Here is a 72089-nt window from a genome sequence, read left to right as displayed (position 1 = left end):
ACCCTTTTCAAATCATGTAAGCCAAACTGGAGGAAACAAATGGTACAGATACCAATCTCTGAGCCCCTAGTGGAACCTTCCTTCCCATCACTAATTCTCATCCCGCACTCCCACTCCATTGCCTCAGATTTCAACATGTCTATGATTCCCCCACCTCACAAAAATTTCCTGCTCATTCATTTTTCAACCTTTTTTAATCTGTCAAGCACAGACAATGAAGAAAATGGACACAAAGATGGGCAAAAATCAGCTTATTAACAACTAATTATGTATTAACATTATGTTAACATATTTAACAAAGAACAAATAGAGGGCTCTATTCTAGGACACATAAAGGGGGACTTAATCCTAGTCAGGGGTTCCAGGGAACACTTCCTGGGGAAATTATATTAAACTTGAAACCTGAAATACGGTCTCAGATCACCCCTCCAAAACTTTTTTTTGCCCCTTTCAGATTTATATTTAATAAATTTCTTATATTTAAAATGGCTATGCATTAGAATAATAATTTAACTGAGAGACTTCAGCAACCACTAGATTTATAAAAGCAAAGATTCCATGATTATTTTTCAATATGTATGTGCATAGCATTTTATCTTACAAAAGTCCTACAAGTAAGTATCTGGATGTCCCTGATACAGTTTTATGTAGAAAAGGTAAGCTGTAAAGAAATGTATATGATCATTCCATTTTAAGGAAAATGAACAACTTAGCACAGGTGTTTTTGTTTTAGTAGGCTTTTTTTTTTTAACATAGAGAAATATGTGGAAGCGAACACAGGCTATCGACAGTTGTTTCCTAAGGGGAAGAAAGAATTAGAAAGAAACATAGGGGAAAGATTATAGAATAACTAAGTATGTAATGGTTTGATGTTAAGTAAATATTCAAAGGTACATATCCCAGCTATGCTATTTCTGCAAATATGTAAAAATTGATGATTGTAGAAATTTTCGTCCTTACCAGATTGAAATACCATGGATAAATGATAGCATTGATTATTTGCGGGACATGATTATAACAATTTGTATCATCGGTATCTGTTTTCTTTTCTTTTCTTTTTTTTTTTTTTTTGGTATCTGTTTTCATTTTAATATCGGGTGCAATTAAGCAATGTATACATTTTGTATACATTGTATATACATTTTGTATACATTGTATACATTTTTGTATACATTTCACAGAATTAAGAATAATCTCTGCTTCCCAGTTTCGAAGGCTCTCTGTCGTTCAGCCTCTTCCTCTCTTTTCAGTCAGTTTTCCTCTACTTCCCAGACATTCACCAAGTGCTTTTTATCAGTAACCTTCAGCTTTATGGCTTTTGTGATAGATTTCAGGGTGTGTAGGGTGGGGACAGCAGAGAGGAGAAGAAAGAAAATTTTATTGAATTCGCTCTGTGGCAGGCACTGTGCTAGTACTTTATTTTATAAATCCGTGTAGTCCTTATTGACATTGAAATGGAGGTATTGCTACCTTCTCTCTTTTACTAATAAGGAGCTGAGTTAAGTAACATCTGGAGTTCACAGCACCAAAGGGGTAGATCTTGAATTTTCACAAGACGGATTTATTATAAAACTCGTCCTTCAGCCTCTTCACCTTGCCCTCTGCCTACTGTCCATGCTCATCTCCCATAAGTCCCCAGTGCAGGCCTTACTCCCGGCTATTCCAGTCATGTTGAATGACTTGCATTTCTTAGGGAAGCCATTCTTTGCCCTCCCTCAATCTGCCTTTCCCAGCCTTCCCTTTCTTGTCCTCCTTCTCCTCCCACTTCTCTTTTTCACTCTCTCGCCCTCTTTTTTCTCTCTTTCTCTCACCTTTCTCTTTCTTTCTCCTCTCTCTCTCACTTTTTCTCTCTCCTTCTCTCTCTCTTTTTCTCTCTCTTTATCTCTCCCTCAGAAGGTATCACTCCTACTCCATGTGTCTATTAAGCAAACTATTCGCTCTCTAAGACTCAGCCCAGTTATCCTCCTTTGGCAAGCCATCTCTAAACACACTCAGGAGCGTCTTCTGGGCTCCCATTATCCATTATGTCTATTTTTATACCTCTACTGTGTCACTTATCTCTGCCATAAGTGTTGGATTATATTTAGCCACTCGCTAACTAATGCTGCTCCTTCCCCACCCTAACTGTGAGTCATCATTAGGCAGAAGCTATAATAAGTTCTTCTTTGTAATTTCAAAGGCTCATATAGGACCTGGAAGACATCAAAAACTTAATAAAGGCATGATAAATGATTGAATAAAGTCATTGTTCTCTGGAGTTCAGTACACAGATCCAAAGTCATTTGGGGGAGACAGGTGAGTGAGCAAGTTAGAATGAACATGAAAGTTTGCCCTCTGTTCTTAAAAGATAGCACAGTCTCTCAGATAAGTTAACTGTCTGAGGGAGGCTTTGCTTCAGAATAATTAGATAGAGAGTACAAAGTTTCAGAGAAATTATGTATACTTATATATACAAAGTTTTACATGGTGCCCCTGTAGAAACTGAACCCTAACTCAAAGGTTTCCAGCCATACCACAGATTTCCTTGTCCCTAGAATGGCACAGAATTTAGAATACTGGGTGTTTCAAACATGAGCTATGTAGAAAAACAACTGGTGATGACAAGAGACTCCTGAGTTCTCATGCCTATAAAGAAGGAAGACCCTCCCAAAAATTAGATTTACTTTCTTGCCAGCCAAGTGGATGAGCTACGAGATTGAATTTGATTTGAGTAAGTAATAGATACAAAAGAATATGATACTTCTTACTTTATTTAATTTTGTATAAGTTAGGATTACTAGTTTTCAAGCAACGCAAATTTCTACTCTGTAGCTTCAGAAATATCGATGGACATTTTTCACAGAAGGAACAAAGAGTAAAGGCTTTGGAACCAACAAGCACTAGCAAAGCTCTGAGGTTCTAGGGAGCAGAAGTCAAAGGCCCTTGTCAGAGTGCCATCTTGGAGCTGAATTTATTCAAATCATTTTCAGTCTTTTGTTACCCAACCTGACAGAGCATCTGATTGGTCCAGCATGATCCTGTATCCACAGACTGGCTAAGGGAGACTGAAATAATTTGAGGTACTTTCACACTAAGATTCCAATCAAATAAGGATAAACTTCCCCATAGAGATACTGGGGTAAGAAACCAGAAAATGAGGAAACAAACAAATAGATTTAGGGACAAGAAAAATAGCGTATCCACCACTGATTCATATTCTGACATGTCACTTTTTATAATGTAAGCTCCGTGGAGACAGGGACTTTTATTTATGTTCTTCCCTACTATATCCTCATAACTAGAACATTGCCTAGCGTATAGTAAGCATCCAATAAGGATTAGTTAACTTAATTTAATATCTTGTTAAATGAATTTAATGCTAATAAATTGCCTTTTGAATACACTAGCTAGATATCCAGTGGGTTCAAGAAGGAAAAGTACAGTCAGTACAATTTTGGAAAAGTGAAAGTTCAGGAAAAAATATCAAAGCCCGAGGCAGACTCCGAGGACCCTAAATGGACAGAGAACCATAAGAGGCTCCAAAGGCTTATTAATAAAGAGTGTAGCTTGTGTTGCAAGAAAGGCATGAGGAAGATGGGAAAGGAAAATAATGTGCATTGAATGTAATGTTCATTCTGACAGCTATTGTGCTAGGCACTTTTGCCCATGCTGTTTTATTAATATCATGCATCAAAACTTCAGGGAATGAATATGCAAAAAGCACTGACTGTCACAGAATGCAGGCTCCATTTACTTCATAATCATGTGTGTGGCTGGCCCTTGACCTTAGGTTTCCTCTACTGAGCACATATTTGATTTTCACAATGAGGCAATTGGCTCTGGTAAAGAGCAAAGGGTCAACATTGCTGGTTAGAAGAACAACAATCTTTTCAGTCCATTTCTGCCCCACGTTCAAGCACACACAGCAGGAAATAATGCCAAGCACCTTCTACATGCCTAGGTGAGCATTCACTCCTTAAAAGTGTATAGTTGCTATGTACAGCTTACCTTTTAGGAACTTCCTCTCCCCTGGTCACTAAACTGAATACAATACAGCTCACTCTGTCCCAAAATAAGTTGCTTGTTTGAAGTATGGAAAAAAGTGTTTCTAGATAGTTCCCTATACTGACAGTTAAACCTAGACCGGGTTTAAAGAACTTTATAATATTTAGTCCATACGTACATCCCCCCATGCTTTTATAGAAGCTGAGATAAGAAAAGAGAGTTGCCTGAAATCTCACAGCCAGTGTTAGGGAAAGACATTAACCTAGGCCGTCCGTTTTCTAATTCAGTTCTTTTCTTCCTTCACTAGAGTTCACTTAGGTGTTGGAATCTCATGGTAGCTTTAAGTTGTTTACAATAATAAATAGTGGATTAACCTCCCAATTGTGACTAAATAGTATTTTTTTCACTTTATTTAATTATTTACCTCTATCTTTTGGAAGATTTTTCTCAATCCAAATGATGTCCAATGCAACAGAGCACTTTTACCCTCTCATAAGAACCCCAGAGACCAAAATGATGGGTTATCATAAGCACTTTTAACTTTAGAATTTTATTTTTTTATCTGAGTTCTCACCAACATAGTGGTAGGCTCTAATTATCCACTATGGTTATGAGGTCCATGAATCCAAGAAGCAACATCAGCTGTCTACTGTGATCTGTGAAGTCTATAAGACCAAAAACAACTTCAACCATCCAGGTCAAGGAGACCTTTGATAGCTAATCCAATAGCGCCATCTGGTTGACAGAAGCAACAGCAAGCAAAAAAGAAAAAAGAAAAAATGGTAGCAATCCAGAATAAATTATTATGATTCCAGATATGAATCTCATTCACATTTTAGATTCAAAATCTATGGAATGGAAATATAATTCTTTTGGTCTCCTATCTTAATTGTCATATCAGTCAAGCTGCAAACAACGAAATCCACTTTGGCTAGTTCAAGTAGAAAGATGATCTCTTAAAATGATAACACCCTTAACTATACCAAAAAATGATCCATAAAATACAAAAATTTCAATTGAACTTTATCAAACTTTAAAAATTTGCACTTCAAAGACATTGTTAGGAAAGTGAAAAGATAAGACAGACTGGCAAATCATATTACTCACAGAGGGCTTTTATCCAGAATATATTACGAATTCTTACAAGTCACTAATAAGACAAAGAACCCAGTTTAAAAGGGACAACATATTTGTACAAATATTTCACCAAAGAAGATATATGAATGGCAGATGAGCACATGAAAATATGCTCAACCTCAGTAGCCACTAGGAAAATGCAAACTAAAACTACAGTGAGATAGTGCAAACTAAAACTACAGTGAGATACCATATCATGCCTTCTAGAAAAACTATAAATGAAAAGCTATAATAAAAAAAATAAGGCCAGGGATGGTTGGCTCTCTCCTATAACCCTAGCACTTTGGCAAGCCAAAGTGGGAAGATTGTTTGAGACCAAACATTCACGACCAGCTTGAACCAGAGTGACCTTGTCTCTACTAAAAAGAAAAAAAAAAAAAAAAACGAAAATTAGCCAAGTGTGGTAGCACTCGCCCATACAGTTGTACTCCCAGCTACCCAGGGGGCTGAGGAAGAATTCTTTGTGCTCAAGAGTTTGAGATTGCTATGAGCTATGATGATGCCACTGCACTTTAGCCTGGACAACAGTGTGAGACTGTCTCAAAAGAAAAAAAAAAAAAAAAAGAAACAACGAACAAAAGAAAGAAAGAAAGAAAATAAAAAGTAATAACAAGTGTTGCTGAGGTGCAGAGAAATTGGAAATTTCATGCCCTGCTTAGTGGAACTGTAAAATAGTACAGTTGCTTGAAATCAATTTGCCAGTTTCTTAAAAATGTAAACATAAATTTTCCAGACAATCCAACAATTCCATTTCTAGGTATATACTTAACAGAAATAAAACGAAACATATGTCTTTACAAACTGACATACATATTCATTAAAACATTATTCATAATAGGCAAAAGTGGAAAACATCCATGTTCACCAATTGTAAACAGATAAACAAAATGTGACTTATCTATACAAAGGGATACTAATCAGTCATAAAATGGAGCTAACAATTGATCAGCGCTACTGTGTGGATAGACCTCAAAAACCTCATCCTTACTAAAAAAAGTCAGATGCAAAAGACCATATATTGTTTGATTCCATTGAGATAAAATGTTCAGAAAAGGCAATTCTGGGAGGCAGAATGTAAATTAGCTGCTTTCTGGGATAAAGGTGGGAACAAATACTGATTACAAATAGGAGAGAGATATTTTTGGATTGATGGAAATGCTCTAAAACTGGGTAGCGGTAACAGTTTCAAAACTATCTCACTCCAGTGAGAATGGCCCACATCACAAAATCTCAAAACTGCAGATGCTGGCGTGGATGTGGAGAGAAGGGAACACTTTTACACTGCTGGTGGGACTGCAAACTAGTACAACCTTTCTGGAAGGAAGTATGGAGAAACCTCAAAGCACTCAACCTAGACCTCCCATTCGATCCTGCAATCCCATTACTGGGCATCTACCCAGAAGGAAAAAAATCCTTTTATCATAAGGACACTTGTACTAGACTGTTTATTGCAGCTCAATTTACCATTGCCAAAATGTGGAAACAGCCTAAATGCCCACCAACCCAGGAATGGATTAACAAGCTGTGGTATATGTATACCATGGAATACTATTCAGCCATTAAAAAAAATGGAGACTTTACATCCTTCGTATTAACCTGGATGGAAGTGGAAGACATTATTCTTAGTAAAGCATCACAAAAATGGAGAAGCATGAATCCTATGTACTCAATCTTGATATGAGGACAATTAATGACAATTAAGGTTATGGGGGGGGAAGCAGAAAGAGGGATGGCGGGAGGAGGGTGGGGCCTTAGTGTGTGTCACATTTTATGGGGGCAAGACATGATTGCAAGAGGGACTTTACCTAACAATTGCAATCAGTGTAACTGGCTTATTGTACCCTCAATGAATCCCCAACAATAAAAAAAAAAAAAAAAAAGAAAAAAAAAAACTATCTCACTCTCATTGTCTCGTGGAAATGGTTTCACAGATGTATATATATGAAAAAATGCATCAAATTAAAGACTTTATAAGTATACCTTATTGGATCAATTATATCTTAATAAAGCTGTGAAAAATATGTTTCTGATATATCAAATTTTGTAAATTTGCCCATAATCAATACCAAGACATATATCATTATTTACAAGAATAAATCAGAAGTTTGATTTTAAAATATAGAAGCAAACAAATGATGGCAATCTGTATTTCTCAGAACTATCTTAAAGGATATAACAATAACCACATGGGTGCATTTTCGGAAACATGACAAAGTCGAGGGCTGATGAGGAAACCACAGCTACCGAAGGCGACCTCTGAGTATTGCATGTTGATTGCTATGAGATAACACCTCTTTTCCATTAAGAACTTCTTCATAAATCATTGCCCTTCCATAAAGCCAAGCAATCCTGCAAACGTCACTGATGTCTCATACTGCACACTTTTGAACTGAAATCTCATTCAAGCTCCAGCGATTATTGGGCCCTGTGTCACATGTCTGTATCCAGCTACAGGCAAGGCTAGGAATTCAAGTTCAACATCTATGTAGGGCAAGAGATGCTCATAACGTGTAAGTATGGCCCACAGTAGTGGTAATACCTTGGACAAAATAGAATGAAGCCTCCAGAAGTGTAATTATAGTATTACATAGCAACTCTGATGAGGCAGAATTAATAATTTATGATGCAGAAAAGATGGGGTTGGAATAGACAGAGCATGAGAAGTATCTTGGCACAAGTTGATAAACACAGTTAATTTTCTATGAAAACTGATCATTTCCAAAGGTCATTTAGAAAATAATGGACAGCTACAAATAATAAAGGTTGTCCACTAAAATAATTATTCAAAATGAGACCCATCCCTAACTCCTAATATTTCCTTAATCATCACTTTCTAGGGAGGAAATTTTGTAGACTTTAATAATTCATTCTTTATATATAATACTTTACTTAATTTAAGGTTTATTATTGATGCTGGAGAGATGGATCGGACACTTTTACTTTCAGAATTGCATCAAAGGAATAAAAAATATATTAGGAATATCTTAGGTGCACATAGTCTTTATGTTTTTGAAGAATTTTTATAGAACTTATCTGTAATTTCAGAAAGTATGGTCATACCTTTGACAAAATCAGGCCTCCAGAAATTGAATTAAAGTATTAAAGAGCAAGTTGGATGGGGTGGAATTAATAATTCATGATGCAGAAAAGACGAGGTAGGAATATACAAAGCATGTTGATAAACACATTTGGCACATGTTGATAAACACATTTAATTTTCTACAAAAACTGATGAAGAAATTCAATCAAGAATATATTCTGATTTTGCAAGACCATTACAGGAGAAAAATCTTAACTGTGGTGGTTTGTCTCACATAAATAGAGAAGAAAGGAAACTAAAGATGTTTTTAAGATTTTAGTTTGGAATTAACACAAATTAAAAAAAGACACAATAGGAGCAAAATTGGAGAGGAAGTTAAATAGCAGAATTTAGCAAATTTAGATTTGAAGGGCCTGTTGGCCACCCATGCGGAAAGGGTCGGCATGAGAAATTCTAATTTGGAATTTAGGAATCATGGAATCATTAGTTTCAGCTTTCAAACTTTACCACGTTTTGATCTTTTAATAATGAGAATTAAATTCAGAAAAAAAAAATAGCTGACGTTTCAACAAGGTAGAAATGCATCTCTCTCTCAGATCTGCGTAGTCCTGAAGTTGGGCTGATAAATGGCTCCACAGAACCAGAGACTCAGCTCCTTTCCTCAAGTGGCTTCCTTTCCAAACATTGATTGTCTCATGGTCCAAAAAGGCTGCTGGAGCCTCAGCCATCATACCCATATTTCAATCAACGGGAAAAGAGAAAGAAGAAAAAAAGATCATGCCTCTCTAATTAGAGATACTTCCTAGAAGTTGCACATCATTTTCATTTTTATCCTATTGGCCAGAATTTAGTCAATGGCTCCATGTATCTATAAGAATGGTTGGGAAATATAGTATTTATTTGTATTTTCACCTAGCTAAAAGTCATGGCCTCTTGCACTAAGGAAAAGAACGAGAATAGATATTGAGTAATAAATAGTATTTACCATAAAGACCCAGAGCAAAGTGCTCTATCAATACTATCTTTCCCACCAAAGAAAGTTGTAATAGCAGCAGCATCATAGGGATCAATGTGCATCTAGTCTAATTTATAAAACAAGATCCCTTACAAGCTTTTATATCTTAACAATTATTAGTCAGAAATTTCTTAGAGCACACAACAGACCACAACATATCAAAGTGTCAGGGCATCATGAGTACATAGGACCACAGCAATGACACTTAAACTATCATAGCACAGCCTTCAGAAGTCTACAGGTGCTAACCACATTTAATAGGGGCAAATGAATAAATTACAGACACATGGATAGCATTTATAATGTCCTGGATCTAAACTGCAATCATGATATCCTGTGATAAGAGGTGGCTCACGATTATAAAAAATTCAAAACTCTAATTTTGGATGACCATTTGGTTGATCAGCTTAACATGCAGCATAGCTAGATGAATTTCAACAACAACAAAAAATTATTTAAGATATCCTTCTAACTAAAAGCTTTATGCTGTTATATATCACATATTTCTTTAAAAATTCGAAAGCCACATGTTCCTATTGGTCTGATACAAAAAATAAAATAAAATAGAGAAAATTGGTAGAAACAGCAATGACAAAGGGCTGAGCTGTGTAAATGGAATAACAGCTATCATTTTTCTTTGCCATTACCTTGACCATAAAAGGTTCCTGTGGAAGCTCCTAATTTATGGTCCTTTCAGGCAGTCACCGCTGAACAAAGCCACATTGATTTCCCAGGATTCAAGGTGGGGCAGTTCAAGGCCACTAACAATTGCAATTCACACTTCTATTGGTTGATATCTGTGAATTGGATCTGACCCAGACCAAATTTATGAATGGGGCTGATCTTGGCCTACCTCTCTTATCACCAACAAATAGAAACTTTTATCTTACAGTAAGTCATGTACATGAGCGCACCCTGGACTTCTGACCCATACCTGTGGTAGCTCTCTGGTTTGGAGACCTTAAGACTCTCTTTGAAGATTATGCATCAATAAAGTGTATTAATCTTTGATACAGCCAAACCTTTAACTGCTGAGAACAATATTATTACAGCAAAAAGACTAACTTAAAGGAATTAGGCAGAAAAGTTTAGTGTCTTTGTTCCTGGATTTTCCTTAGGTTTGTGTTATTAAGTGGGATTAAAACTTTCTTTATGAAATATTTCTTCTTCCCAGAACATTATAGGACAAATATATAGAAAGATAAAGTAGGGACATAGAAAGAAGTGTGCCAATGGACATTTGCTAATCTATGCATAAAAATAAAGACTACAGACAGGAAAAGGACTTCAGGAAAAAAGAAAGCTGATATTTTAATAAATAAGTTATAAACAGGAAGAAATCCTTGAGATCAAAGAGATGGTACAGAAAGGAATTGGAAAAGTATTGGAGAAACAAAGAAAAATGAAAGTCTTAAATGTACAGCTGATTTCCTGTCATTTAAAAGCTTTCCGAAGGAGATGGCATAAGCTGAGTTTTGGAGGACAAGTAGGGGTTAGCAAAGGAAAGAACATATGTGAAGACAGAAGTAAGTGGCGTAGCAACCTGTCTGGGGAACTGCATGCAAAGTATGAGGTGGGGGTATGAAGTAGAAATCAGCCAGGGTCCAAATCAAGTGCTTCATGCAGTAAGGCAGAATTTACCTTGATCCTGAAAGCTCTTATGGAATTGTCAGAGGAGTTTAAGCAGAGCAATAACGTGATCAGATATGCATTTTGGAAAGAATCACCACCAAACCAAACAGAAGGACATAAAGAAATGTGGTCGGAGAGGAGGCAAAAAGACAATAATTAAGTGAAAAGTGACATGGGAAAGAGAGGAAAAGGCAATAGATACAAGAGGCGTTAGGAAATGAAAAATGTGGCCTTGTAAATTAGATGAGAGAGAAAGAGAGAGAGAGAGAAGGTAAGATGACACCATCCATGCTTCAAATTTGAGCATCTAAGTAGCTGGTTTCATAATTCTCTGATATATTGTCTCTAAGAAAATGAAGAGATGTAGGTAAAAGTTAAGCAAACTAAAAGTAAGTTTAGTTTTAATAAAGTTCGATGTGAGCTGCCTGTGAATGATCGGGAAATGTCAGGAGGCAAATAGCTGGTGAATCTGAAATTCAGTTTACTTTATTGTGCAACAACTCACACCAAATAAAAACTGGAGAAATTCTTTAACTAGAGGATTATATTGACGTAAATAAATTTGTTGGAAATTATTGAAACCACAATGTATAAGAAAAATGTATAAAGTATGACATATTATACTACTATATACTCCCAATTTTAAAAGATTTTGCTCAATTTTGAGTTTAGTCTATGCTCCTCTTTATGAAGGAGTTGATGTTGACCCTCAACCAGCGTGGATCTGGTAAAAGCTTGGCCAGTAGCCTTTCTGTGTTGTTCTAGGTACGTCCTATCATTGCCCTGGTCCCATGAGGTCTGACCACCAGTGTGGGGGTGTGAGCTTATCGCTAAGCCTGGAGCTTTGCTTATGGACATGTGAAAGGCTTTGAATCCTGAGTCCCCCTTCATCAGCTCCTGTGGATGTCTGCCCACTAATTCCACTGTCTTCAGCCCGAGCCTTCTGGCTCTTGGATTCTTCTATTGAAATTATTGTTCTTCTCAAGTGAGGGCCGTGTTCCTTTTCTCTCTTTAGTGGCTCCTCCTCATTACATGTCAACTGAAGGGATTTCAAAGCCCCAAGGATGCCTGAGTTTCTTCCTTCTAGATTCTGCATTTACAGTACTATTATATCCCCTGTTCATTCAAAGAACTGTTCTATCTCCTCCCTTCATGCTACATATGAACGTATTACACTAAGAACACAGTGCGGGATCCGAGAACCTGTGACCTTCTGGATCCCTGAGTATAGTCTTTTGACTGAATCCAAATTTTACAGAATAAATCCTTTTATCAAACAGGGTGCAACTGAGAAAGATGAAGATTTTCTTGCCTCCTTTAGTGCTTAAAAAAGGACAATCTTGAAATCAGAAGGTCACAGGCTCCCCACCCCTGCTGGATTGTTGACCTAAAGAAGTTAATGTCTGACCAGTGAGGAGAAGCCTGGATGTCATCTGCTTCATGGATACTGGTGCCATTCATATCCCCTTTCAGGGGATGGAAAGGAGAGTCAGCAAAAAACAGACAAGGATCATCCTCCCAATTGCTTGTTCCTAAATTTATTTAGGATTGTGCAGACACACTAAATGATGTCCATCACAATGGAGAAGGAAGTTTCCTTCCTCTTCACTGCATCACCAATAGAAAGTGAGTTTACCACAATGTACTTAAGGCCTCCAGAATGAGGAAGAACTGAGTTTGGAGCATCTGTCCAATCTTACATGGAAAGAAATACAACTATATTAGTAGGAAATACAGCCTTTCCAATCCACATCCAATAGACTATGCAACAGAAGAATCTATCTTTTCTCCATATGTGACTCTGATGTACAACCCTGTAGGATCTAGAGGTTGGGATAAGGTGTACTGTGTCGGATGATCTGGACTCAGAGTGTGACTCAGCCACCGGGCACCTGCACAACATTGAGCAATTTGCTTTTCCTCAGTTTCCTTGTCTCTCAAATGAGGATACTAATAGGATCCACTTCATGACATGTGGTGTGAGCTGATGTGCGGATTAAGTGGCATGACGTGTGTCAAAGTCTTAAAACAGCATGGGGCCCATAGGAAGCACTCAGTAAAGGTTAGTTAGTAATGTAAAAACAATACATTTTCTTGCATTTGGGGGGGTTATTTTGCATCGTTTGGGGGGGTTGTTTGGCTGGTTGTTTTGTTTTTTAATAAAGACTGGAAACGGATGTTGCCAGATGGAAACCACAGAAGAGTAAACAAGGCATCTTTACCGGTGGACACTCACCGTACCTTGTTCTCCTGTTCCAGGCAGTGACCCATCAGTACGTGTCACTCAGGGAAGAAGAAAGCACAGTGGTATGTCCTGGCACCAAGAGCACAGAATCTCTTTGAACGACAAGCAGCTGGGCTGGAACAAAGCCAGGGAAGGAATGCACTCTTTGGGGAAAAAAAAAAAAAAGCACAACACATCTTCCTATTTTGACAGCGCAAGGAAAAGAAGCAGCTTTACAGAATAAAGCCACAAGTGTGCTTTGAGTCCTTCCCATAAAAAGCAGCGAAGAAGCACACCCTATTATTGTGCAAAATCCCTACTTATCTGTACACGAAGAGCTTTGGCCTTCACCCGAATTGCGTTGTAAAGAGGAGAGGATTTTGACTGCTTTTTCCTGATAAGACATAAAATTCTTTCCTCCTACATTTGGCTGGTGCTGCCACAGCTGCTAAGAACAAACGTCACGTTGCCAGGGAAGTCTCGTGAATAAGATTTTCCCATTGTAACCCGAATACGTTCATCTTTCTAAGATTGTTGTGTCAGAATCAGTTTTGTATCCCTGAGATTTTTATCGACCACCAAGGTAGCAAAATAAAATTTAACCTACCATGAGTCATTATAACCAGATTATAACTGGTGTTAGAGGCAGAAAAGGGGAAAAAGAAAATAAAAGAGAGTGCACCGGCAAAGCATAAGAGGGAGAAAGACCCAGAGAAGAGGGAGGAAGAAGCACCTGCTGGAAATAATTAGAAAAATGTCAGCTAATATTTATGCAGGGGTTCACTTTCTCCCTTCAGACAAGAGAACGTTTATCTAATGAGTCTCTATCAACTTGTCAAGCAAAACAGCTGCACCGTCTGAGGCTATAGCTCAGGCAGAGGAGCTAAAGTGTCATGTCCCCACGAAGCTGAGTGTCTCAAATATTTTGTGCAGAGAAAACAAAAATCCCAATTAACCAGAATTTTTTCCATCCCGAGAATTGCCTGCGCCATCTAGTGGCAGCATGTAATACAACCTCCAGGAGGTTATCAGCGGAACTGTCAGAACCTCTGACTTTTCCTGTAGAAGACAAATTATCCATCCAGGCACAGGAAGTCAGCGCTGGAGAGAACTTAACAAAGCCAGAGGTCTCTACTCTGCCCAAGACAAGCCCCTGAAGAGCTTTTAAGTTATAGGACAGTACCCGGGTCACCCGCCAAATAAAAACAATCTGAATTTCTTTAACTAGGGTTCAAGGAATTGAGATTTTTTTTTTAAAAGCACTTCGGGTCACTTAAAGTGCATCAAGCCTTGGAAAACACTGAGTAAATCCAACCCTTTCTGGTTTTAAAGTGTAGAAAGGAGGAATGACTTAGCCTTTGTGGTGTAGCTGCTGGAGGAGCAGAAATGGGAACCCAGGCCTGCACTTGAACTGTGAGGCCCTATTAGACCTAGGGAAGCAGCCTGCTCTTGTCATTTTTCTCCCCCCATCCTGAAACCACCTCAAAATTGTTCAAACTAAATAAACCCATGCAAGCCATATCCATTTGAAAGGGTGCTTTTTATAATTAAAAAAAAGTTTATCATAAAACAAAATTCCCAAGTTAAAAAGAATGTGTGTGTGTGTGTGTGTGTGTGTGTATATATATATATATATATATTTTTTTTTTTTTTTTTGTGACAGAGTCTGAAGCTGTCACTCTGAGAGGTAGAGTGCCATGGCATCACAGCTCACAGCAACCTCAATCTCCTGGGCTCAGGCGATTCTCTTGACCCAGCCTCCCAAGCAGCTGGGATCACAGGTGCCCACCACAATGCCTGGCTATTTGAGAATGCATATATTTTTAGCATTTTATTTTTTTTTGTTTGGGATTCATTGAGGATACATAGACTTAGGTTGCACTGATTGCATTTGTTAGGTAAAGTCCCTCTTGTAACTGTACCCTGCTGTCAAGAGATGTGCCATACACTGTGACCCCCCATCCACCTTCCTCCTCCCTTCTCCTTGCTCCCTCATTCCCCTACCCCACACCTTGTATTAGATCCTCTACTGCCTTCACATTAGAATAGAGTACATTATATTCTTGCTTCTCCATTCCTGTGATGCTTTACTAAGCGGAATGTGTTCCAACTCAATCCAGGTTAATACAAAAGATGCAAAGACTCCATCTTTTTAATGGGTGAATACTATTCCATGGTGTACATATACCACAGCTTGTTAATCCATTCCTGGGCTGGTGGGCATTTAGATTATTTCCACATTTTGGCAATTGTAAATTGTGCTGCAATAAACAGTCTAGTGCAGATGTTCTTATGGTAAAATGATTTTTTTTTCTTCTGGGTAGATGCCTAATTTGAATTCTTCGAGGATTCTCCGTATTTCCTTCCAAAAAGATTGTATTAGTTTGCAATCCAACCAACAGTATAAAAGGGTTCCCTTCTCTCCGCATCCACACCAGCATCTGCAGCTTTCAGACTTTGTGATGTGGGCCATTCTCACTGGGGTTAGGTAATATCTCAGGGCAGTTTTGATTTGCGTTTCTCTGGTGTTCAGGGACGATGAGCATTTTTTCAGATGTTTGAAGCATCACCCTTCCAGACTTCAGGCTATATTACCAGACCACAGTCATTTTTAGCATTTTTATTTTATTTTACATATCACATTAAACTTTTTTGCAGGCTCTCTGTACACAATTTTGCTGACTTTAGAAGGTGTAAAGATGAATTCTTCTTCATAACTTAACTTTTTACAAGATTTGAAAAGGCAGATATACAACAGTAATGTGCATTTCATTAAATTTTAAGTGAGTGAAAGCTAATGATGTAACATGAAATCCAAAAGAGTTAGTACATAAGAATACCTTCCTTAATTAAACCTCACACCAATTGCTGAGCTTGTTTTTATAGAACTAATGAAAACAGAACGATATGATCAGTTACAAGATTTCTATTCTCTATTTGATTTTAAAATGACCATGAGACTCAAATAAGAGTTTTCCTTGACAGAAAATACATATAATCAAAAAGTAACATATAGTAGAGGATAGGGATAAGTGCTATGAAGGAAACTAAAGCAGAGAAGAAAAATGAGAGCTTAAATATTAAACAGGACAAGAAGGTGAGGCACTGAGCCGGGCAGCTCTCTGAGGGGCACACATCTCAAGCAGACAGGACAGCGGGTAGCAAGGCCCTGAGGAGCAAATATGCCTGGCAGGTCTGAGGAGCATCAGGAAGCTCGCAAGTCAGGTGTTATTGACGCTGTGTCACTTCTCTGTTCAGAGTTCTTTTTTTTTTTTTTTCATTAAATCATAAACACATAGATCATGTATACATTAGTGCATTTAGGGGTACAATGTGCTGATTTCATATAGAATTAGGAACACTTACATCACACTGGTTAATATATACCTCATCTTGTTTATTTAATTATTGTGTTAAGACATTTATACTCTATACTAATCGATCCGACATGTACCCTTACATTATGCACCATCGGTGTGATCCAACCATTCGCCCTCCCTTGATCTGACCTCCCTCTCCTCTCCCAACCCCCCCCCTCCTCTCTCCTTCATCTTGGGCCATGGTTGTGATCTATTCTTCATATGAAAGTGAGTGATTGAAAATCTCTTCAGAGTTCTTTGATGGCTTCTTATCTCATTCTGAGAAAGAGCCCAACTCCTTGCAGTGGTTTATAGAGCCTTACATGATCTGGCCTCCATTAATTCATTGTCCTTCTCTCCTGAACAGCTGACATTCAGTTGTCATTGTTGTTTAGCAGGCCCAGGCTGGGTTTGAACCTCCTTGCTTCAGTGTATGTGGCTGGCACCCTAGCCACTGAACATGGGCCCAGAGAATTTTGGGGCAAAAGCTGCCCAGAGGGCTCAATTTGCCCAAGTTAATTCTTATGTGGGTTCTTATTTGTGGCCAGAAAAAGAGAAAGGTTTTATTCAAAGACATTCGAGTAGCAGAGGAAGGCAATTTTGGTAACAAGATGGTGCCTCCCCCTAGACCAGGAGTTCTTTTGAGGGATGGAGAGACAAAGGAAGAAGGACCTGTTCCTACTAAAGGCTACGAAAACAGACAGACACCATCAAATAGCGAAATGTGGAGTGGAAAGTTGGGCTTTTTCTTGTACAAATCACAGTGCTTGGGGGCAGATGCCATAGACACTTCTGGTGCATAGGAGGTGCACCTGCTGGGTGGAACACTTTGTTGAGGAAGTCTGCAAGACATAGCTCGAGCAAGTGTTGGTACAAAGGACAGGGCATTTTGGTAACAAATAGGTCTGAGTATTTGAGAAATAATAAGTGTTTGGAGTTTAACACCAATCTTTCTTTATTTTTCAGGAAGGAGGGGAAGGAGGGCAGAATACAGGGGAAATAAAGGAGAAAGGGAGGAAGGGAAGAAGACACTCTGGTACCCTGTCCCTTTGTACATGCACATGGTCTCACCCATTCTCACACACACAAACACATATATACACACGGTCACACATATTTCAAGCAGGTAGCAAATTCTGGGCTCAGTGACAAAGAAGAGAGATATGGCAAAGCAAGCATTGAAAGTTCACTGCTAAACACTTTAATTCATACATTTTGTTCCGAAAAATGTAAGTTTAATTTGAGAAAGAGAGATGAAAAAATGTTCTCTTGAACAGGATAAATATCCAAGACAGAAGAAAGGATAAGAGATTTTTCCTGGTTTAAATGAGATCCCACCCAACTGGAAAGACAGGCGGGAAGAAAGTGCAGTCTATATGTGGCTAGAGAGGCTGCGTCTCCTGCCACAAAGAGAGATGCTGGTGACAGAGGAGACAACACCCTGATTTTTAATTTCGATATTTTGCTTATTATAGATTTTTGCATCACTTTAGATTTTGATGATTCTATTTATGTGATTACTGAGTTTTGTAGCATCCCTAGGCTTAGTCCTAGTTCCTGGGCAGAGGCATATCACAGAAATACACCAGTGCTGTAAGTAAGCCAGACCAAGGGGCCCAAAGTTCCATAACAATGGGCTGAAGCAGCTGCAGTGGTAACCTCAGTGGACAGAGGACTTACAGAAGAGAGTTTCCTCTGTGCCTCGAAATTTTGTTCTATGTAAGAATTTTGAACCTTGAGGTTAACCAAATCATAAGAAAGAATGGGATTCATAGCAAAATTTAAGATTAGCCATAAAAAATTGAGTTCTGTTTCTTGCCTAGTTGAGTTTATGGACTGGTATTTCCAATAATTTCACCAATAATTTTCAACCCTCATTGCATGTTAGAATCACACAGAATGCTTTTTAATACATACCAAAGGTAGAACCCCACCCCAAGAAGTTCTAATATAATTAGTATGTTTTAAAAATCTGTCAGGTTATTCTAATGTGTAGCCTGAACTGAAAACTGTGGCCTTATACCATCACACACCAATGCTGCCTGCTGTCGTGTGCACTCCACCACGGTGGACTTACCCACTGCCTTCCCCATCTTCCCTTCTTATGTGGCTTCATAACAAGTCTCAGGCTGCAGTGCATACTGCAGTGAAGTATAAAGCAAAACAGAGCTCACTACAAAAGGTAGAGAGCTCAGGAACATAATTACAGTAACAAATTAAGAATCCCTTCACCTGAAATCTGCAGAGAGTCAGTTCTCTAAAAAATATGTTTGCATTTATGTGATCTTTTCTTCAAGACACTTAAGCCATTTTATAGTTAGAAAAGCTCAAAAACACAGAAAACGTGTCTTAGAATAAAATAGCACAAAACCTATCTTAGTTCTTTTTTTTTTTTTGTAGAGACAGAGTCTCACTTTACTGCCCTCGGTAGAGTGCCGTGGTGTCACTCGGCTCACAGCAACCTCCAACTCCTGGGCTTAGGTGATTCTCCTGCCTCAGCCTCCCGAGCAGCTGGGACTACAGGCGCCCGCCACAACACCCAGCTATTTTTTGGTTGCAGTTTGGCCGGGGCTGGGTTTGAACCCGCCACCCTCGGCATATGGGGCCGGCGCCCTACTCACGGAGCCACAGGCGCCGCCCCTTATCTTAGTTCTTATCAATGAAATTATTGTCTTCATTTAAACATTTTTTCTTTAGGTTTTCTAATGACTACATGATAACAGAAGACACGGAACCCCCTTTACCTCTTAAAACCTGGAAGTAAAGCGTACCATCTACCCTGTGTTATCATGCGGCTGGTTTATATTAGGTTGAACCCTGGTTTTTAAAGGTGCTTATAATCTAATAGACTATTGGTAGTTCAGCATTCGTTATCACGACACCATGACGGATGTCCCTGTGAACATTCGTTATCATGACACCATGATGGAAATAGCCTGTGAACCAACTTACAACTTCAGACACCTTTATTAACCCATCTATTCACTCATATGAATGAAATCATTCCTCTCCAAACTACAAATGACTATCACCTCAAATGACAGCGCTGTAAATGAGCTGTTAAGCTTCAAAGAGTATTTACTTGTTACTGCCAGAAAAAGTTGAACCAAGAGCAAACTAAAAAAGGACTACTTGTCCTATTTGCCAAATAATACCTATACCTGACCTATGTGTATATGTAGGCAAGATGAACAGTCCATCAGAAGGTGAGTGAAAGGTGTGAGCAACAGCCAAAGATCCCCAAAATCCATCCCTGGCACTGTAATCCTTTGATTAAATAGTCCCATCTTTCTGTAGAATATGTGCAAATATAAATGAATACTTAAAATATCCATGTGAAAAGCTAAAACAGTGTCACTAATAATTACATCTAATTGAATTGTTCCTATCCTCAGAACACCTGACTTGGAGGAAAATTATGCAGAAAGAATAGTGAGTGAGACAGAAAACAAAACTTTATTCCATTTTATAATTTGATTTCAGACACACTCAGGCTGCGTTCTTACCACAGTCTTCTCAATTATCCTTCAATGAACCCACCAGTTTCCCCCCATTTGGAAACCTATTTCCAACCCTATTTGAATCACATCTCAGTGAAACAAGGGAGGAAAGATGACTTGGAAACCCAACAGAGGGGGCATCCTTAATCTGGAACGCACAGAGAGGGCCCAGGGGGAGAATTCAAAAGATCTATAAACTTGATGAAAAGAAAAATTCCATCATTTACTTTCACTAACGTCTAACTGAAATTTAATTTTTTATTCAAATATAAAGTGAGGTACCAAACCACAGTATTAGCAGTACCCATGAATTTGTCATAGATAGAATTTATAGATATTTTTATCTCTCATTGCTCTGTTGCAAGTATCTTAAAAACTATACATCCTTATTTTGAATTTATGAGTATATGTGCTAGGCCAGCCACTAGATTCTGTTATATAATATGCAAATAAGAAATATACATATTACTATAGCCAATATTTAAAATTATGGTTATAAGTGTATTTCAATGTAGTGTGTTTTTTCTGAATCCTTTGAATTTTATATTATGCCCTTAAAAATATTATTGTGAGAAGGACTGATAGGTTTTTCTAGACTGCCAAAGCAGTCATGATGCAAAAAAGGTTTAAGAACCTTTGCAGTAGAAAAACTTATCTTTTTATTCTAGTTATTAATAATCAGATTTTTATTTTCTTTTAGTATATATCCCAAGTATGTAATCTTTCTCATTGAACTTGAAGATCCTAAAATTTATATCAAAAAGTTAGGTAAAAAACAAATTATTCTTTACTAAATTCTGCACTATCAGTAGCCCTCCGGGGCTTCAGGGTGAGGTAAAGAAGGCAGATATCCTCTACGCTCTATTCCAAATAATGCACTGAAAGTTATTTTCTGCAGATGATCAAACTTCAGTAATATGAAATACTTACACTTGCATTTCCTAAAAAAGAAATTATCCAGTACCCATTTGTGATAGCTCGTCTATTTCTGACGTCTGTAGTGACTTGCTAGAGGACTATTGCAATTAACTCAACCTTTTGGAACTTCTACTCTCTATATAAAAAGCATAAAGTCATGGGTCATTAAACTATATAACTGTCTAAAGGTTCTCCAGCCATCAAATGCTGCTATTTCTTATAAGTTATTTTGAGATTTCCAAGTGATGAATGTTATATAATCATAAAATAGCATTGCACAGAAGAAGAGTTCTGGAAAGATAGTGAAGCCTAATTCTTATCTATTGGTATGCTGGGTGGGCCTTAACCTTAATTTGTAGCATTCAATTTTGTCAGCTTCTGCCCTGACACCAAGTTCTGGGTATCCATCAATCCACATACAATAGTGCTGCCCTCCCACAAGGTTTATTGCTATCATTCTCAAATTTCCACCGAGGTCCTTGCTAAGTTAAGAGGCAAGAACCAAGAAAGTGGAATGCTGCAACTCTTCCTTGGGTTAATAGAGTTGAAGGAAGCTTGTTTCTCCAGCTGGCATAGGACCTTCTCCCCCAACCCAGCAGAAGACTCATCTTAGGGGATGGCATCTGCGACTCGCCAGTGCTTTCAGATCCTCTAGAGGTGAGCATATTTCTCTTGCATATTTTATGGAGGAAGAAGTAGAAATTTGTGTCTTAATGATGGAGGTGAGATAGTAACTTCCCATTGTCACAGGACGTTGAGAACACCAGGGAGAACAAAGCAATCCCATAGATAGCAAATGAGGGCTCTCACAACCAACACAATTCAAATCATTCCTGCAGGAACTCAACACAAGCAGTAATTACATCATCCAAAGAAACAAAACAAAAACAAAACACTCTCTTATAGCCAATTAAACTCAATCAAGTCAATTATTCAAACAATTCTTGCCAATACACAATTCAAACCTTCACTTCAAAAGAACTTGTTTACAAACCTACTAATAGCCTCCAGAGATTAGCGCTCTGGAAGCATTATAAAGTGTCTTGATCTGGCTCATCATAGCACTCAAGAGGATTTTCTTGCTTTGCTCCAGAGCATTCTGTGTCTCATGAAAAAGGGATCTAGGAACCACAGATATTTAAGGGATTTCTCTGAAACAGGAGACTTCCTTCTGAGGCAGAAACAGAATTAGACTTCTAACCTAGAACTCTATGGACAATATTCTTACATACAAAAATATAAACTGAGCTTTTCAAGAACTACATTAACACAACAATTTTATTATGTACATGTGACTTCGGGACCCAAATTTTAGATACAAAGCTGATGGTATAGATATTGAACAATTCCCACTTTGGATTTTCCAAAGAATCCAGCTCTTGTTAAGTATAGCCATGGCTCACCAATGAATGAAAAGAGGTACTTTTCTACTCCCACTAGGGATAATCCTTGTTACCATTAACTACTAAACCAATGACCGCCTTTCACCATCTCCCCACTACCTTCTACAAGTATTCTGGAATCTTCACTTTACAGATGCAAAGCACTTAACTCCACAACCAGAAGAGGAACTCAAGTTGCAGTAGGTAAAGTTTCAATTTTACAACGAAATGCTAGTGTAAAATCACTTGGGATATAATTATGGATTTATTTATTAAGGTCATATGCAAGTATTAGATACAAAAAAATTATTTCATGCCACCATTGCTAAGATTGATCTATTAAAGTCACATAAACCTACATAGAGAAGCCTACTGTGTCTGTAGAGGAGAGGAAAGAAAGGATTACCCACAATAATACTACACTAGAGATCATTTGTAGGTCAGAAGTAGGTCTATAGGCAGACATATATCTCCATAATTTTCCAGATTATTACTAATAGCAGTAAGACTCTGGCCTACAAGTTTTCCTAATTGGTGTCCCTGAGCCGTCACAGAGAATGCTAATAGTTGAACCACTCTCCAACGGAAGCAAAGCTATATGTAAAGTGAAATATATTTTTTCTTCTTTCGCATTCCTTCCTGTCTTCCCTCCTGCCTGCCCGCCTTCCTCCTTGCTGTCTTTCTTTTGTTCTTAGTGTGAGAGAAAGCATGTATGACTGACATCCTGCCACAGGTTGGTGGCTTTGTCTCCCCATTTTATGATGTTAGGCTTAAACTAAATGTTTCTGTCATCGACTGGTCCTTAACTAGCATTTATTTACTTGCTCCTATGACCTCCAACTGGGAAATATCAGAGTACCAGCATGTATATTTGCCAGAGAATAAAAGTTTTCCCTTCTACTGACTCATAAAACTGGAGTGGCTCCATTTCTGGGTAGCTCCACTGGTGCAAAATCAATATCCAAGGAGAAAGTATTCCTGAAATTGCCGGGAAGGGAACCAACACACATCCACCTATATTGCACCCAACAGGAGATTTGCTTCATGCTCTGAAACAGAGCCAGACATTCAAAGCAGAGTAAGCAGCAGTGAATACCTCACCCCACCAGTCAAACTATCCCAAGGTACGAAGATTATCAGTCAGGAAACAGAAGAGGGGATCTCTTCCCCTTTAAATTCAGGAATATATATTCTTTGGTACTAAAGGGTAAATCAAATTCAAGATTTCCTTTTTGCTGGGAGCAGTGGCTGGTGCCTATAATCCTAGCACTCTAGGAGACTGAGGTGGGTGGATCCTTTGAGCTCAGGGGTTCAAGACCAGCCTGAGCAAAGCCAAACCTTGTCTCTACTAAAACTAGAAAAACTAGCCAAGGGTGGTGGTGGGCACCTGAGGTGGGTACCCGTAATCTCAGCTACTCAGGAGACTATGGCAAGAGTATCATTTGAGCACAAGAGTTTGAGGTACCAGCTATGATGACATCACAGCACTCTAGCCTGGCAACAGAGTGAGACGCTGTCTCAAAAAAGAGGCACTGACCTAAGCCTTAAAGATAAGCTTTCCCATCATCTATAAATTGGCAATGTAGGCGGGCCAAACAGCTTTCAAATGTTGAAATAAGTAATTATCTTGTTAATCTCTCCAATGAACAAATGTCAATAATTCTTAATAATCTATTGCAGCTCTAATTTCTAAGGTTTGTATAAAAGCAAGGAATAGAAGAATAGCAATGAAAAGTCTGAATCTGCAGCCCACTAGGACTTTTTTAGATATGCTAAAAAAAAACTCAATAAACCTACTTAGAAATTATTTAACCTTTTTTCTTGTAGAGTATAAAAAAATTAAACTTTTTAGCATTTTTCTAGCTATAAAATTCAATTATAAATCAAAAAGTAGAAGGGATGAGGCTGTGGCAAAGAAGAAATAGGCACAATTGTAAACGTAAGTTTTTAACCCACAATGCCCAAAGAAAAACATTACCAAGAGAGATCTTTCGGTTATTGTCCAAAAGATGGGTGGAATTTGTACAGTCACTGATAAAACCATTGGTTTATTTCTGCTCACAAGGCACCCTTAATCTGGGAAGGGAATGGTACCTATATACACAAAACAATCACTATCACAGCAGGTGCAGCAAAAGTAGATAGAGGGAACAGGGAACAGGCCGCATGTTAATAAGGAGACGGTTGAAAAACCACAGACTGTCAAGCTCTGGAAAAGAAATGTGGTCATGATCAAATTCAGCCTACAGTCAGAGGTAGACTTTTACAGTGTGGGTCTGAATGATAATCATGGGCCCAGACATATGTCTTCCTTCTTCACTTTTCAAACAGAAGCCCTGCCTTTGGAGATGTTGTAGTAATACTGGGCATTGACAACTCACTCCCCTCCCCGCTAAACCAGAGAAGGTGTTCCATCCTCCAGCACAAAAGGGGAATTCATACCCATAATCTATGAAAAAGCATGATTCAGTTCCAATTTTTCTTTGCTTTTTCTTTTTTCTCTTTAACCTTGGAGAATGGCCAGTTTCGGCAGCTAACAAAGAATAATGTGAACAAACCAAAGAAAAAGGTTGTAGAGTGAGTTAGATATTTAATAAAGAAAGGAAAAGGCCATTTCAATGCAGATTCAATTAGTTTGAAAACCAAAAGTTCCCCACAGGTCCCTGCACAGACCTGTGAGTTGTACTGAGTGAGGTTCAGATGCCCCCTCTCTTTTTTTTAAAGAACTAGGACACATCCCCATGGTCCATGACATAGGGAAGAAAACTGATTTAGTGGCCTAATTCCATTCTCAGAATTTGAAACTCTAGTATTGCATTGGTGCCTTCTGGGCATTTTCCTGACATTTCACTGATGCTAAACTGTTCTCCATTTGGCTTTTTACAAATTGGTACGTACGGCTGGGAGCATGAGTAAAGGTAAATTTACTATTCAAATGCTTCAGTGAGAAAAGCCAAACTGTGGGGAAAAGAATTCTAAAGAAGAGAAATCAGTTTTAGCTTAAAAAAAAAAAAGGCATCCCAGTATACTAAATAACTCCTAAAATAATCTTAAACATAAAGACATCAAGTTATTAAAATCATACCAACATCGAAGGGAGGAATATTTGAATAATTTCCATCAAGGTGTTCACTCCTTGCAAACACAATTGAGGTGTTTCCCCTTTACATAAAGTGTTTTGCAAATGCAGGTTCACACAAGCCTGTTGTCTGCTCCAGCCCATGAGATAGACGCCTAAGTTACATCCGGTATTAAATTATGGAGCTGCTGCAAAATTCAGATGACTCAGATTGAATCTGTGATGTATGTGGGTCCATCTATCGATCTGTCCTAGCTAGATTTAAGACAACAGAGAGCAATTCCTCCTACTGCATATCCAAATGGCTGAGGGCCAGAGAGAGGAGTCACAGCAGTACAGCCAGGAAGAGACGGTGGGGGTGGGGAACGATGGCTAGAGTCCAGAGACAGGAAAACAGTGGCTTCCAGCTCATCATTTCCTCCTTGGTCTCAGGTCACTCACATGGCTCATTTTCAAGACCAAAATCACCAGAATGAAACTTCTCAAACATTGGTGTACTGTGGGTTCATTAGCCGTATGGTTTCCAAACATTTCATTGATGTTTCAAGCTGTCTGCACTCCATTGGTTCCACGATGGAACTCATATTCGAAAATAACATGGATTTTTGACTTATCCACGGTTTCACAAAAATTGCTATAAACTTTTTTTGAAAGATAATCACAAGGCAAAATTGGAATTTGAAAGGATGAGAATGTACCTTCACACTAAACAAACAAGGAATGTCAAGGTAAATGTCAGAGACATCAACTTTCAAACTCGGCACTTAAGGAAATCAGACTTTTCATATTTAACATTTGTGCAGGCAAATGTAAAAAAGGTTTGTCTGTCACCATATACGTGTTAATCAGTTTACTTGAATATTGAGAGAGGGAAATACAGAGTTGGAGCACAGAGAATAAATTCGAAATTTATAATGGAGGGTAGGAGTGGTGAGAGGGTCTGCATAGCCAAGGCAGCAGAAGAGCCTTGGGGTGGGGAGGAAACGACGGCTGGAGAGGCCTGGCTGGAGGACAGTCAGGCATATCGGCTCTCAGGTCAGAAGGTCTGGGGTCATCACTCACTTGCCGGTGACATTGGAAAGGTGACTTAACTATGTGAGTCTTGGTTTTCTCACTTGGAAAGTGGGACAATAGTCCACGGTAATGCCACTCATGAGACTACTCATGAAAGGAAATAGATCAAGTAAAATGTCTGGCACCCAGTGAAGAACAGTAGATGTGGTTATTAGGAAGGGCGGCGCCTGTGGCTCAGTCGGTAGGGCGCCGGCCCCATATGCCGAGGGTGGTGGGTTCAAACCCAGCCCCGGCCAAATTGCAACAACAACAAAAAAAAAAATAGCCGGGCGTTGTGGCGGGTGCCTGTAGTCCAGCTGCTCGGGAGGCTGAGGCAGGAGAATCACTTGAGCCCAGGAGTTGGGCTTGTCATTTTTGCGTTGCCACCAATAACACCAAGTGCTCTGGAAAGTGAATAAGTCTTTATACACCAACCGAAAGCAAACCTCCGCCTCCTCCCCGGCATGCTTCTTTATTAAAGAGTTTAGGCCTCAGGATGAAAATGCATAAAATGAGATTATTCTGCCTAAAGAGATCAAGTTAAAACTTTAAAATTTACAGAAGACTTGTCCTGAGTACTTGCTCTCCACCCTGCTCAAAACAAGTTTAAACTTCTTGTTGAAAAGAAAAAAAAACTAACACACACATGAAGATAAACTTCTGATTGAGCAATATTTAGGCTGTATCTAAGAAAGATCTTCTAGAAACACGAGATTATCAAAAACCCTAATTGATTATCAAAAGCAGTTAGGAATGCTCTTTCTCTGAGAGTATCTTGGTGAATAATCACCTATACGTTGGTTTAGCTTAGAGTGCACAGACTTTTTTTCCCAAACAGGAGTCTAGGAAATACTTTAGTGACTATCAAATGTAAATTGATAAGCATGATAATTCATGGAATTTTAGCCCATTACCCTTATGGCAATTGTTTTTATATCCAAAATAGTCCCCTTACCCCTAGCTGTACTCTGCAAGAGAATCATATTAACAATCAACCTAGTCTGCAAGACTGTGCTCTGTGAGAGATTCTTATGAAAAAAATTTAAATGTAGATTCAATCTAAACCTCCTGTATTGGAATCATTGACAGTGAAGTCTGAGAATCTATACCTTGAGCAAGATCCTCAGGTGACATGAGGTATGAGAATTACTGCTCTAGAACTTGCAGTTACACAGGGAAAAAGATTTATTTGTATGACTCTTTGAACTCCAAGTCTTGTCTTTTAGGGGACAGGAAATTAAGTGTGAGTATTTCATCCTCTCTTTCTCATCCAGTTCCAAAATAGCCCTAGAATTAGGTTTGGAGGCTTCCCAGGTGTCACGATGATAGCAAAGGAGCCAGCTCCCCTCTGTAGCCACAGTCCTGGTATTACCACAGCCTCTGGGTGACTAATAGCGTGGTCAGTTCACAATGATCCCCTGTGGCGGTAGCAGGAGGAGCCAGCTGGATTCTTGATGAGTTCTTCAAGGTCTGTAATTCCACTACTCAGTTCATGTTGCTCTAAAGCAGCAGCTTCTCCCACCTCTTAACATAAACTATGATCTTCTCTATACATTTGAACTCTTGTATCTTAAAGGCAAATAAAAAGGAAAGCGAACTACAAATAACGTGGCTACCACACAAGTGGGTAAATTTTAAAAGTTTCTTTTTAAATGTGATTGAAAAGTACCTGCCACGAGGCAATTCCAAACCTTAAAAGAAGAATGATATGGGCCGGAGAATCTCTCTGTTAGCTACTCCGGCCAGCAAGGGAGAAGGACCGCTGAATATGACAACAGAACGCCTCAAACTGGGACAGTGCGGGCGGGGCTTTGGTAATCCATCATGAGGTCCACGGGTAAATTGTGTGTGCCTGGGTGGGGAAGCAAGGGATTAATCCACCTGATTGACTGTTCATTGTTCTGAGAAGGCCCCTCCAGTAAGGGAAACTCAGCATCTCTCCCACCACTGTGCACTTCTAGCACAGAGAGAAGAGGGGACTTGCATGTTTTTAACAGTATACATTCGTTTTTCCAATATTAAAGAAGGAAGCTTCTTTTTCTTTTGGCTTGTAAAGACATGCACTAACGCCGTTGGTCAGATCCCATCACAAGCGTTAGGTGTAGAAAGGAACAAAACAGTTTAAATGTTTGTACATCTTTTACCAACTTTCTGTACTCACAATCTTTTTTAATCTCCCCAGGAAACCCCAGCACATCTGCTTTCATATAGTAGCGGCTCTCACCCAGCAGGTACGTTTCGAGAAAGGAATCTGTCAGCACACTAGTAACAGTCCTGACAAGGCAGGGAAGAAATGTTGCCAGGGCCAGAGGAAATACTGTCTCCAGAAAATTTAAAGTGTACCGTGGGGTGCCTAGTGCACATCCGTTTATGTTCTTGTTTCCTCCACTGGCAATTGCTCCTGTCAATCCATAAGTTCTGTTCTGTGAACAAAACAGAAAGCTGCTCCAGTAGTACACAGTCCCAGCTGGACGCTAAACCAACTGCATGGCCATATTAAACTCAAACTTAGATATCCCTGCTTTATACTTCTTTGAACTGAAAAGAAAATAGGCTACTCTTCAAAAGAAGATGGAGATGTGATACAAAGGAGGAAAGTGACAAAGTAAAAGACATTTGCCTGAGACGTGTGCGTGTGTGTGTGTGTGTGTGTGTGTGTGTGTGTGTGTAGGTAGGTAGGTAGAATTTTCTGTAAAACAAATATGGTGTCTCATGACCTATCTTTTACCATAGGTCAATGACCCAGCTGCTAACAAAGTTCAAGGGAACATGATGGAGGAAATAGAGAAAGCCCGGATGCTAGAAGGCCAGAGGCAATGGGAATACCACAGAAACTCAAGCATGTTGCCCCTTTGCTGACAGACATGTAGTATCAGTGACTAGCACTTCCTCATGCACTAAAGGTTACTAACTGCCCACTAGAGTCAATCCTCCCCAGGACACACAGCTGCTCAGCAGAGAACTTCTTTTCAGGACCTCCCAGGCAGCTAGAGGTGGCCATGGCACTAAATTCTCACCAGTGGAACAATGAGGATAGTGAGGAATTCCACTTCCTTGTCTGTGCTTGACCTCACAAGCTGGATAAAGACACTCCTATAACCAGTCTGGACTTTATTGGGGGAATAACTCACTGAGGAGGGAAGGACAAACAGATGGAAAGAATCTGTGATCCAGTCACATGAAGCAACTCTGTTCTGAACGAAGAAAAATACATTTCTATTTATTTTAGCAATTATATCTGAGGGCCTCTTTGTAACTGTAACTTAGTTTCCACCCTAATACATGTTATAAAAATATGAAATTAAGGTCTTAGAATGCAACTGATGAGCCCACAGATGATATTGCTTTATTTTTTAAATAGAAACCTTCCCAAGTTTCTGGAATGTTCTGTTTTAAAGGCAATAATTTAATGACTGTTTCTTGAAAATTCACACAAGATGGCTTTAAAAATTAAGAGAAGAAACATCATAATTAAAATATATTTCTCAATCTAAACTTATCAAAAGTAGAATGGTTCATGAAAAATTTTAACAGTCAAAACTGTGTTAACCACAAACGTGTTCAACCACCGTAACCACAGGCAAAAGCATGGGTACTATTATCGGCTAAACTGTTGCCGCCAAAATTCAGCATGTGGCTACATTTGTAGATGAGTCTTTTAAGGAGATAACCAAGGTTAAATGAGGTATTAGGGTGGGCTCTAGTCCCATATGATAGTTTCCTTATAAGAAGAGGAAATTAGGACACAGACAGACAGAACACCATGTGAATTCAGATGGTCACCTGCAAGTCAAAGAGAGGAGGCTCCAGAAGAAATCAATTCTGCCAACATCTTGATCTCAGACTTCTATCCTTCAGAACAGTGAGAAAATCAATTTCTGTTGTTTAAAGTTCCAGGCTACAGCATTTTGTTATGGCAGCCCTGGTAGAGTACTGAAAGTCATTAATGTCAAGCATTTTTTTCTTAAGTCACACCCAAGGAAGAATTCTCTGGGTTGGTTCTCTGACAGGAAGGAAGGAAGGAAGGAAGGAGGGTTGGTTGACATAATGCTAAGCAATTCAATTTTGGGGGTATTTACAACTAACAGAGAGAACTTGTTCCTTCTTTGACTATATTTGAATTTTAAATAACAATTCTACCCCAAATAAATCTGAATCCATGCCTTATACTATATTTAAAAGCGAACACCAGAAAAATTAAAGACTTAAATGTAAAAGTTCAAAAGCTACAAATAAAATGTAGAAACTTATCTTTGCAGCCTGTGAGTAGATAAAGACATTTTGACATTTTGATTCCTCAAATGAATTCCTCAAATTCCTCTTCCCATTATGATTCCTCAAAGCATAACGTCAAAATTAAATAGGTTTAATTTTATCAAAATGCAGAATTGTGGTTCAATGAAGGGTACCTTAAGAAAAGTTAAAGAGAAAATATCTGCAATATCCAAAACCAAAGGATATTATATCTATAGAATACCACCCCCCAAAAAGAAACAAACTGACTCTGGGTGAGTCACTGAATGAGTGGTGGGTGAATGTGAAGGCCAGGACATCACTATATACTACTAGATGTTACAAACACTATACACTTAGACTACATTGAGTTTATCAGAAAAAAACTTTCTTTCTTCAATGGTAAACTAACCTTAACTTAAAAAAAAAATTTAATAAACCTTTTTATAAACTAAAATATGAACCCACACGTTAACCTAGGCCTACACAGAGTCAAAATGATTAATATCACTGTCTTCCACCTCAACACCTTGTCCCACTGGCAGGTCTTGAGAGGCAATAACACACAGGGAGCTATCATCTCCTATAACTACAAAGCCTTATCTGGAACTCCTCCTGAAGGACTTGCCTGAGGCTGTCTCTTAACGGTTAATCTTTCTTTCAGTAATTAAGAGTACACTTTAAAATTATGATAAAAAGTAGAGTAAATACATAAACTAGTAACACAGTAGTTTCTTAACATTATCCAGTATTATGTACTATACATAATTGTATGTGCAATACTTTTATAAGACTGGCAGTGTGGGCTTGTAAACACCACAAACACCAGTGTAATTTATTGTGTTACAATGTTATGACAGCTACAACATCACTAGGCAATAGGAATTTTTCAGTTTCATTATAATCTTATGGGACCACTGTCATATATTCCGTTTGTGGTTGATTGAAATGTTATATGGCACAAAACTGTATCTAAAATAACAAACCACATAGAATAAAACAGATATAAAATCTGTAAAACACAGATTTCTGAGTATCTATAGCATCATTCTCTTTATTAAAAATACCTACAATAAGTGAAACAAATTTTCTAAAGGAGATATATATGTGTGTATATGTAAATTATATATACTGTATATACAAATTAATCATGTGGTAGTTGCCTTCTGAAAGAGAGGAATGGTGGGAAATGGAAATTAAGGGAGGAAAATAGAATAGGATCTTGCATACAAAAACCGAGGAGTATTATTAGCTCAATTCTGCACCTGAGGTTCAAACATGCACACACTCCCCTAGTACTTCCTGAGTTTAACCTGTTACTCTAGCAAGCCACATCTGCAAGGGGGACGCTGGAGGAAACCATTTAATGTTCTTAAACTTGTCTGTTACACTATCTCTGTGGTTCACAAGCAGGGGCAGTTTTGCCTCACCTCCTCCTCCCAGGGCATATTGGGCAATTTTAGCAGCCCACTAAACAAACACTTTTTGATGGCCACCACTTGGGAAGTAGGAGTGCTGCTGTCATCTAGTGGGTTAGGGGCCCAGTAGGGCTACCAAATACATCATGGTCAACGAGACACTTCTTACAAAGAAAAGGCATCCTGTCCAAAATGTCAGTAGGGCTCAGGTTGAGAACCCCTATGCTATTTCATTACCTTATCCTTATAATGGGTACTTATTTTGGTCTTTGGAAGGCCACCCTTCAAGATGACCAAGCTGTTCTTTTCTTCCCTCCCCTCACTACTTTCTTCACTCTCCTCCCAATTCCTTTTCCAATCTTTTCTCAATTCTGCTCAAGCACAATCTATTCATATTAGATGTTATGTTATGATGCCTCACTCCCTCTATAAGTCATTAATTCACTTAAATAGCGCACTAATTTTAATTACTCATATCAAGACTATGAGTGAGATAAACTGATAGTAACCCTTTATTAATTAAAGAAAAAATTGATAAAATGCCTCTAACTTCTTTTCCTTTTCTCTCATATGAATTGCTCCTCCAAACATTCATTTTTAAAAATATGAGGGATATCCAATCTAAGATTCACTAAGGGCCTCTACTCAGTTTTCATGAATTTTGTAGGAAAAGAAAGGAGTAGTAAGTGTCTCAGGAAGACAACAGTTGAAAAAGAACAGCGGGTGAGGGTAGAGTTTGGGGTGGGGTGGCGGATGAGAAGTAGAGTTTGGAAGGTCAACCACAGAAAGACACACGTGGGCCAAGGGAGGATTGAGTAGGCTGGGGATTTCATTTCAGCTATTCATAGGAGGTATGGGACTAGAGTCCTTAATTAAAACAAGAAAGGAAGGAAAAGACTAGAGTCAGCTTAGCTTTTTAACTTAACTCTGAAACTCTGTAAGCCACAAAATGGGCCCAATGTGTACTAGGTGAGATTTAAGTTTAAACAAAAAGAAAATTTTTCATATAGTGGGGACTGTTAAACATTGAAATTCAGTGTTGTGGTTCTCCTGCTCAGTTGTTCTTCTTTTAAATGGCCTCAGTATCCAGTATTATAGTCAAATTTAGGCTAAGGAGCAGATTAAATTTCTTAAGAGCTGTGATTTGTGTTTTCCGATATTTTCAATTTCTATTTGACAGCTTGTCCCTTGGACACTCACATCGCCTCCCAAGTGCCTTTGAGTCTAAATTATCCCCCAAAGGCAGGTTAGTCCTCTCCACAATGTATCTTGGGTTTTTGATGTTGCTGCTGATGGTGATAGTGGTGATGCTTTTATTTCTTACGGTGTTTTGAGAAATGAAAGAAAACGTTTGTAAAGTCCCTGGACAGACATTATCTTCCCCAATTTTATTTAGCCTGGAAGATCAGTATGTTTATCTCTCAAAGAGGTCTTCTTTTTTCATCTCCAGGTGAAACAAAACAAAACAAAACCTTCTAATTCTCATGAATCTTGACTTGAATTTATTTTCTTTTAAAAAATAAAGAAGGGTAGGGAATATCGGGCATATGTACACGTTTTTCTAAGCGATATCCTCCCTTCTTCTACCTAGGAATTAAATTACCCGGTACTATCCTTCAGAAATCGCTCTCCTGTTTCTTTAACAAACTGCAAGCGAGAAAGGGGCGGGCCTTCAAGGCGGCGAAGGCTCTGATTGGTCCTTGTGACAGGAAGTAGGCGGTGAAAGTGTCGGTTCTGTTGTCCGTGGCTGCGGGGTGAGAGGCTAGGGCCGGGGAGGGCTTCAAAACGTAGGATCCTCCCTCACTTCAAATCGGGAGCGTGGGAACGGGGGTGGAAACGGGTCCGGTTCATCCCTGTGGGTCCGAGCTCTGGCATCCTTCACGCGGAGGTGCCGCGCCCTAGTGAGTGGGCCTCAGAGCGTCCGAGGTCTTCTCGGACTGCCAAGACCGCCCGAAGCCCCCGGAGCTGGAGGGAAGGGGCCGCTTGCGCGCTGGCCGCAGGCCTCACGGCTCAGCCGAGAGCCCTGTCTCAACCTAGGTCCTCTTTCTCCCCTGTTCTGCAGGCTCGCTTTCAGCAACATGGCTCAAAGGGCCTTCCCGAATCCTTACGCTGATTATAACAAATCCCTGGCCGAAGGCTACTTTGATGCTTCTGGGAGGGTGAGTTTGGGGGAAATTTGCCTGCATTCCTACCTCTCCCCACAGCAATTGGAAAGGAGCTCAGCTTTGCCTGAAAGAAAACGACGAGCATCCCCTTTTTAAGTTAAATGACTTAAGGAGAAATATATGAGATTTTTTAAGTAGGTAGAATACAGGTTAAAATATACAATTTGCGGTCTCGCGTAATGTTGAATATCAATGAAATATGGAGTCACTGCCACTGTAATAACTGAAGAAACAACCTCAATCATTGATGTAAATGACAAATATTGGCGGTTATGTAGCTTACCTTGTAATTTGCCAATTTTCAGTCTGGTGAGTTGAGAAATCCTAACCGTATACTCAAGTGTAATTTTATTCCTTTATGATTAAAACACAGGAATGGGCAGGATAATGAGAGTAAACTGTGGTTTGTGGTAAGGACATCTTTAAACTGATAGTGGTAGGAGAATTTGGAGACATAGGAGGCCTGAAGTTCTTTATTCATTGCCACTATTTACAGGTCATGCCCACAGTTTTAATTTACCAGTTGGGGGTGGGGCGGAAACGTAACTGGTTAGCATGTCACAAACCACTGTGCCAAAGAGAACCTAGATGTGAAATACCAGAGATCTGTGTTTTCTCATGACTGTTTTTAAGAGTTAGGTTGGACGAGTGCACACACTTTTTTTTTTGTATTTTACTAGTATATTTCTTTGAAACTTGTCATACAACAAGCCTTTCACATGTGATATAACAGCCTTACAGATTTTGTATCTGTCAGGTTAACTTTGAGTCTATTGAGTTTTTCCTTAAAACACGAACACTTGTAATTAAAGATGAGGTTGGGTCATTAATGCAGCTAGGAGGGAAGAAAGATGAAGAACTGGTGTAGGGTAGAAGGCTACCAAACTGTACATGGAGTTAAAATCAGTCTGATTATTTTAAGACTAATACTGAGCTGCCCAGGCAAAGCTGTTTATAATTATTTTGAGGTGAGATCAGATGGATTCCATCTGGTCGCTTGGTCCTGAGTTCTGCATTGCTTTGCAAATTTTTAAGCAGAAATATATGTCTTGTCTTGTTGGAAGAGGACATGCTGCTTCATGCTAACTTGGCAAAGAGAATACTTGAGAAGCCTTTAATAAAATGTCAGTCACTATTTAGGCTGTTTATAAATTAAATGCTTTTATAAATTTAACCCTTTATTTCAAGGGGAAAAAATTCATTAATTTAAACAATGGCCCCAAAATAATATTATTACCTAACATAGTTTTTAGACATTCTAGAAAGAAACTTGCATGCCAGTTGTTAAATTAATTTTGAACACAAAATATAAAACCCTGGAGATCTGTCCTCCTTAATTTGTTAACACAAAAATTTCAGTAAGGAACTGGTTTTCTGGCATCTATCAGAAAAAAAAGGGTGGAGGCTTTTAGAGACTTTTCAAATTACTGCTAGAGTTTGTATAATATAGTGGTCTACCACAAGCAATCAATATTCCCAGGCAGGTCACCTTTATTAAATGGACTATTTGCCAAATAGAAAGTAACTTCCCTTCCTGAGGCTGATGCATTCTCATTAATTCTTGGTCTCTTGAAGGCCAGGCAAGATGATAAATTATACATGATCTATGTACAGAGGATGACATATTCTCATGTAGCTGCACTCTTCCATCTAGTTGAGATTTATAGATCTTTTATATTAACATTGAAACATTTTATCTTACTAAATATATTTTCAAGTCTTGTTGAAATTTTAACCTCTTGGCAGAAATTAAGTAATGGGAATGTGTCTGTCAAACTGTGTGGTTTCTTCAGAGTGTGAAAAAAGGAAGGGATTGGCAAATGGTTGAGAGTGATTTGCCTTATCAATAATGTTCCTCAGAAGTGAATCTTAACGTATTTTTAAATTATTTATTAATTTTGGTGCTGCTGCCTTTTTCAGTGTTAAGGTGCCCATTTTTAGAAAGGAAATTCTGTTACTAACAGGTAGTAGATTTGTTTCTACAATCAGTACATGGTAAAATAAAATATACCCTTGTAATGTTTCTCCACGTTTGTTTAGAAATTTTATTGCTTTGTGAAACCTCAGTCTTGGAATCACAGTAAGTTCCTCAAATTATTGGGGTATACAACACTTGATGATTCCGTGTATACAGAACTTCAAAAATAATTTTCACTTGTTTTTAGGAAGAATAACATTATGATTGTTTGGGTCTCACAGTTTGTTCGGCCTCTGTGGGCCTTTATGTGGGTGTGATTCACCCCAGCATTCCTTAGTATACTTTCAACCAGTATCCAAATTCTTGTCATAGACCCTTGGGCTGCTAAAGAGTAGTAAAAATGTCAACAGTTACATGCCTGAATGAGAAGGACCTGTGACACATGGTTTCATTTAATCCTCAAACTATCTTTTGAAATTGGTGGGGCAGGTACTTCATGGAGGTAATTGAAGCATGTAGAAGTTACTAGTTGAGCAGTATTGCTCAGCTAGTAATGGATAAGGATATAGCCAGGCCCAGTCACTGAGAAATAATACATAATGAAGCCCCTACCTTTTGCAGGGCACTGGGCATGGGTTTGTAATGCTGTGTTTGACATTTCTTCCCACTCTCCTTGAGGCTCCGAACATACATGAATTTGTTGTGCTTTTCTTGTTCTAGTTGTTCAATTAAAAAAAAAATTGCCCATTTTTTTTAAGTAAGGGCAATTTGGATGTTTCTTTAAGAGATTAGCATTGCTACTACTTGAATACTAAAAAATCTAGTTGCTTGAAAGCAACAAACATCTTCTGATTCATGCTTAATCTAATAAAATAACTTTTTATTATTGTAATGAAGATTGGTTTAAATAATAGATGATCTCGGGTGGTACCTAGGGCTCAAGGAGTAGGGCTCCAGCCCCATAGACTGGAGGTGGTGGGTTCAAATCTGGCCCCGGCCAGAAACTGCAACAACAACAAAAATAGCAGGGCGTTGTGGTGGGCGCCTATAGTCCCAGCTACTTGGGAGGCTGAGGCAGGAGAATCGCATAAGCCCAAGGGGTTGAGGTTGCTGTGAGCTGTGATGCTACAGCACTCTACCCAGAGTGACAGCTTGAGACTGTCTCAAAAACAAATAATAATAATAATAGATGAGCTCTGTTATGTGGAAAATAACTGAGGCATTTTATCACTGGCAGTCTGTTTTAGTATTTAACTAAAAATGTTAGGTAAAACTTAAGCTACACAGTATTTCTTGCCTTTAGTAGAAAAATCTAGAAGCGTTTTTGTTAATACACTGTTGTTGTTGAAGAATAGATAATAAACTGTCTAGTTCTCCCAGGCAGAAAAATGTGGCCTAAGTGGAAATGAAACACCTTCCTATCTTTGGTAGCCTGTAGTCAAAGCAGTTGAGTAGCCTGTATTTTCTTTGATATTTTTTTCGTTAACATCTACAGCTAACTCCTGAGTTCTCACAACGCTTGACCAATAAGATTCATGAACTTCTTCAGCAAATGGAAAGAGGCCTAAAGTCAGCAGACCCTCGAGATGGCACTGTTTACACTGGCTGGGCAGGTATGAACAGCTGACTATGAGCTGGCATAAGTATCATAATTGAGGGCCAAAGCATTACTTTTCAAGAGCTGTCTGACTGAATGGTATGGTTCCTGCTTCTGTATATGAGCAATTGCTTCTGGAAGAATAGTGTGTTCTCAATCCTGCATGGTATCTTTCTGGATTTTTAATAGTGCCTTGAACTTAGGTCATGATAAGCATATTCATGTAATTCATGCTTGACATTTGGATGGCTGCCATACTTTGGGAGAAAAATTGACATAGTTAATTTTGAAGTGGAATTTCAGTGGGAAGAGTTGGGAAGAATTCTAAAATACAGTGCCTGAAACAGAGGGAAGGAGGATTTATTCTCAGGAAATAAATTATGTCCAGAAGCATCATTTTTTGAATAGTTACCCATAATATGGATCCATACAGGAACGAACGTATGCAGGGTAAAGTATTGGTTCTGTAAACTAATCTTTCCAGATGATAATTGCTGGTTGGTTTGCCTTCCCTGTAGTGCATTGATATCAAAAAGGTGAGAAAAAAATCAAAGGAGGAGAGTTGAAATGCAGTTTGTTTGCCAGATGTAGAGAAACAAAAGATCAGCTCATAATCCACTTGAAGAAAGCAGTCTCTACACTCAGTGTTTCCCATTTATTTTGAAGAATCATTGAAGAGGAACAAGTTTGCAGTTTAAGAAATTTGAAATTGATTTTAAGGCAGTGATGCTTGTCATAAAAAATCAGATTCTGGGACAGCACCTGTGGCTCAAAAGGAGTAGAGCGCCGGTCCCATATGCCAGAGGTGGCAGGTTCAAGCCTGGCCCCGGCCAAAAGCTGCAAAAAAAAAAATCAGATTTCTGAGCCAAAAAAAAGATACAGATTCTGATTCAGTAAGTTTTAAATAGAACCCAAGAATTTTGCATTTTACCAGCTATAGTGGTCCTCACACAGATGATGATCTATGGACTGCTGTTTGAAAGCTTCTTTCTGAGAGAAATTTACTGAAATTAATCTCTTAACAATTCTCTGTAATATAGGTTGAGTGTCCCAAATACAAAAATCTGAAATCCACAGTGTTTCAAAATCCCAAACTTTTTGACCACTGACATGACACTCAAAGGGAATATTCATTGGCATAGTTCAGGTTTTCAGATTTGGAATATTTAACGGGCAAATACCAGGCAAATATTCCAAAACTCCCCAACATGTGAAATCCAAAATATTTTTGACCTCAAGCATTTTCAAATAAGGGATACTCAACTTAAAATCAGTAGGATAGGGAAGGCAGATAAAATCAGTAAAATTATATTCTCAGGAATGTTTACAGTCAGTATTTTATGAAATAAGAAAAATACCTTAGATAAAGTCAGACCATCCCTTTTATAGTTCAGTTTTATGAGTTTTATGTATTTTAGAAGCTCATCACAGATAGTAAGATGCGAATAAAATAAAAGTATTCAATTTTAAGTAGAGAATTTTAACAGCTGTCATTTATTGAGTAGCTATTATGTTCTAGGTGTGGTGTAATTGGTAGATTACCTTCATTAGAGAACAATTCTAGTGTTTATTTTAAATTATCAGGATTTGAACAAAACAGGACAGGTACAATGCATGGTTTCCTTGAGCTTTCCTCTTTCACATTGCAATAATATCTAAGACTCAAACTTATAGATCTTTTCTTAATATATATATAGAGTCTCTACTGTTTTGTTATCAGAAATAAATTGCTGGTCTTAATTGCAGTACTTATTATAAGATACCTCACTTTAGGGGGGAAAATAGTGGTGATTGATTTTAAGTAAAATTAACCGTTTGAAAATGTTAGGAAAAGTTATTAGCCAGACCCTTCTATTGCTAGAGCTAGTTGAAAAAACAAAAATAATGCTTTCTTTGTAATGAGAAAAGAAATTTCACTCCAAAGTAAAATGCAAGTTTGTTTAAATTTTTTGGCTACGTAGGGTTTCCGGTATCATCTCCTTTGAAGGCCAATATCCTTCAACCTTTTATCCTTAAGTATCTATGCTACTCTTTGTTGGCTCCTGAAAGCAGCTTATATGGCAAGTTTCTGAGGCAAATTGGCATGCTAAGCAATTTAAGATCTCTTCGGTGGCTGGTTGTTTTATGACGTAGCATAAAACCTTCTAGATAAATTTGCTAATGGCTTTCAAGGCAAGATTCCTACTGTCTTCTAATCGAACACTGTTAAAAAGCCATTATTCTCACATAACATGGACTGTCCCCTCCCGTGTTTTGATAAGTAAAATGCCAGTGTTCAGGCAGTCTGGCTAACATAAAGCTCTAAGTTGAATAAGAAACTAAACATCATTTGACCACAGAAAATCTCCATGTTAAGACTGTATCTTCCTGTTACCTTATACCTTACCAACATAATTGCAATTTTATTACTGAAAAAAATGAATTTATAAAAAACACAATGAAAATATTTGGTGTTGTATATCAAAACAATATTTATATAATTATGTGTATGTTTCTTTGCGTGTGTTTCGTATTATCTTTCAAAAAGTGATACTTTTTAGGAAACAGACATTATATTTCTTTAACTTGTTCAGCCCCAAATTTGGGGCCATATTTTACAAATATTAACTTATTGTTTGTTCTTATTACTAATTTGTTAAAAATTACATTACTTTGGGAAACATCGATTCAAGGTAGAAATCTATAAAACTTACTTTCTTCAACATTGATATTTAATGAGTATTTGTTGTCAATGTACAATGAAAGCTTTTGCAAGTTACTCAATTATTTAGCATATAGTTTGTATGAGAAAACTGCATGATTATTATAATTAGTTAGAACTTTAAATTACTATCTTGTGTTAATTTTTTTAGTATTTAGTTTTTAAATTAATGTTTATTTACTTATTTTTTTGAGGCAGTGTATCACTGTGTCACCTAGGCTAGAATACAGTGCATCATAGCTCACAGCAGTCTCAAACTCCTGGGCTCAAGTGATCATCCTGCCTCAGCCTTCCTGATACCTGGGACTACGGTCTGGCTCTTGTTCAGGCTGGTTTTGAACGCCTGACCTCAAGCAATCCTCCCACTTTGGCCTTCCAAAGTTCTAAGATTATAGGCAGGAGTCATCACATCCAGCCTTATTGTGTTAAATTTTACTCTTAGTAGAAATCCAGTCTGATAGCTGATGGTGGTTCAGATAGGATTAGGATTTAGGACAGGATTACATTCACCTGCCTATACTCCCCCCAAAGAAAAGAAAATTATAGGGGTTAGCCGAGTGTTGTGTGGGTGCCTGTAGTCCCAGCTACTCAGGAGGCTGAGGCAAGAGAATCACCTAAGCCCAAGAGCTGGAGGTTGCTGTGACACCTCAGCACTCTACCAAGGGCAACAAAATGAGACTCTGTCTCTCTAAAAAAAAAAAAAAGAAAATTATAGGGGTTAGATGATACAGTGTATTTTTTCTCTCATGTACAGCAAAGCAAGAGGGAAGGGATCCAGAGCTAATATGGTAGCCCAGGATATCAGTAGGAACCCAGGCACCTTTCTGCTCTATCATTCTTCAGCCACTAGCTTTTACCTTGACAAAGAGGGCTGCTGAAGATGCAGTCATTACATCAGCTTTTGGGACTCCTGGAAAGAAGAAGGGGCAAAGAAGAATGCATTCCCTCCCTTTACGAAGACTTCTTAGAGTCCCACTTGGCATTTCAGTTCTGCTTATTTTGTGTTGGCTGTCATATAGTCACTCGTCTTAGCAAAAGAAAGATGGTAAATGTAGTCTGTTACCTGGAGTTCTGTTATTAAGAGAGTGAATTTGGGGATAAAACCTGGTAATCTCTGCCATAATGCCTATATAGCAAGAAAAATGATTCTCTTCTTTATTCCTGTGTTTTGTACAAGGCATTTGGACAGTGAGCCTTAATTATTCCATCTGCGAAAGGACCTATAACTTTGATCCACTTTTGAGGGGATTTTTGTAAATAAATTTACTAATGTCAATAAAATATTTTTAAATTTGCTAGCAATGTTTTTCCTGCTTTGTTTCAAGGGAGACTTATATGGATTTTGATTCAAAACATATTTTTTGCAAGTTTTTTCTTCATTTTAATAAGTAGTAATCTTTTCCTAAAGCCTACCATAGAAAGGAAATATTAGAGAAGTGCCAAATTATAAGTAATTTTTGTAGAGCTCCATGTTACTCAAGTCCAGAGGGACTGCAGGTGATTCTGGAATCCTGTGCAGCAGTGGTAGCCTGACTGAACAGTTCTCCGTCTCCCCTTTCTACTTTCTCTCGACTCTTGTTTACTGCTGTAGAATTATGAAGTCTTTAATGTGTACCACGTATCATTTCATACTAAAGCTTGTAGTATGTCTGTGTTTCTACTTCAGGACTCTAAAGAAAGCTTTCAAACTAGGCTGCCCAACCTTTTAATGTTTCATTCATGTTGTAGCTAGATTTGTCTCAGTTGATCTTGAAAATGAAATGTTTCCAGTGAAAAGATGACATGCCCATGTGTGTTTACTGTTGAATGTGTACAGTTGTCACTTGAACACGTGTGGGTTGGAAGCAAAGTCCATGTTAACTTTGATTCTCCAAAATCTCAACTCATCATAGCCTACTGTCGACTGGAAGCCTTACCAATAACATAAAGTTAATTAACACATATTTCATATGTTGTATGTATTATAGCCATATTGTTACCGTAACATAAGCTGGAGAAGAGAAAATGTTATTAAGAAAATCATAAGGAAAAGAAAATCTATTTTCTATTCATTAAATGGATGTGGATCATCATAAAGGTCTTCACCCGTGTCATCTTCACTCTGAGTAGGCTGAGGGGGAGGAGGAAGGGGTGGGCTTGGTGTTGCTGTCTCAGGAGTGATAGAGGATGTGAACGGGGAAGCAGGGGAGATAGGCACACTTGATGTAACTTTCGGATATGCATGATGTATCTGTAAATTTCTGTCTTTTTTACTTTTTGACTTCTCTAAAAATGTTTTAAACTTAACTACATGATAGTTTAAGTGCATCTTTACTACATCATAAAGTAAGTCAAAAGCAGTCTTAAACAGTCAGAGCCCTTTTGCCACATTGTCTAATGTCAGTTTGTTTCCTGGCCCTACTGGCACATCTTCCCCATGGTCTGGCACTGGTTGGGAAGCATTTATCTCTATCAAGGTGTCTTTTGTTAATTCCTCTGGTGTAGTGCCTATTAGCTCTCAAATTGCTCTGAGAAACTTATCTTGAAACCCTTCACATTCCCACATATCTACTGTCTATTTCTTGATTTCCTTGATTGTCATAAATCCGGTGAAATTACGCAACACGTGGACACATTTTTTTCCAGCAGGAATTTATTGTTTCAGCTTGATGGTTTTCATTGTAACAATGATGACATCTTCAATGGTGTAATTCTTCCAGACTGTAGGATGTTCTCACTTTCTGGGTTCTCTTCCCATAGCATTGACAATCCTTTTCCGTAGTTTTGTGAGCCTTAAAGGTCATTATGACTCCCTGATCAAGACGCTGGATTAGAGACATTATTTTGGAGGGCAAGTTGACCACTTAGATGCCTAAGGATTACCACCCAAGCCTATACCTTTACACCAGTGGGGTGTTATCGTGCAATTTTAAGCTGTATCCCTGACTTTTACCTTTTTTAAATGCACAGCAGAGAAGTAAAATGCCCAGATCTTAGGAAAGGGGGAAGAATTTTTAAAACCTTGCAGCTGTCTCATATTGTCACATGAGGCAGTTATTACCATAAATTCCTCTGGTCTCTTTCACTTAAACTTAGCCAAAAGGCTGAGGAGTGATAACCTCTGATCTCTCTTATGCTGATCCAGGAATGAGGTGTTGATTAATCAATTTTTCAGATAGTAGTTTAGAGTTAACGAGTTTCTGCTATACATTATATTAAAAAAAAACTCAATAATTTAATAATAAAATAGATTGAACAAATGTTGGTTCACAAGGAATGAGGAGGATCAGTACGCAGTTTCAGGATCATTTATTTGACTGTTGAAGGACAAGAGTAAAGATTAAAACACAATTCCTGTTAATAGAATGTTGCTATGATTACTATTTGAATGGCAAGAGTGAGGATGTGTGTGCATGTACACCAACAACTAATGTTAATTGCCAGGCACTCTTTTAAGTAGTTTGCCCTAATTCACTGACCTAAACCTCCAAACAACTCTTTGGCCTGGGTATTATTCGTATCCCCAGTTCAGAGATGAAAAACATGAAGTAAAACAAGGCTAAATACCTCTTTCCAGGTCACACAGCTAGTGAGTAACAAAATTAGGTTTCATTCCTACCAGGCCTGGCTCCTGCAACCTGCTCTTTACCTTATGAGAGAGAGAGGGAGGGAGAAAGAAAGAGAACTCTCAACCTCTACATTCCTACATTTGAGTTTATTCTATACATTTGGTAAGTGAAGAAGATTTGCAAATAAGCTATAAGATAGAGTAGTTTAAGCAATGAAAACATGATACTTATGCTGTACAAACTTTTTGGAAATGGCTAATGACTAATCAGGTTTAAGTGTTTTGTTTTTTAAAAATCAGAATAAGCCCTGATAAAGCCTGAAAGGAATTTGAAAAGGAAGAAGAAAATAAGAGTTATTAAAAAGGCATGAGTAATTACTATTTAAAAGTCTATGGGAAAAAGTTATTTAGGGTTGAAAGTAAAGTAAACCTGGGAAAGATTTATGGGCATTTGCAGCTAGAAAAACCAAATCTCTAGCTTTCTTCTACCTTCTAGAAGGTATTTTTCTCTTTCTAATCCTGTATTAATATATTCAGCATGGTTTCAGGATAGAAAATTAATTGGACCAAGGCAGAAGCTTTTCTTCAAAATTGCTTGTATTTGAAAAGGCTTGTTGAAGATCATCTCAAGTGAATTATCATACATAGTCTAAAATCAATTGGTAGTTCATGCAGCTATAAGTGGTATTTTGAATGAACAGTCTCAGTTCTTTTCACTAAAATCCTTCCTTATAAAATTTAGTGTGTTGAAGTGTAATACATCATGATATTGATGTATGATGTATGCCGGCAGTAAGCATTGAGTTGTTCATTTTTAGCCTTAATCCTTTCCCAGTAGCCTTGCAGGAATTCTTTACAGTATGTGCTCACAGCTTGGGGAGCAGGTGAAGCATTTTGGTTACCTATATACCCCATCAAGAGCTGTTACCTATGGTCGTATACACAGCCCAAACAGTGCAGAAAAATAGCAGATATGGAGGCCCCTTAAGATCACATCCAATGGTCAGCTCCCAAGTGGTTCTTGGTGGTGTCCAGAGATCTATGGGGACTCCACAGAAAACAATGCTACCTGCCATGGAGCTTGTCTGGGTTTTATTCCTGGTAAACTGTAGGCTTTATGGGAGAGAAAATGTTTCAAAGCTTTATAAAATGGAAAGCACAAAACTCTGGTAGAAATTGTTATTATAAAGGATTAAATGAGCAGATGAAGTGTTCTTGTGTTATAAATAAGCATTTAGTAAAAAAAAAAAAATTGCTTCCCAACAGATAACATAGTAGAAAAGTTAAGTAAACCCAAGGGATGGCTGATCTCTCTATTGTCCTAAAGAGAGAATGAAGGAAAGTGCTAGCTTCATTTAATTTCATTTTTTCCACTCTTAACTGTGATAATTCCTAGGGGAAATGATGATCAGCTCATGCTTTTAAAAAATGCACAGGACTCTAGGGGCTTTAGCTCTGAAAGGCATGACCTAATCTTCTATAACCAACTCACAAAGTTAATGAGGCTAAGATTGGCATATATTTCCTCTTTTCAAATATTAGATAACATTTTAAGTAAGAGGATATGCAGTGTAATCCCTAGAGTAATATTAACTTACGCTTTAAATGCAAGTCATTATAGTGTTTCAAGGTTCTGTTCCTCTGATCTACCAAATGTATAGCCTTTGAGCTACAGATTTAACATGTGGGTCTTAGTTACTGCTGACACTAGACTTATTTGAAAGGAATGGCTCTCAAAGGCTAGGTGTCTTCTACTTGCAATTTGATCTCGTAAGTGGCTCTTCATCAGAGCTGGCATTTCGATGTCTAATTTGAGCTCTGCCAAGTGTCCTTCACCTTAGTGAGATGCTCCCATCCTTCCTAGCCAGAGCTCTTAGGACAGATGGAAAGGAATAAGAGGGTGGATTTGCATCATGTTTACTAGAGCCTTTTACAGTGACCACTAGATAGGGTAGTGTGCCAAGAGTGTCACTTGCTTTCTTTCTGACTATATTTTTTTATAGTGCTAATGTCATTGTATTGTAGTTTATCTTAAACTGCAAAGACACAGGCTCGAAAACACTGTAGTGTCTAATGCCACCAGAGTGCTTGGGTGAAGCACAGAGTAGGATGAAAGTGTTTGTCATATAGATCAGAGGAATAGTAGGGGGGAAAGAAGGCATATCTGAGCAATTTGACTTTTACAGACAGAATGAGAAGGCTAGGGCTGTGTGTTCCATTTTCCAGTAACTTCAGCACTTAGCACAATGCCTAGTATGTAGTGGATGGAGTGCAGAGCACTAAGAGAAAAAGAAAAATATATTTCCTTGGTTTTTTTTAGAAAGTCTCTTTTCCTATTAAACAGTCAGCTCTGGAAAAAGGTAAAGGAGAAAAGAAGATCTATCTTCAGAGAGCTTGTTTTCTCTTTTTATTTTCTTTTCCACTTCTTTGTTTGGTGCAGTATTGTTAAATGAAAGGTACAGAATTGTGACTGGTTTCCTCCCCAGATTACATATATTAAAAGTGCTGGAGTATTTGGAAAGCCAGCAGCTTAGGATGCTCAGCTTTAAGATGGTAACCGAGCAGTTTCCTAGGCAGTGCAGAGTGTTTATATAAAGGCTTTGTGACTAGGAATGAGGAGCCTGCCCTAAAAATAATTGTAATTTGCTTGCAGAAACAGAAATGCACATGCTCAAACATTCACACACAAAATTGAGAAACAGTTACAAACAACATATTAGAAAGTGCCAACCTAATATAGAATAATAGGTGATCCTATATAGGGATTTAATCAGAGAATACTGTCGCTTCTAAAATAAGAATTTTTCCATGAATCTGGAAGGAAGGAAACATAATTGATGAGGTTTTATTATTTTTTTATATCAGCAGACATAGGGATACAAGTGTTTTTTGTTATATGGATGAGTTGTATAATACAGAAGTCATAGCTGTTCAGTGTCCCTATGACCAGAATAGTATGCATTGTACCCAGTAAGTAAATTTTGATCCCTCACCCCCACTCCCCTTTTCTTAGTTTTTGGGGGGTTTTGGGAGGTTTTGTTTTGTTGTTCTTTTGCATTTTTTTGGCCTGGGCTGGGTTTCAATCCTCCACCTCCGGCATATGGGGCCAGCGCCCTACTCCTTTGAGCCACAAGTGCCGCCCCCCCTTCCATTAGTTTTGAGTGTCCATTTTACTACCTTACAACATATATACCCATAGTTTAGCCCCCACTTATAAGTGAGAACATGCAGTGTTTGTTTTTCCACTCCTAAGATACTTCAATTCGGATAATGATCTCTAGTTCCAACGAAGTTGCTGCAAAAGACATTTCTTTTTTATGGCTGAGTAGTATTCCAGGGTATCAGTGTATACACACACACACACACCACATTTCCTTATCCACTCAGTAATTGATGGGCACTTTGGTTGATGCCATATCTTTGCAATTCTGAATCATGGTGCAATAAATATTTGTGTGAGGTGTCTTTTTGCTGTAGTGGTTTCTTTTCCTTTGGGGTAAATGTCCAGTAGTGGGATTGATGGATTGAATGAGAGAGCTACTTTTAGCTGTTTGGGAAATCTCCATACTGTTTTCCACAGAGGCTGTACTAATTTACATCTCTACCAACAGTGTATAAGTGTTTCCTTTCCACCATATCCATCCCAATATTTATTGTTTTTTGACTTTTTAATAATGGCCATTCTGGCATTATTGGTAAGGTGGTATCTGGTATACCATCTTCTGGCCATTCTGGTTAGGTGGTATCTCCTTGTGGTTTTAATTTGCATTTCCCTGGTGAGGTCTTAAAGTTTCAAATAGGGAACAATTTATTTGAACTTAGATTGGAATAGCCAACTGTCTCTCCTTTAGAAAGTACTTGTCTCCGTATCACTCTAATGGGTATTAGCTAAGCACCTCCAATGACCCTGGCAGTTCTAAAATCCGAGCATATTTTTTTCTAACAGAGAAGATGAATGGAGTCTTTAAAGACCCTTGACCTGCAGAGAAATAACTTGCCGAGTCGAAGTATCATGGCACAAAGGTTTCAAATGAAAAGTGTTGAGGAATAATCTCTAGAATCCAAAATTACAGAAAAGTGTTTTGAGAGGTTCATATATGTGTGAAGATTTTTATCATCTCTGTATACCTTTGAGACACAGCAAGGTCTTGACTGGTCAAGATGAATAGGACTGATGATCCCTCAGAAATTCAAAGGCTTGGTATTAATTACATCTCAACAGCTGGCTGTATTTATAGTACCACTGGGTATAAGTAGCTGAGTAAGGAAATTACAGATTTAGAAGTGTCCCTAAACAATTTACCCTCCCATCCCAGAATAGTATCTACAGAAAAAGACAAAATTGAAAAATCTAGTTCAGAGCTTCCACACCAAAACCAGGACCAATTCCTGTTCCAGCAGTTTTACTAGGTTCTCAAGTATACTTTTTTCTTTCAAGTAAAATTAGTTATCAGCATTTTAAGAGATGCCTAGGATGAAGTGTGAGACAGCACTAAACTTCCTGAACTTCTTATATGAAATGACATCTATTCCTAGTTTTCAGAGAAGTACTATCCTTAGAATGTTTTACAGTGATGGGAATGTTACTACTTTGTTATCCGTTGCTATCCGTTGCAGCAACCTCTACCCAAATGTGGCTACTGAGCCCTCAAAATGTGTCTAGTGTGAATAAGAAACTGAATTTTAGATTTCATTGACTGTCAGGTATCGCTGTGAGAGAGAGTTATGTGTTCTGGTCCTTTGCCCTTGCTTGGAAGAATCACAAGCCAGGCCAATGCAATGGAGTAAGCACAGACAAAGAAGTCCAGGTGAGCAGCCTCTATTGTAGAAAAGCGGAGGCTTGACAAAGCAAAAGTACGTTCCCAAGAGAAAGGAATGGTTCTCCATGAGTGGAGAAGACTCTGGTTTAGATAAGGGTTTGGTGTTTTATTCTTTCTAATGATACATTAAGCTGGGGGTGGAATATTCATGATTTTTCTGGGACAGGGATGAAGAGTCCTCAGAATTGGGGGTCCTTCTCTTTTTCTTTTTTTTTTTCTTTTTCTATTTTATATGGCAACTTCTGAGGATTGCTGTGGTGTTTTTAAACTACCATAGCATGGGTGGGTGTGAGTATTGCTGTGTTAAATCAGTAGTGGGCTCCCAGCTCTGGAGCGTGCTCCTGGTTGGGGAAAGTTCTGCTGTTATGGTTTTGACTCTAGTCCAGTTATTTTCAACTCAGTGTGCCGTTAGAGGATCCTAGGTGTGCCATGAAAATTTTTAAAGACCACGAATTAAATTATTTTTGAAAGACATTCAAAGCATAGTAAGTATATTCTTTTTTTACTCTTTTTTTGATCAACATAATTCAAGTGTATTACAGAAGTTTATAGATTCAAGTGTACCCTGAGATACAGATGGTTGACAAACACTATTCTAGATGTTTGCTGGGCTCCTCATACTTGTTACCAACCTGCACCTGTCCTTAACATGCTCTCCTGAGAGATAAGCAGGTCTGAATTCTTTCAGGAGAAAAGGTGCAAATGGTCTGTCTTGTAACTACTTCCTGCTGGAAAGGGGTGCTGTCCTTACCTGTGGGCCTCCTTGTTTCTCACCTCAACTATCCCTACAAGTTTTATTCCCAAAATTTGAAAGTGGAGGCATGGAGGCCCAAAGTATCCATAGGAAGAATCTCCGTATCCCCAGCAGACAAGGCTGGAACCTTCAGGCCATCATTAGCTTTAAATGTAATTGTTGTAACCTGGAAGAGATGTACTTGACCCAGAGGTTACAAAGACAGAGTGAAAACATGAGAAGAAGGATTATTGTAACTAAAGGTCCAAGAAAAGGAAGCAACTGTGAGTTGGAAGAAAGGTAGCCCTTCATCTGTCTGGTCACCAAAAGAATAAACAAACAAGGACCAAGTAAGAGAAGTAATGGGATTGGTCCCAGGAGTGGCAATAACCAGGTCATGATTGGTAATATAGAAGAGAAGAAGTTGTCAGGTTCTCAGTTTCTGCTAAATCTGGGGCTGAGGCTATAGCCACAGTTCCTTTCCCTGACTCCTTTCTCTTTCTTAGTGTCGCCCCCCTCGATATAGGACTTACAGTGTTGAGGGTGTTCTCTCAAGTACCTGCACATGAGGGACCTCTGACCATTTCTCTTGTTTTCTGTAAAAGAAGTCGAACTGCAGAATAGTTTTGTAGTTAAGACCTTGAAATACAGGCCAGGTTTCCTCACCTGGTGCTGATATTGAGGCCAGCTATATTACAAAAGAAAAGTAATTTAAGTTTTCAGAGGCTGTCAATCTGAAGGTCTTCCTTTTTCTTTAAATGTGGTATCTCGGGGACAATTTAGAGGGTGTCTAAGCTTCTTGCCCCATGGTATTCTTTGGTGAGAAAAAGGAAAAGGTGAATACTCCACATTTTAGGTGTCCCCAAGTACAGGGCATTTGATAGCAACTCCAGACAGGCATCCCTGCCCGGTCAGTGAGGAGTTTCCCACGGGTGATGTCACACCCAGCCCTGTGCTCTCCTCCAAGGCTATGCTCTGTGCTCTTGGAGATGTACCTTGGAATTATTTTTCCCAAGAGATATCACACTGGGCCCATCCCTCACAGTGGTTGGAAGAGTGGCACCTATGGTGCCATCTCCATGACCATAGTTTGTGTCAGGGATGTGCAATGCCCCAGAGACTGGCTGTTGAAGAACAGCCCCTGTGGTGCTGTCTCCAGAACCATTCTAATTCTGCTCCTTCCCTTCCTTGCTAATCAGCCTCAGGTATGTGGACAGACAGCCTTCCTTTTAGCCTCCCATAAGCCTCTTGCCCTAATTACCCAGTTAGCTTGGGCCTATATAGCTGTCCATAAAGAGAGTTCAGCCAATTGGCAAAAGGAGAGAGGTCGACATGGGTATATGAGCCATCCCTGAAGAGCAAAAATAAAATCCCTCAAAATGGCTCTTTGTTTCCGGTGGTATGGGACAAATAGAGCCATCCTCTAAAGTTGGTGTTGTTACAATTTAAAAGATGGTGAAAGGGGGCCCCTGAAGCCCAAAAAGTGGAGAGGCCTTTAGGGACAATAAATTGTTTGCAGCAGTCAGGAGGCACAAGAGGCATCTCCCCAGAGACACCACCAGAGGGAGACATAAGCTTGTCTTTCAAGATCCACAAGGTGAGAAGAGCAAAGCAGAAATGAAGAGTGAGCTAGGAAGCCACCATTCCTCAGTAATGAGTCCCACTGGCCCAGGACTCCCACAAGCCTGCCCTTACAGAGTACGTGACCTCTCCTTACCTTTAAATTATATTTTATAAAGCCCCTGTCTAATCCATATGCCCCCTATTCCAGGGTGAAGAGCTGATTGTCGGCAACTTCCAGTCCCCAAGCACGTCCCACCTCTTCTTCAACCTTTGACTGAACTATTTTCCACAGAGAACAAGTGGCCCATTCACCAATGGCAGGGGGGACCCGGGACACCCCACTCCTTCTGAGGGTCTCCAAATATTTCCTTAAGGCAGAGAGTTTCTTTTTTTAATCATAACCAATTTGATTACTTATAAAATTTATTTCTAAATTCCCTATTTTGACTCCACTTATAAATAACCTTTGAATTAAAAATATTCTTAGGTCTTTAAGTTGAATCTTAACAGGCTGAGCATTGGTAGCTCATCCTGGGACTTCCCCAGCCCATACCATAGGGCCTACTTGAAAAAACTAAGGACCTGGGTGGTGCCTGAGGCTCAAGGAGTAGGGAACCGCCCCATATACCAGAGGTGGTGGGTTCAAAACTGGCCCTGGCCAAAAACTGCAAAAAAAAAAAAAGAAAGAAAGAAAAAGAAAAAACTAAGGACTTAATTGATGTTGTAACATTCTTTCCCCAAGGACCAAAATAGAGAAAGAGGTTTGGTCACTTAGGCCTTTTCTCTTGTCTTACTAGTTATTCTGTACCCTGTTTTTCCTTTCTTCCTAAAAACATAAAGTTAGGACTTCGGGCCTAGGTAAAGGACAGAAGAAGGTTGTGTGTAGAGTCCCAGTTAAGTCTTTTTTTTTTTTTTAACGTATGCATATTTTATCAGGTTTCCATTTTTTGCCTTCACAAAATTAAAAAGGCTTAAAATTTAATAACAATGTTTAAGATAATGACTAGAAACAAAAACCTCCTAAAGAACAAACGAACATAAATACATTCAGAAAAGAAATCAGATGATTGCTGCATCGAAATATTAAGAATAATAATAATAATGCAAAGAAAGTAACATTCACATTGTCAAGTAAGAGTATGTCTGTTATAGAATGCTTTGACTCTGAGATTCAGTATGGAGTCATCAGTTAACTTCTTTTTCTTATTTTTATTTTAAGTCTCAAAAAATAAATAACTAATATTTATAAATAAAAGTAAAAGATAATTTCAAAAAACAGATCATGCCAAATCTTATGGACAGTAGAAAAAGAAGAAATGCTTCAAAATCATTCTACTTGATCTGGGTACACCTGATATTAAAATTAGAGAAAATATATTATTATAAAGGGGAAATTACAAACATATTTCACTTATAAATGAGGATGCAATATCCTAAACAACATATTAACAAGTTGAATTAAAAATTAGTGTTTTAAGTAATGCACTTTGGTCAAAATTAAATCCAGTTTATGTGAGAATTAGTCACTATTTTCTTTTCTTGTTTTTTACTTTTTTCTTCTTCCTTTCCTTTTCCTCACCCCCTCCCTCCTTCTCTATCTGGTCTCCCCTTCCCCCGTGCCCCACCGTGTCATTATTGTCATTAATTGTCCTCATATAAAAATTGAATACATAGGATTCATACTTCTCCATTCCTGTGATGCTTCACTAAGAATGTGTTCCACCTCCATCCAGCTTAGTACAAAAGCTGCAAAATCTCCATTTTTTATGGCTGAATAATATTCCATGGTATACATATACCACGGCTTACCAATCTATTCCTGGGTTGAAGGACATTTAGGTTGTTTCCACATTTTAGCGATTGTAAATTGGGCTATGATAAACAGCCTAGTTCAAGTGTCTTTATAATAAAAGGTTTTTTTTCCTTCTGGATAGATGCCCAGTAATGGGATTTCAGGATCAAATGGGAGGTCTAGCTTGAGTTCTTTGAGGTTTCTCCATACTTCCTTCCAAAAAGGTTGTACTAGTTTGCAGTCCCACCAGCAGTGTAAAATTGTTCCCTTCTCTCCACATCCGTGCCAGCATCTACAGTTTTGAGATTTTGTGAAATAGGCCATTCTCGCTGGGGTTAGGTAATATCTCAGGGTGGTTTTAATTTGCATTTCTCTAATAATTAGGGATGGTGAACATCTTTTTATATGGGTGCTAGCCATCCGTCTATTGTCTTTAGAGAAGATTCTATTCATCTCTCTTCCCCATTGATGTATGGGATTTTTGGTCTTTTTCTTGTGGATTAATTGAAGTTCTGTATAGATCCTAGTTACTAAGCTTTTGTCTGATTCAACATATGCAAATGGGTAGGGTGGTCTATTTACTTTGGTTATTGTCTCCTTGACTGTGTAGAAACTTTACAGTGTAATTAAATCCCATTTGTTTATTATTGCTGCTGTTGCTATTCCCATGGCAGCCTTCCTCATAATGTCTTTTCCCAAAACCGAGGTCTTCCAGTGTTTTTTCCATTCTTTCTTTGAGGATTTTTATTGTTTCATGCCTTAAATTTAAGTCCTTTATCCATCTTGAATCAATTTTTGTGCGTGGAGAAAGGTGCGGGTCCAGTTTCACTCGTTTACATGTGGATATCCAGTTCTCCCAGCACCATTTATTGAATAAGAAATCTTTCCCCCAGTGGATGCTCTTGTTCGGTTTATCAAAGATTAGGTGGCTGTAAGTTGTTGGTTTCATTTCCTAGTTTTCTATTCGATTCCAAGTGTCTATGTCTCTATTTTTGTGCCAGTACCATGCTCTCTTGACCACTATGGCTTTGTAGTACAGCCTATAATCTGGTATGGTGACACCCCCGGCTTTGTTTTTGTTACTAAGAACTCCCTTAATGGGGTTTTTTCTGGTTCCATACAAAATGCAAAATCATTTTTTCCAAGACTTGAAAGTAGGATGTTGGTATTTTAACAGGGATGTCATTGAATCGGTAAATTGCTCTGAGAAGTATAGACATTTTAACAATGTTGATTCTTCCCAGCCATGAGCACAGTATGTTCTTCCATTTGTTAATGTCCTCTGCTATTTCCTTTCTTAGGTCCCAGTTAAGTCGTCTTCCAGCAGTCTGAGAAGGAAGCCTGCAGTGTTAAAGGTGTATTAACTTAACCATTAAGTCTTTTCACAGCCTAAGGTAATTGGGAAACACATAAAGGAATCAGCAAAGACCTGATCTCCTAGCAAGCAGAGAAATGGTAAAATACACAAGGGAGTTCTATTTTACCTTCCTCTCTGCGGTGGGGATAGGAGACAGAAACAGATTGTATTTGTTCCCATTTTTTTTTTTTACTTCAAAATAAGGTATGTGCAGTATGCATAGGAATTTGTTCATAGTTTTTTTTTTGTTTTTTTTGTTTTTTTAACTATAGTCTGGCTGAACTGGCCCCCTGTTTAAAAAGTTTGAAGACCCCTGCAGAAGACCTTTAAAAAAGAGCAAAGGGAGTGCTCTGGTGTTAAGTAATAAAATCAGCCTGTGATAGAGTTTCCCAAGGCTCAGCCATCTCAGTGGACAGAGTTGAGCTTGTCCCAAAGCCCAGGGTCTGTAGACTGAAGTGGTCCTAGAGGGTCCATGGGTATGGGGGATGCTAACTCACGGGGATTCCAGATTCAGTACCCCTCCTCACTGCTGTGTCCACTGTTTTAGACACTCCCTTTCAAACCTTACACTGCAATTAGGGTGAACTTAAAAAGAAATCTTATGTTCTTTCTGTGCTTAAGATGGTGCTTTTCAAATGAAATCCCAAATCCTTAACTGCCTTCCGCAATCCTATATGATCTAACTCCTAGCTGCCTTTCTAGCTTTGAAAGGAGCTGTATTCTTTTTATTTTTTTTCATATGCTTAATAACAAATTTTTTTCATGCTAAATAACAACTTTTTTTTTTTGGAAAGAAGCTGTATTCTGTAGAATCAGGCTTACCAGCATGTGGCAACACACCCAAAATCACAGGGGCTTTAACACAACAGAGTTTATTTTCTCGTTTAGCCAGACGATTCAGTGACTGGTGTGCCAGCTGCAGTCATTGGGGTCTAGACTGCTTTGATCTTGATGCTTTACCATCCTTTATCACAGAGCTTTCAACTCATGGTCTAAGACGGCTGCTTCTGCTACACCATTACATATACATTCCAACTGGGAAGAAAGTAAAAAGGAAAGAAATAGTCCCTTCCCTTCAAGAACATTTTCCAAAGTTGCCACCTCTACTCCCCTTACATCCTATTGGCAGACCTTAGTTACATGGCTGTACCCAGCTGTGAAAAAGATTGTTTGGGGCAGCCTGTGCCCAGCTAAAATCCAGGGCATTATTGTTAAGAGAAAAGGGAGATACATTTGGGAAACTGTTTAGAAGTTTCTATTGCAAGAGCTAAATCCTTATCCTCCGGAGTACAATACAGTCAAAATGTCTGAATAGAAAAATCAAGAGGTAGCACATAAGCCTATTATTAGAAATATGGAGGCAAATACTAGAGGAAATAGCTAAATTCCTGTCTCCGGGAGACAGGAATAGAGTGAGGCACAGGTTTGGTGTTTTGCATATTGTCTTGCTGCACTATATGGTTTTTTCCATGAAGAACATACATATTTTAATAAAAATTACATTTGAAAGAGTTTACTGAGAGCAGGCCTGTGAGTATGTATAAGGACTAGTTGAATTTTCCTTACAGAGCCTTTGAATTTGTCTTTATGTCCCACCTTACCAGCTACTTTGATATTTACTTAAAGGTGATGTTATATGCATGGATGTTGTCAAGGAACAGAGGACCATAAGGAGCAGATCCAAGACATTTGTCAACAAGCACTTCCACTATAAATTAGGACACATGTATATAAAATATTGGTGATGTCTTAAAAGTGTCTTTGATTTAGACATTTTGTCTTATTTTCCTGACCTTGGACTTGACTTACAATAAATGTGTACAAGAAAATTTTTCTAACTGGTGGCAGCACTTAATCACCTAAAGTCCTTTCCCTCCATGGGTGTTTTGTGACAGGGATCATAGACATAGTAAACCATGACCTGCAGAAGATTGTTTATCAAAATCTGCAGATGCTGAGGCCCAGATAAGAGGAAGGAGAGAAATGGAACCTGAGTTGTTAAAATTCTAGAAACTAGAAAGATAATCCTCAGCTGATCAAAAAGAAAAAATCATTTTCTTCATCCAGATGTAATATTGTGAGACTTGGAAAAAATGATTTGAACCTGTTTCCCATGAGAAGTACATCAAACCTGACAAATACAAGCTTTAATAGGTTTTGTTTGTTAAATATTTAGGCCAAGAAGAATTGTTGCAAATGAGAGACAAAGGTCTGAAAAGGAAAACAGTCATTCAGCTTGTATTTAATCATTTTTTATTTTCTCAGTTCTCGGTCATGTCATTATCTGGCTTTGGTGCTTACATAACTTAATTAGAGAGTTCAGGCAGCAGTGGGAATAGGTGAGCAGAATGAAAGGGTAACAGTTTAAATGGATTGCCTGCAGATGCGTGATATGGATGGAGATGAAGTCTATTAAGGACCTAATTGTAGAAGAAGCTTTTGACATTGATCATTTGTGAAAAGGAGAATTTTTTTTCTTATCCACATACTTGTTTATACCCTTGTCTACAAACCTTAAGCATTGGTACATCTGATTATCAGCTTGTGGAATTACCAACATTGAGCTACTTTGAAAGGGCAGACAAGGTTATTAACTTTGGCAGGAAATGAAAATTTGGCCTTAATATACATGTGAAATTGAATTGTCTGTTGCACAAAGCTTTGAAGATTACCCATGCAAGATGAGAAAACTGTCTAAATTTAAAATTATTCTCAGAACAGTGGAAAGTAATTTTGCAGACTGCATTTTTACTGCATTCAAATCCATGAAGAGATTGGCTCTATTAATTTAGATTTAAACACAGGCTCTGTATCTTCTAAAAATGGTAAATGAGATGGAAAATGCACTTTAAGGGGGAAAATGGGTTTGTAGAAATGCTGCAGGCAGGCAGGCTTCCTACTCCATATTTTTGTGTCTGCCCTGAAGCCATTTGGCTTCAGAGGAAAGGCTCTATCTACTGTGACAGGCATTTGAAATAAGGACATGCAGGCAACGTCTCAATATATATATAGTGTGTTTTAAGGGTAGGATATGAAACAAATTAAGTAAGGCCCAAGGCAAATTTTTTTTTCCTTTTTGCTTTTCAGGTATTGCTGTGCTTTACTTACACCTCTATGATGTATTTGGGGAACCTGTCTACCTACAGATGGCACATGGCTATGTAAAGCAAAGTCTGAACTGTTTGAGCAAGCGTTCCATCACCTTCCTTTGCGGGGATGCAGGCCCCTTGGCTGCGGCCGCTGTACTATATAACAAGATGAACAATGAGAAGCAAGCAGAAGAATGCATCACACGGTAATTGTGTTTCTTTGTGAGGGTTATTGTCTGATATCATCGTGCCATAATTCTGCATGTGTTAGCAAAGAACCTTCTAATGAATTTACTTTTCTCTCAGATAAGTATTACTACTATTATTGAATAATTCTCATTATCATTACTATGTTACAGTTAAGGAATAATCATAATCCCTATTTTATTCTTTTTTTTTATAATCCCTATTTTATTGCAAGATATAAGACACTGTCATGTTCCAGATCAAATACCAATTCAGTAACATAAAGGATATCAAAAACCTAATCATGAGATTACTAATCCAAGTACTATCCAGGATCAAGAAGTCAGAGAACTGCAGTTCACTTCCTGCTAGAGGGCTGGAGAGTTCTCCTAAGGGAGCACAGACTGATTCAAAACTCTGTTTCCCAGGGGCAGTGACACATCCAAAATATTCATTTTTAATATAGATCATGGGGGTCTGCTAGAAGCTTGTAAATTATGAAGAATTACTAAACTTTGTACTAATAAACCACAATTATTGGCTTTACCAAAGTTTATTTAGCACTCAGGATTCTAATAAATCTGGCTGCCACCCAATTTTGCACAAAGTGCTATTAGGTTCCCACTGAGCATGTTAACGCTAACACCCAAAGTTCCAACTCCAGCAACATTTTAACCAGTGGTCGTCTCTGAGTTGACCATGATTTTTGATTCCCACTTTTCTTTCTTAGAAATTACTGTTAGAACAGCATTGTCATCACCATTTTAGTTTGTCAAAGATCTGTTGGTTAATTTTATACTGTGTGGTGATATACATTACATAAGAGATTTTTTCGACTTTTTAAGATTAGATTATGTTGTATTTAAAGAAGGATTTATACCTTCTTCATTTCATACACAGTTCATTTCATGAACTTTATGTCCACCCTGTATATGAAAACTCTCTGTCCTCACCTGGTTTTTTCTCATACAATGATATATTTTCTTATTCTTTTTCCACTGGAAATGTCAACTAAAAGAGGGGACCAAAGAATCTTTTGCTCTACCTGTAATGATTTGTGAATCACTAGATGAGATCACTTACTGAATTGACATAAACTTCAGAGCACCATTTTTGTACATGCCCATACCTTTACTACATCTAAGGCTAAAGTTATGTAAGTGTTACTGAAAAACAAATACCATAGGACTTAGTGATCTAGAGGAAAAACTGAACATTCCCACTCCAGGGCTGAAAAATACTTAATACAAAAACCTGTCAACAAGCTTGATCAAAATGGCAAATGAAACAAAACAGTGACTTCCTACAAAGTTTAAAGTCTGTTCCTTCTATAGTATTAGACTTGCATAAGACCAGCCAATAGAAAAACTATTTCCATACTCACCTATACTATGTGAAACACAGAAACTACCTTTTTTCCATAGCCAATTTAAAGTCATTAGTCATAAATCTGCTTTACATGTCCGTAAGATACTTTTACTCAATGAATCACTCTTAAGTACCATCAAATTAAATTGTCACGGTCCCAGTATTTTACATATAGTGCCAGCCTTTTCCAAAATAAAAACAGGCAAATATTAATAGCTTACTGCATGAGGAATGTTAATAGGTGTTTGATAAAAACAAAGTTTATGTATTCAAACAGAGTCAGGGTTGTGTTCAAGCACTAATTAATATTAAGTACACATCTTTACTGGCCACTCAGTCTTCAGTAGCTTATATACCTGGGGAAACACAGTAACTCTAGGGATGAGCAGTTGCCAAACTTCTTCCATAGACAAGCCTTTTTCTTGATGGCATCTTAACTGCCTATTCTAAAAAATGCTTCGGGAAATGCTACCACGTATTAATATTGGCATATTAAAATTAAAGCAGAGTAAGCTAAGACTTCAGTCTTTTTTGATATTTTTGTAATAAAGGTATTTTTGTTATTTATATATTTTTAAACTTTATGAGATTTCAGTAGTAATTTCTAGTCAGTAGGCTTGTTAAGGTTAAAAATACAGACTGTGGATATAGTAAGAAGATATGCTATTTGTGGCTGCAGCTTTGATTTTTCAAATTTTTTTACTTTTATGGCAAAACTGATTTTTTAATAAGGATTAGGAATGCAGTATTATCTTGTTTCTGTTAAAGATGATTTGTTAGCTTTGTGATACTGCTATATCAACCTCAGTGTTCTCTTGGTCTTCTTTGACATGACGTGCTGTTAAGCAGACAGAATTTAAAAATACTGTCCAGCTGTTAACAAATTCCACTTTAAACAGAAACACAGTGCACCATTGTCAAAAGCTGATAACAGACTGGAGTGCTCGACCCCCATAAACTCTGACTAGCCTCATGTCGTGGTGGTAGCAGCCAGAAGGGAGAAGTTAGGACTAAATCATGAACATAGCACCCATCAATTTAGCCCCTGTGGCTTACTAATGTTCTAATTGTCCTGGTCAGCCTGGGAGGATGATTTCATTAAAACTTATTCTTTGGGATTTTAAATATGGTCATTAAAAGTAAAATAAAAACATAATATATATTTTTTCTTTTTTTTTTTTTTAAAGACAAACATTCCCCAAAAGGAATGTGTGTGTGTTCATGCTCAAATTGTCCTACAAATGGCCTAGCAAGTGGAGCATAGGATAGCACATGATACCAGTTGTTTTCTGCTGCCTGATATATATCATGTCTGCTTTTGTACACACACCCAGCTGCTTCTACATAGAGATATTGGTGCCACAACACAAAATAGAATGCATTGCCTGTTAGATGGCTAACCTGACATGTATGGTGCTTTGGGGCCAGTGCTTAGAATGATGAATGACAAGAATTTAGTTTTCTGACCAATAAATGTATAACCCCTCTTCTTTGTAGTGTGATGAGTCACTAAAAGACTTTGTTGTTTTTTTTTTTTAAGAGTTACAAACCTTTTGACAATACAAGGAAAAAAAACTCTCCCCAATAACACCCTAGGGAAATACTGCTAGGAATAGAACAGAACTATCTTGTCTTACGTCTTTATTCCTCCTTCTCTGACATTTCAGTGACTTCCCTATCTCTTCTAAAGATGGATTGCTATTATTAAGAATATCAACATATTGAAACAAATAAATGGGGCTGCAATAATGTACTCATGGATTTGAGAATTTCAGAAAACACTTAAAATAACCAATATGAGTGATAGTTGCCTGTATTCACATCTACTCGCATCTACTCAGGTGGCTGAGGTAGGAGGATCACTTGAGGACAGTAATTCAAGTCTAGCCTGGGCAACACAGCAAGACCCCCATCTCTATTAAAAAAATCATAATAACCAGTACGACTATATTCTTTATGTTGAGAACATAGCACGTAAAACGTGTGATTGAAAGTCCTGTCCTCAGTGATCATCAGATGTACCTAACAAATTTTAGTGATTTGAATTCAAATCCAAAAAATGAAATATTTCCTTTCTTACTCTAAACAGTGTTGTTTTAACTAGATACTCTGAGCAATACTTTATTTTCAAGTATTTTAAATTTATTTGCTACCTACTTGGAATGTCCCAAATGCAAAAGAGTTCAGCTACAAAATTACTTTTAGGTAGTATAGATTGTAAAACTGGCAAATAAAGAAATGATGTTTTCTGATGCAATTAGTTCAAACATTTTGTTTCCGTAGGAGACTCATTGGAGTAAATACAATAATTGTTCTTAGCAATACTTTCATAGAGCAGTGTTTGTTTAAAAAAATTCATAGTACTTTCCCCATTTGAATAGTTCGTTCAATTTCATTTGCAAAAGTGCTTTTTTAATCTAAATTTTATACAATTTGACATATTTTTATTATAACTTGATAATAGGTACTTACCAGGACTCTAAGATATTCAATTTACAATAATAGTTGAGTTTGTATCTAATGAACTGATTAGGTTGTATCTAAGGAACAGAACTGAGCTTCCAGTTCTGGCATGAGAAAAAAAAAACAGAATTTTTCTTAGTAAATATTCTTTAGTTCTTTTAAAAATTAAGGGTGTGTATGTGCATACAAACATATATATGGTATTGAAGTAGAAAGCAAAGTAGCCCATAGGTCTGCCACCCGAATAGCCCTGTTGATGTTTTTAAAAGTAAAATAAGTTACTATTAGAAAATGAAAAGAAACCTCTGACCACAGTGACCCCATTCCTAAGATAACCACTGTTCCACTGCCTATATTTGTAGAAGAAAAAAATGCACGAGCCAGCATTTGCTTATTTAACTAATTTGAGGATACCTCAATTTAATGAAAAATTTTCATAATATGAAAAAGTTTTAACTCCTCCTATAACTGCAATTAGCCATGCTTTTCAAACCCTACTTTCTAGTAAGTTTCTTAAAGAATTTTTCCTAACTTTTTCTCAGTCTTTCATAACTATCAACCACTTTCAATGACTAAAATCATTTCATCCTGCCCTCTTCCTTTTAAATGTTAAGTATTCCCTTCCCCTCACCACAAGCCTGTGGATGTAGTGGGGAAGGGGATGAGAGAAGAGGATTATTTTCTCTTTCATATGTATCCTTTCTATAGAGCTAGGACTTTTTTATCCCTAAATCTTTTGGTGTACAGCCTGGTGGTAACAATTGTCAGGTTTTTGTTTGGTTGGTTGGCTGATGGGTTGGTTGGTTTGGTTTAGTTTTAGTAAACATCAGTGGCCTCCAGAGATTAGCAGTAGGGGCTGTATACCCCTCTGCTGTACCTTTACCACTGATTATTTTAAAATGAAAGCACATATGGTTGCCCAATTCTGCCTAATGTGCAAACATTTATTAGGAAGAAGAGACATATCCATACAAATGAATAGTCTCCTACCTTGTTCTTAGAGGTCAGAGAAAGCTACACTGTCCTCAAGCAATACTTAGAGCCTATGCCTCAAGGCCCCATGTGGCCCTCCAGCTCCCCAAGGATAGCCTTCAACCCAATCCAAACTTCACGGGAAACTGAATTCTGTCAAAAGACCAAACTCAAGGGTCCGGAAGGCCACACATGTGCCCAAAGGTTCAAGTTCCCCACCCTTGGCACCTCCAATCCAGCTTTGCCTCTCTCTCTACCAATGAAAAGCCAGTTTCTGTCATTCCTTAATAATAACAAATTCCCTAGGGTAGATTTTGATAGTTACAGTATTTGAAGCACTGAATACCTCTGAATATTGATTCCTGATTAGAGTACTTCAAATCTATCACCTTGGGAGAGGGGAGTTAATTTTTAGTACTTCATCTCTAGTGTATAGACCAAATTTAGAGGATACACAGGCACAGCACACTGTGTATACTTAACTATTTTAAATAGTAAATTTCCATACGGGCACAAACAAGAGAATTTTTAAATTGGAAGGGCCTATTCATTTCATAGATGAAAATTTTAAGAATGGATTGGATAGTGTATCAGAAGCTACCTAATGACATTTGGTAGAACTAATGTCCTCTGTGCTGATATGGAATAGTTGTCAAGTGTATTGTTAAATAGACAGCTGTAGAATAATGTATTTATATTTATGACATACATATTTATGGTTATGGGTACTTAAAATAATTCAAGAAATATACAAAAATTGGTAACAATGATTATTTTGAAGACCTCAAGGCTGGGAGACTGGGGAGATGGTGACCACACCTGTACAGCGGGCGATCAGGCTGCTGTACACTCTTCAAGTAGGCCTGGTGACACATTAAGAAAGAAAGAAACTAAGGAAAGAAATAAGTGCACTGTATGGAAAGAGAGGGCCATTCAAGTGTTGCTTTAGTCCTTGTTCCAGGCTAAATGCTGTAACAGCTAGCAGTTCCTGACTTCTCTGATCCCAAATGCCAAAGTACTAATTGTAGGGCATGTCTCTGTGAGGAACAAGGGAGAAGTTTCAGAGAGCTTCAGCCACATATTTTTATTCTTCCATTCTTTGAATTTCTTATGCATCAATTTCATTGTGAACTAAAGAAAAAAAGTTAAGTTGAAAGCTACTCTTTGAACTGTGTTCCATATTTATTTTTATATAAATTAAATTGTGTGAATGTACACTTTTTAAATGTACCATTTTTAAGTACATAAAAGTACCTGATTATTTGGGGCATGTATGTTTATTTCTAGGCTAATTCACCTTATTAAGATTGATTCCCATGCTCCAAATGAAATGCTCTATGGACGAATGGGCTACATCAATGCTCTTCTTTTTATCAATAAGAACTTTGGAGTGGAAAAGATTCCTCAAAGCCACATCCAGCAGGTACCACATTTATATGCTTTTTAGGGTCCCACTTACTTACTCTTTCCTTAAACTGTTGTTTTTGTCTCTAAATTATGACATGGAAAGTGTATCCTGACCTCTAAAGGTCAGGCACAGTCAGAGAAGCAACAGCTTCACACTGAACACTCCTGGAAACACTTCTGACTCACAATCAGAAGCCCACCCTGCTCTCTTTGAAAGTGGAGTGGAAGAATCTCTTTTCAGATTCTGTATCCTCCCCAGACACAGATACCTCTCTTTGTGCCTAGACGAGTTTATGCTTTCCTTTGCTGAATTCTTATAAGCTGTAGTGCAAAGAGTTCAGCGTCCTCTTCCTCCACCTTTTAGGCAGAGTATAGTTGCATCCACTTACCTGATGCAGAATTAAACCACGACCTTCCCTTGCCAAAAGATAGTGTCTAACTAGCCATATTTCCCAGTATCTCTTAACACAAAGTTCTTTACCTCCATTAGGAAGGTTTTTATTGCAATTATCTTGTTATTTTGGTTGGCTTTCTTCTTATAGATTTGTGAAACAGTTTTAACCTCTGGAGAAAACCTAGCTAGAAAGAGAAATTTCACAGCAAAGACTCCACTGATGTATGAATGGTACCAGGAATATTATGTGGGAGCTGCTCATGGCCTGGCAGGAATTTATTACTACCTGATGCAGGTAAGAGGTGTTAATGGTGAGACTTTATAATGTGCTTTGTGACCCAAGTACTGTTTTGAGTGAGAAGGCAGATGTTCTAGTTTTATTTTATCATTCTGTCAACCACTCTAACACTCTCTTTGTAAATGCTCAAGCTAGACAAAGAAGTGTTGCCAGGATGCATTTTTAAAATATATAAACATAAAAACCCTTAAGTTTTAAGATGACGTTTGATTTGTAGGTAACTATACTTACCTACCTAGTGCCACTTATGCAGACTGTTTTGACCTATAATTCTGTATGAAGTATTCTTCAAGCAGCTTCCTTGAATTAAGAATATTTTTTCACATTAGAAGTCATAACCTGTTGAAAGCAATTCTAGGAATAAGAGCAAAATCAATAAAAAACAAATGAATACACATTACTTAAGGCTTACTTAGGAGAGGAAATCTGAGGACAGTGTTCAGTGGATTGCATGTGTTACTTATCTGAGAAATAGCTGAATATTCAGCAGTTCTTAGGATCTAATACTATTGGGGCACATCAATCAAAGTCAAATAGACTAAAGGCAAACAGAATTTACTGCAGCAAACAAGAAGAGGACTTCTCATGAAATCTAAAAAAAAAAAAAAGAAAAATAATAAAATACTTGTGAATAAGAATTCCTGAAAAAAGAAAATTTTTAATGGCAGCAGAGGTACCCCTCCAGCTTCCCAAAGCACAATGTAGCATAAAGAAAGGTGTTTTATTAATGTGTTCAACATGAGTGCTTGTATATACACCCCACCAGCTGGTTGAGTAGCTGGCTCTAATAAAATAAAATGAAGGTTACACTTGCCCTCTACTTAGAGCTGAACAAGGACAACAAAGCTGAAAAATTTGGGGTTATTATTACTTTGAAATAGAAAGTCACATTTTTTGAATATTAGTGGCAATCAGAGACCAACTGTTGTATTCTGCACTTCTTAATTAGAAGTTTTATAATTAAGGTTTTTAACAAATTGAACTTAAATTTATTTTTCTAGTACATTCCTTCAATGGCTCTCTATTTCCAGAGGTAAATATAGATTCTTAGTTTTCAGGGAAGGAGAGTCTCTTGAAGGTTCAAGGCGAGTAGGAATCTTACCTGTCAGTGACCGGACAGCTTCATTGACCTTTCATTGAAACATAATCAGGAGACATACTCTTTCCCCTTTTGTTAGTTATACTGAGAAATCTGAAAACCCAAGTATTGATTTTTCCATTTGTATGTATTATCTATTTGAAACAATTTAATTTTTAATGCCAAACGTTCATTCTAGTTGGATCCTATGTATCAACATAAAACATTATTTTGGGACCATGTTGGATAATTCCGGAATATTTGAGAATACATTCATTCTACTGTAACACCACTTCAAACTGAACTTGAACACTATTCTATACTATTCTCTGAAATTATTATTCTGTACTGTTTTCTGAAAGTACTAGTGTACTTTCACGATCCTGTGAGAACTACATCATCAACTTCACTTAAATACCCCCACCACAAATTACCCTTGCTTCATACCACTGTCCATCCCTCACTTTCACATGCCTGACCCCCTTGCATGGAAAAACAACTTTGAATTTGTTTAAAGATGTGAACAGTCATTGGATTTAGAACAGAGTTAAAAGGAGAAACTTAAAAAGCTGTACAGTTCATATGCTGTATGTCAGTGTGTCTTATAGATCTGTACCTTGTTACAGCAAAATAATCTTCCATTTAGATGAGTTGCAAATCTTCTACAGAGAGACTTGGTCTAGAACTGTGTCTCCTAGCTTGTCAGTGTTCTCTTAAATACCACCTGCCACTTCTCTACACGTGGTAACAAAAGTCATGCTCACTTTGTCTCATGCATCTCGTGGATTTTAAAAGATGCTTTATGTATTGAAACCTTAGGAAACCTCTTACACCCACATTCTCAAGCATTGATTTGGGCAAATTACTTATGTAGATAATAACAAATATTGAAAAATAATACATACAGAAGGCCCCAAGAGTTAACTGATAGCCCTGTTTTACTTTGTGCCATTATTTAAAATCTAAAATGAAATCACAAAGTATTACTAATAAAAGCATCCCTAATCTGTCGTGGGATTAAAGGTAAAAATTTTAAATAAAAGTATCCAGTAGGTGAGAAAATTGGGTAAAATACAAAGCTTTTAATGACCTTTCAGTTCCTTTTGATCATGCTTTTTTTCTGGTTTAAAAGTCATTCTGAAGCTTAGGAAAGTCTGTTTGCTTCAGCAAAACTTAATTCCTTTTCTCATTTTTTAGCCCAGCCTTCGAGTGAGCCAAGGGAAGTTACATAGTTTGGTCAAGCCCAGTGTAGACTATATCTGCCAGCTGAAATTCCCTTCCGGCAATTATCCTCCATGTGTGGACGATACCCGAGATCTGCTTGTCCACTGGTGTCATGGTGCCCCTGGGGTAATCTACATGCTCACCCAGGCCTATAAGGTACTGCATATATTTTCAATTTTAAATTAATTAAAAAACATTAAAAAAATTATAATTTAAAATCAGTCTTATCGTAATCCTTAAAAGAGCAATAAATAAGTTTCTTTATTAGACCTAAGAATACTTCGCTAAATGGATTATAATCCATTCTGGTAGTCTTTGTGTGCCATACATAGTAGACATTATTTCACAGAGTGAGAGACTATTTCACTGACAGACTAGCCAAGATTATAGTATCAGTTGCAGACACAAGGTAAGTATCCTAGAAGCTCGGTTAAAAATAGGAAGAACTCTCATGCATTGTTGGTTGGAATGTAAAATGGTACAACTGCTATGGAAAACAGTTTGGTAGTTCCTCAAAAAAATTAAACATATAATTATGTTTATTTAGGATCCAGTATGTAATCCAGCAATTCCACTCCTAGGTATACACCCAAAAGAACTGAAACAAGGAGTCAAACATATACAGTACACCAGTGTTCATAGCAGCATATTCTCAATAGCCAAAATGTAAAAGTAAGTGTCCATCAACAAATGAACTGATAAAGAAAATGTGGTCTATGTATACATGCAATGGAATATTATTCCGTCATAAAAAAAAATTCTCATACACACATCAATGTGGATGAGAAAACCTTGAAAACATTACGCTAAGTGAAATAAGCTGGTCACAGAAGGACTAGTACTTATGATTCACTTCTATGCTGTGATGGTTAATATGGGGTATTGAGAATAGGTAAATAGAAAGTAGGAGAGAGGTTAGCAGAGTCATGGGGAAAACTGGAAATGGAGATTTATTGTTTAGTGGGTACAGAGTTTGTTTTCGTATTTATTGTTTGGTGGGTACAGAGTTTCTTTTGGTATGATGAAAAAGTCTTACAAATGGTGATGATGGTTTACAACATTGTGAATGTAATTAGTATTACTGAATTGTATGTTTAAAAATGGTTAAAATACATTGTGCATGTTTTGCTACAATAAAAAATATATAAATATCTTAAGAAGTATGATGTAGCAGAGCCACAATCAAGGGGTGAAAAGGTTTTTAATTTTAAAAAAAAGTAAACTAAGAGATATCCATGGTGCCAGATCAACAAATTAAAAATCTATAGACTGCATAGGCACTGGCATGTCATAACTAAACAAACTTTTGATATAACAAATTCTACATTTCAGAAAGTAGGTATAAAAGAAAAACTGTTAAAACTGCCTTATCCTATATTTTTGGACACCTAGATTTCAGTAAGATATTAAACATACTCAGACTGTTGCTTAAGTCTTTGATCAAGATACGGAAGACAACAAAAGATTGTAAAGATCTAGCTCCATTTTTCTGAAGTTCTGGTGCTTTATAGTCAATCTGCCTATTAATAAATAACAGATCTTTCTCCAGTGTGTAAAGAAACTTTCTAGTAGCAAGGGCATCACAGTTGCCAGAAAATGTAGCATATATTCCTTGGAAAGTTACTGTTGATAACAGCAAGGAATAGGGCACCGTCCCCATATGCTGGAGGTGGCAGGTTCAAACCCAGCCCCGGCCAAAAACTGCAAAAAAATAATAATAATACCTACATACCTAAACCAAACACATTCATAAAACTTAGACTGTACATACAAGATTATACCCAATTATTTAAAACAACACAAAACTACCTAGGCACAGTGGTTTGTGCCTATAATCCCAGCCACTAGTGAGGCTGATCACTCGCACCCAAAAGTTTGAGACCACCCTGGCCTCATCTCTAAAAGATAATAATAATAATAATGAATAAAAGAGCAAAATTAGTGAATTTTAGTAATTTGTCATCATCAATATAATACATCTCTCTGTCACTAAATCCCTAACCCTTTATTGTCAAGCCACCTCTCCACCTGTCCCATCACTCCTGCTTACCTATCAGGAAAGAATGTCATTAGAACTTTCTTTGATATCTCATGTATTAAAATGTATGTCCTTTGACTCTAGGTGTTCAAAGAGGAAAAGTATCTCTGTGATGCCTATCAGTGTGCCGATGTGATCTGGCAATATGGGCTGCTGAAGAAGGGATACGGGCTGTGCCATGGCACTGCCGGGAATGCCTACGCCTTCCTGAACCTCTACAACCTCACCCAGGACATGAAGTACCTATACAGGGCCTGTAAGGTAGGAGCCAAAACTGCCCGGTGGATGGTAGCTCTTCCAGGAGGTTGGAAAAAGGGCTCTAATTCATCTGATTTAATTAGTTTATTACTAAAACCATAGGTCTCTAGATAACAAACACTGTTAAGAAAAATCTTCAAAAGCCTTTCAGTGAAATTAGCATCATTTTAAAGGGACATAATTCTACTTAACAGCATTTATGGGAGAAAAAAAAGAAAGATACAGGATAATTTTGTTCCTTTCTTCTTTAATAACTTTGGAGATAGGTGGCTCAGATAGCTTATTAAATTTCTCTTATGTAACATGGATATTCTCTTTCAGACTATCCCTTTCTCTGCATCAATCCCTTTTTTCTGACTTGAAAGTAGTTTTTGACTTTTCGGAGTAATTGGTAGAGACAAGCTAACTTTGGGGAGTCTATGAAAGAAATCACTATACTAATTTAGCTTGGCCTCGTTTCCAGTTTGCTGAATGGTGCTTAGAGTACGGAGAGCACGGGTGCAGAACACCGGACACCCCCTTCTCCCTCTTTGAAGGTATTTTTCACATTTTACGCATTTGCCTTCTAAGGTCAGCATCTACTTCTCTGCTTGGTCATTAATATGTTTGAATTTGCATTTCATCAAAGAATCAACTTTATAGTTACTGTTTAAGCTACTTACTTCCTAACATGAGAAGTCAGTATTACCAACCATTTAGTACACATACCACCACAGACCTAATACTAGTAGTCGTAATCATGAATCCCAATTATGAGGCAAGGTGTTTTGAAGATGAGATCAATCATTTCAGGAATAACATTCAGGCTTTACTACCCCCATGTAACAGATGAAGAAACTGAGGCTTAGGCAAGTTCTGTGGCCCACAGTGTCATGGTGAAGGAGCTCACATATGGTCAAGGGCAGGGCTGTCGCTTGAACGTGTCTGGGTTATTCTCTCTCCCATCTTGTACCTAAACATAAAGGCTGAACACCCAGTGATCTCTTCTACTGGTGAACTGCAGTGTAAATGTGGAGAAATATAGACAGATTCCCCTTATTTTAAATTACCATTGATATTGTAATGTATAGTAAAAAAAACTGACCCATTCTATAAAATAGAGTCTTTGGTATACTAACTTTTGCTTCTTTCTCTTTCTTCAGGAATGGCTGGAACAATATATTTCCTGGCTGACCTGCTAGTCCCCACGAAAGCCAAATTCCCTGCGTTTGAACTGTAAGAGGAAAGCGTGCCCCACAACTCTGCATGACCCTTTCTGTACACGCAAACCGGGCTAACTGCTTTTGTTGCTATTCAAGGAAACACAGAGACAAAATGCAAACTTGACTTAGATTTTTTTTTCCAAATTTATCTTTAGTTCATTTCCTTTTCTGATCATTTACTTCTACTTCCTAGATGATAGACAATAGCATTTTGAGGCCATATATGTATATTTCAGAACTTAGAAGAAATCTTATTTAAGATTTCTGAATTTATGATTTTAAGTTTATGAATATAACTGTTACTATTCTAAAAATCTTCAAAAGAAACTAACTATAAAAGGAGATAAATATGTGACTGTTGTTAGAAATTGCCCTCTACCTCTTCTTTTTAATATTTTTCCTTTAACAGGAGGGTAGGTAGTTTTATGAATTTTCTCTTAGGTGGTTGATTATGAAAAGGGACAAAAATATACCTTTGTTGCTTCCATGGGAAAAATTCCATATAATATAATATAAATTAAAAACTGGACTGGAGACCTAAATACCAATTTTTAAATTCATGATGTCTGTGTGGACTAGAGGTGATCGTACTTTCAAATTTGCCTTTGTCAGTGAGGCATCTAGGTTTCATAAGCCAACATTATAAACAAAAACTTCTAAAAACATGGTGGTCCTTGTGAAAATTCTCTTTTAAAGGTTAGTTCAAGATAAGCTAAAAATAACAGTTACTGTTTTCTCTAAAACAATCTAGTGTATTTTGAAACTATTTATTCAAATTTGTTTTTCTGTAGTCATAAAAAATCCGGAAGCTAGTTTTCTGTATATGGATATCCTCTGAGCAGCCTACTCTGTTTGACTAACCTTCTAAACTTCAACTTGTATTTTACTTACTTTATGGTGACTATGCTTTAGTACTGACTGCTTGGCATAAGCCATTTTCCAAATACCTTTTCTTTCTATCAATTTTTCTGAACATTGGTCTTTTCACTAAATAGTGTAGCATTCTACTTTTGTTTTTACAAAGGGACAAGAAGGGGAATGCTTTGTAGCCAGCAACATGAACAGGGATACTAAGCTTTTGATAGAAATGCTGTTTCTTTAAGAGGTATTAGCCAGAGTTCATGCTTAGAATAAATGGATCTGTGCATATCCTAGGCTTAACAGTGGCCCAGTTCTGAGACCACAGAATTGGGTTTTATTTGGTAGATGAAGACTCATTTCCTGCTGCTTCAAATTCTGTACAAATGTTTTGACTTATCAGCTCCTACTTCTACTCCTTCTCAGTCCTGTTTTATCTCTTTTTGACTAATTTTGGAAAATTTGCAGTTTCAAAACAAACAGGGTCTAAGAGTTTTTAATGTGCCTGTTTAATGGCTCTCTTGGTCATAAAAACATGCTATTTTTTAAGGGAACTTTGAACCAAATCCCCTCTGACTCTATGCTGTTTCCTGTGGGTAGCAGTCCTCTTATTATTTTCCATTTAGCACCAAAATAGCTAATATTATTGGAAATCATCTAACCCTTTAAAGGCCACTGACAGTAGGCTCTAAAAAGCAGCCCCCTGCTCAGTTCCTGGGATTAGCTTGCTCTTTCTGCGAGTTGTGTATGTTGGGGTCTACGTTGTGCCTCTCACATTCCTCCAGTGCTGCTAGTAAGCTGTGTGCAAGCTACACCTTCCCGTGAAAGTTTCCAATCAATGATGTCAGCATTTGCAATCAGAAGCAAAGCTAAAATACCTTTGGCTGCATGTCCAACTTAAAAGAACAGAGCTCATTTTGTTAGCTAAATGTCTGAATTATACTGTGCCTGTCCTTTTAGCTACTATAGTTATTTAACAGAAGGGAAAAGAACAAGACAGTCTCTCTGAACCAGAGGACACTTCATCGTGATGTTCCTCCATGCATTTTGATTAATTTAACCCCAGGAAGACATCAAGGCAGGAGAA

The 72089-nt window shown here is 37.9% G+C and overlaps 1 protein-coding gene across 3 annotated transcripts; it reads left to right on the top strand.

Annotated features, from left to right (window-relative positions):
• Nucleotides 1-33681: 33681 nt before the first annotated feature.
• LANCL1 (LanC like glutathione S-transferase 1) lies at nt 33682-70259 on the top strand. 3 transcript variants are annotated; one of them, XM_053597157.1, is made up of 10 exons: nt 33682-33728; nt 34037-34133; nt 37553-37670; nt 57255-57462; nt 63533-63668; nt 64195-64341; nt 66620-66802; nt 68769-68945; nt 69406-69478; nt 70085-70259. In XM_053597157.1, exons 2-10 carry the CDS (start codon nt 34053-34055, stop codon nt 70159-70161), a joined length of 1200 nt encoding a protein of 399 aa, XP_053453132.1. In that variant the 5' UTR covers nt 33682-33728; nt 34037-34052; the 3' UTR covers nt 70162-70259. The 3 variants fall into 3 exon arrangements, with proteins under 3 accessions (XP_053453132.1, XP_053453134.1, XP_053453131.1); XM_053597159.1 differs by lacking the exon at nt 33682-33728 and adding an exon at nt 33745-33875; XM_053597156.1 differs by lacking the exon at nt 33682-33728 and having other exon boundaries at nt 33750-34133.
• Nucleotides 70260-72089: the final 1830 nt, after the last annotated feature.

This window comes from Nycticebus coucang, chromosome 7 (genome assembly GCF_027406575.1).
Source record: "Nycticebus coucang isolate mNycCou1 chromosome 7, mNycCou1.pri, whole genome shotgun sequence".
Taxonomy (NCBI): Eukaryota; Metazoa; Chordata; class Mammalia; order Primates; family Lorisidae; genus Nycticebus; species Nycticebus coucang.
This window is presented reverse-complemented; position numbering and strand designations above follow the sequence as displayed.

Coding starts and splice junctions, on each gene's coding strand:
- LANCL1 (XM_053597157.1), top strand. CDS start 34,053: ATGGCTCAAAGGGCCTTCCCGAATCCTTACGCTGATTATAACAAATCC. Junction 34,134..37,552: donor ACTTTGATGCTTCTGGGAGG/GTGAGTTTGGGG, acceptor TAACATCTACAG/CTAACTCCTGAGTTCTCACA. Junction 66,803..68,768: donor TGCTCACCCAGGCCTATAAG/GTACTGCATATA, acceptor CTTTGACTCTAG/GTGTTCAAAGAGGAAAAGTA.